The sequence below is a fragment of the Myodes glareolus genome, chromosome 13 (genome assembly GCF_982192425.1).
Source record: "Myodes glareolus chromosome 13, mMyoGla1.1, whole genome shotgun sequence".
In the NCBI taxonomy this organism is placed as follows: Eukaryota; Metazoa; Chordata; class Mammalia; order Rodentia; family Cricetidae; genus Myodes; species Myodes glareolus.
Window position 1 is genome coordinate 50,193,400 of NC_142038.1, and position 71,266 is coordinate 50,264,665.

Sequence of the window (71,266 nt, forward strand, 5' to 3'; positions counted from 1 at the left end):
ACTATGTCCAATAACAATTTGTTAACCCTTCTTAAATGATGAGAGACATCCATAACCAATCTTTTGGGAATGTGGATGTTGTTCTCTACACTATTTCCTGTTGTTTGTCGGTGCTGTTATCTTTGGGGCATGTTGGAGCCTGCTTCAACAAAGTCAGCTGGGGTACCTGGAGGGGGCTGTGAGGTTGCCAAGATGGCAGATTTCAAGAAATTGAGACAGAAAACACAGGATAGAGTCAGAAGGTCTGTTGGTAAATACCAACCAGCCCTGAGTTTACTTCAGAATTGCTTTTATACAGATTACAGGCAGAAGGCAGAACAAAGAAGAGTAGAGTCAGGTAACCACCTCCCTGCACTGTCCTTGGGAGAAAGGCAAGCAGGCTTATTATCTATCATGTGAGTCCTGCTAGTAGCAATCAGTTTCTTTTTCTATCTGGATGTGCTTTTGGCTGGCATTTGCCAGCCTGTGTTTTAGTAGATAATGTGTTCTTCCTATGGGCAAAAATGTTCTTTTCTGTGGGCTTAATCAGAACATTCTCACAGCCCACAAGAATATTGGAGAAGGAAGAGCAGGCAGCATAAGTAAATATAACTATTGCTATACCAGCTGTGCATATAATTGTCATAGTCTGTGGGATCTTAGATGATTCTTAAAGAGAATGAAACTAATGTAGCTGCTTGCTCTTCCAGAAGCATCCCCAGATTCCTGACTGCATGACTTCCCTCCATGAAGGTACAAACCATTAGGCCCTAAGACTGGGTAACAGAGAGACAATCACAGGAAGGAAGAAACCAGAACCATGAAAAGGAATCCCTGTGGTTGGAAGTAACTCCCATGAAGGCATGGGCTTCTGGCTTTAAGACCCAGTAGCAAAAGCAGTTTACTATGAGTTACATAAGGGAATAAATAGCCAAGATAATAGTGAGAAGAACAGAACAGAAATGTGAAAAGCTAGTTAACCAGGCTTACTCTACCATCAAATGAAATTGATACTTCAGAAAAAGAGAGGTCAAATTCCTCTATTATTTGACAAACAAATTGACAAAATGCAAAGACTAATAAGAGGAATTAATAAAATGAATGGAGCTGTGCAGGGGTGGTGTACACCTCTAATCCCAGCATTTGGGAAGCAGAGACAGAAGGATCTCTGTAAATTCCAGGACAGCCTGGTCTAAAAAGTGAGTTCCAGGACAGCCAGGACTGTTACACATAGGAAACTATGTCTCGAAAAACAAAAAGCACCAAAAAAAAAAATAGAAAGTAAAAGAAAGTAAGGGATGAGAACAATACTGGAGGAAGATGGGACAGAATGTGTTGCTTGGTACAACAAAAGCTATTTAGGCTCAAGAAGAAACCTAAAGTTCATTTTCCATTGGCCACAGCAGTGGTCACTGAATCCTCACTAGAGCGGGCAGACACCCTCAGAGGTACTTGGGCTCTTACACAAAAGAATTAAAGACATTGGCTCAGACAGTATGAAAGGTAAACAGCCAACTAACAACTTGGCAAAAAGATGGAGAAACAACCCATCCAGCAAGGGCTTGGAGGTAGCTAATAAAGGTCCAGTCCAGTGCTTTAAGAATACCAAGATCTCTCTCACAGTAACTGCCAGTTAAGCCTATACTACACAACCTGCAACATTCATGTGAGCACTGAAATAGAATCCAGACCATTTACAAGCACACAGTTGCAGTAAATAGACAAGATTTTGTACAAAGAGGACATAAGGATGCATCTTATATAACCTGCTTATGGGAAAAGAGAGCTAATACAGTAATATTAACTGCAGAAGAAATGAAGATTGTTAAAGAGATTCTGGAAAATCACCACATATTTGAACATCTGAAACTTTAGACATAGCCAGAGAGGAAACCTACCTTTTATTAAATTCGTTAACAGCTGCATCGAGGCAGGCTTTCCCTATACTTGATCTAACTCAATTCAAGGCAGAAGGACAATGGAAAACTACAAGTGGAACAATTGAACTGGCTATAAAGCTTGCTAGACTTAATTTACCATAACATTCAAACACCACATTCATCACCACTGCTCCCTGGCATGAGGAAAATCATAATTAAAGGGTGCCCCTCCATACTTGAAAATGGAACTGATATCAACTCTGGCTAATTGTCAAACCATTAGAGAAAGTATCTGATGTGGTATTTCCTCAATATGCTGTGATTACCACTGATAAATAAAGGAACTGCTTAGGGCCTATAGCAGAGATATAGAGGAACAGAGCTAGGTGGAGAAAACTAAGCTGAATGCTGGGAGAAAACAGGCAGAGGCAGAGAGAAGAAATGGAGCCGCCAGAGAAAGACTCTGGGAACTTTACCTGGTAAGCCACAGCCATGTGGCGATATACAGATTAATAGAAATGGGTTAAATTAATATAAAAGTTAGCCAATAAGAAGCTAGAGCTAATGGGCCAAGCAGTGATTTTAATTAATACAGTTTCTGTGTGGTTTTTTTTGGTTCTGGGCAGCCCCCTCCTCCAACAGGTATCAACTCCTTCAAGGAGACTAGGAAACTAGAGAAAGATGTGGTAGTCTCCCTCTAGACGAATGTGCAGAATCGAGACAAACCAGTACCATCAAGAAGCTCATCTAAAAGATGGCAATTTTTAGACAAAGGCAAGGTGAGATAGTCTCCAAAATATACAAAGAACTCAAGAAATTGGACACCAAAAGATCACATAATCCAATTAAAAAAATGGGTTACAGACTTAAACAGAGAACTCTCAACAGAGGAATCTAAAATGGCTGAATGACACTTAAGGAAATGTTCAACATCCTTAGTCATCAGAGAAATGCAAATCAAAACAACTCTGAGATTCCATCTTACACCTCTAAGAACGACCAAGATCAAAAACACTGATGACAACTTATGCTGGAGAGGATGAGGGGAAAACGGAACATGCTGTGGGAGTTCCTTCAGCTCCTTCAGCCAATCGCCGCTGAGTTACCAGCCCATTGGGGCGTGGTCTCTCCCTTTAAAAAAAGCAGCGGCTGTCCTCCACTCTCTCTTTGTCTTCCGGCTCCGTTTCCGGCCCCTGGACTCCTTTCCTGTTCGCGCGGAGGGGCTGTTGTCTGGGACGGTAATCTGTAAGTTTTTTCCCCTTTGAATAAATAACCATTCTATTAATCATAATTCCAAACTGGTGTGGGATTGTCTGTGACTTACGCCTTCATCTGGCGCCCCACGTTTGGTTGTAGAACCCCCCCTTCCCCCCCACTCAACTGCTTGCTACCAGCTCGGCTAGTCACGAGACCTCCCTCAGCTGCGGCCTGTGCCCTGTGTGTGGAGCCAGCAGTTCAGTTAAACCCCACGCCTCCCAAGCTCCACAGGCTCGGGACAGTCTCTGCCTGCCTGGTTTGCTCTTTTCTGAGTTGTTTTTAAATTTCCCTTGTAAGTGCGGTGCTTTAGTGGCGTGAATCAGAACGACTCGGTCACGTGGAGGCATACGCGGCTTCCGGGTTGCTCTTTTCTACCCCTGGATTCTGGGTTTCTGGTTCCGTGTATGGAATTGATTTAATTAAACTTTCTTTCTTGAGCAACTTATATTTCCTAGTTTTTAACAAATACTAAGGCAGACACTGAAACAGGACCTGTTTAAGTCACCTTTGCAGTGGTTCTAGTCGCAACTTGGCAACAGCGCCGCCAACTAGACAAGAGGTAATATGGCAGTTTTTGTTTCCAACGCCAATTTTACTGTTTTCTTTATTAATACAATGGATTATGTCATGCAAGGTTTATATGACTATGGGAATATATTAATTTACTTGTTGCTAGGTTTCAGTTTTCTTTTCAATATTTTATCATTAAGAAAGATACGATTTTTACGGACTAATATTGAACAACTAGTTGAAAGGATTAAAATTATTGAAAATCAGGGGTTATCTGAACAAGTGGATACTATGATAGACAAAATTGACTCCATGTCCAAGGGTACTAGGAAGTTACCTGAAAGGGTACAGGCTGTTGAATTTGACGTTCAGATGTTACCACAAAGTTTTGATAAGGTAACAGATAGAATGAACCTCCAGAATGGGAACCAAAAAACTGATACCTTAGTGAAATTACTAGAAACACGGGTAGGTCAGGAGATTCAGGACTTAAGGGATACAATGATAAAAAGATTAGAAATGATTGAAGAAACTATTGGAGCTGGTGAACAGAGTAAGAAGGCACAAGGACAGGATACAATGCCACCACCAGCTGTTAGAACTGGCTTACCCAGGGTCCTAACAACATACCCTGTAATTTATTCTGACAAAGGGTTAACTTCCAAAGGCTCAAAGGGAGTTAAAGAAGCTAGATGGACACCAATAGCAATGAATGATTTAAAAGAAATTAAGCAAGCTGTCGTTAACTTTGGCTTGCACTCTGCATTTGTTAAGGAAATGATAAGGACTTGGGCTTCTAATGTCAGAGCTACCCCCCATGATTTCTCTCAGCTAGTGTCTGCAGTTTTTGATGAAGGGCCTTCCTTGATGTTTGGAATTTATTTCAGAGAAGAATCCAAACATATGGAACAGCAAGGAAGAGCAAAAGGTGTGGAGGTTTCCCAAGATCAAATTCTTGGTGTAGGAGCATATGCTGATCCACAGGTCCAAGCTCTTTATGATGAAGAAGTGCTGTCCTTATGTCACAAAGCAGCCTTGAATGCTTTGAATAGAATACAAGATCCAGCAAAAAGGGTCGAATCATATACCAGGGTTAGGCAGGGACAGAGAGAACCCTTTACTGACTTTGTGCAAAGATTAATTAAGGCTCTGGACATAGGGGTAACAGACCCAGAAGCTAGACGAATACTTCTTGAATCTCTAGCTTTTGAAAATGCAAATACTGAATGTAAAAAGATAATTGGGCCTTTAAGATCTAGATCAGCACCAATGGAAGAATGGATACAGCATACAATGAATGTTGAGATGTTTAGCTATAACGATGAATCCTGGGTAGGAGAAGCGATTTCCAAAGCTATGAGGAGACATCAAACTACCAGGTGTTTTAATTGTGGTAAATTAGGACATCTGAAAAGGGATTGCAGGCAAAGAAATCCTAGGAATAATATCTCCTCTGGGAATGACAAAAGTAGGAGATCTCAGCCTTCAGGTATATGCAGAAGATGCGGTAAAGGCCGACATTGGTCCAACGAATGCAGGTCAACAACAGACAGACAAGGCAACCCGATACCATCGGGAAACTCCTTGAGGGGCCTCTCGCAGGCCCCCAAGCCAAAAGTGGCCCAGTCATTCCCAGTTACAGTCGAAAATGTGTCTCACCAAGAAAATTAAAAACTCCAATGTCTGCCGTAAAAAGTAATACTGGTCTAAATGATGAATTACATGTGGAGAATGAGTCAAAAAATTCAGGAGGACAGAGTAAACGTATATTTTGGCAAACGTATATTAACGATCAAAGACCAAAGCTAAGAGTCTGTATAAATGGCATTTTTATTGAAGGCTTATTAGACACAGGTGCGGATGTAAGTATAATTACTCCAGAATCCTGGCATCCGAATTGGCCTCTTCATGAGGTAGATGTTCAGTTCCTGGGAATTGGAACCCTATCTCGTGTAAAACAAAGCACAAGATGGGTGGAATGCATAGGGCCTGAAGGGCAAATAGGAAGATTAAGGCCATATATAGCAAATATTGCAATAAATTTATGGGGCCGTGACCTGCTACAGCAATGGAATACCCAGATTAACATTCCTGTAGTTCCAGGAACTCACAATTCTGGGAAGGATATAATGAGGTATTATGGAAAAAGGTCACCAGCCATTCAGGCTGTACAAGAACACACAGCCAATAGCAAACCTTTAGAGGTACCAACAGCCCTACCTTTAAAATGGCTAACTGAGAAGCCAATATGGATCAAGCAGTGGCCTCTAGCTGAAGATAAGTTACAGGCTTTGGAACAGCTGGTACAAGAGCAACTAGATGCTAACCATATTGAAGAATCAACCAGCCCTTGGAATTCTCCTGTGTTTGTTGTAAAAAAGAAATCTGGTAAATGGAGAATGGTGACAGATCTAAGAGCTGTCAACAAGGTAATTCAGCCTATGGGTCCGCTACAATCTGGAATTCCTTTGCCTTCTCTATTACCAAGAGGATGGCCTCTTATAGTTATTGATTTGAAAGATTGTTTTTTCACTATACCTTTGCAAAAAAAGGATAGAGAAAAATTTGCCTTCACAGTGCCTACTTATAATAATTCTCAGCCTACTAGGAGATATCAATGGACTGTCCTCCCACAGGGGATGCTCAATAGTCCCACATTGTGTCAATATTTTGTTAATAAGCCACTGGAAATAATTCGTAAGCAATTTCCCAAGTCCATAATTTATCATTACATGGATGACATTTTATTATCTGATTCAAATAAAGATATTTTGGAAAGTATGTTTGAAGAAGTAAAGAAAGTTTTGCCTAGGTGGGGATTACAAATTGCCCCTGAAAAGATTCAAAGAGGAGATTCTATTAATTACCTAGGCTACAGAATAGGGTTAGAGAAAATTCGAACACAAAAGGCACAAATTAGGAGAGACCGGTTACGGACTCTTAATGACTTCCAAAGATTGTTAGGAGATATTTCCAGTCTACGACCAGCTGTTGGGATAACACCTGATCTAATAGTTCATTTAAACAAAACCTTAGATGGTGATAAGGATTTGAATAGTCCCAGAAAATTGACAGTTGAAGCAGAAAAGGAACTGACAATGATTGAGGAAAAATTACAGGAGGCACATGTGGATAGGGTCAACCCGAATCTTAGTTCCATCCTAGTCATACTGCCTTCCAGAATTTCTCCTACAGGGATTTTAATGCAGAGGGAAGATATTATTTTAGAGTGGATATTTATACCTCATAAACCAAGTAAAAAATTAAAAACTTATGTAGAAAAGGTTTCAGAATTAATTATAAAAGGTAAACTGAGACTTCGTCAACTAGCAGGTATAGACCCAGCAGAAATTATAGTGCCTTTTACTACTGAGGAAATAAGAAAGTTATGGGAAGATAATGAACCATGGCAAAGAGCTTGTGCTAATTTTTTGGGAGAAATTAGCAGCAACTATCCCAAAAGTGATAGACTTAACCTCATAAAGAGAACTTCTTGGATTCTTCCTAGAATTGTACGTGATGCTCCAATAACTGGAGCTCAGACATTTTATACCAATGCAAATAAATCAGGGAAAGCAGGTTATAAATCAGAAGAATTGAGTAAGGTGGAACAAAGCCCTTATAATTCTGTCCAGAAGGCAGAATTATATGCCATTCTTATGGTGCTAAGGGATTTTAAAGAACCTCTTAATATAGTTACAGATTCACAATATGCAGAAAGAGTTATCTTGCATATTGAAACCGCTGAATTCATACCAGATGACACAGAGTTGACTTCATTGTTTATCGAGGTACAGGACATAATTAGGAATAGGCTTTGTCCAATGTACATAACACACATCCGGTCCCATACCGGTCTGCCTGGGCCTCTAGCACAAGGTAACGCTGAAATTGACCAATTATTGATTGGAAGCGTTCTGCAGGCCTCAGAATTTCATAAAAAACATCATGTCAATAGTAAAGGCTTAAAGAAAGAGTTTTCCATTACATGGCAACAAGCTAAGGACATTATAAAGAGATGTCCTACTTGTTCTTTCTATAATCAAACACCATTGCCTGCAGGGAGTAACCCAAAGGGTACTCAAAGGAATGAAATCTGGCAGATGGATGTGTTCCACTTTATGGAATTTGGTAAATTAAAATATGTACACCACACCATAGACACGTATTCAGGTTTTCAATGGGCAACTGCCCTGAGCTCAGAAAAGGCTGATTCGGTAATCACACATTTATTGGAAGTTATGGCCATCACGGGTATACCTGCACAAATAAAGACAGACAATGGTCCAGCATATGTATCTAAGAAAATGAAACGCTTCTTTGCTTATTATAATATAAAACACGTTACAGGTATACCAAATAATCCTACAGGTCAGGCAGTTATAGAAAGATCAAATCGTACTATAAAGGATATGCTAAACAAACAGAAAGGGATGAAAGATACCCCCAGAAATAGATTGCATAATGCTTTATTAACCTTGAATTTTCTTAATGCTAATGAGAAAGGAACAACAGCAGCAGAGAGGCATTGGATAATGGAAAAAACTTCTGAACTAAACCAACCTGTTTATTTCAAAGACGTGCTGACCTCTCAATGGAAGCCAGGAGATGTGCTACGTTGGGGAAGGGGTTTTGCTCTTGTTTCCACAGGAGAAGAAAAATTGTGGATACCATCAAAATTAATAAAGGTTCGATTTGAAGAGGAGAAACCTCTTGGAAAGGAGAAATGACAGCATCTACAATGATGATAACCATACAGGTGGTAAGAAAAGCATATAGAATGGGGGCAGGGTTCTGTTCTTATCTCCACAGGAAAACACTGATCTTTGAAAAGTTCAAGGGACCCTGGATATTTGAATACTGACAGATGGAAAATAACGGCCCAATAGGGACTATCAAGAAAACTGAATAGGTTCTGTAAGTACCATATACTAAATCATATTTCTAAATTTATAGAGCTGGTTTTAGAGTTGAACTCTGGCTCAGTCCCTCTCTAATTCCAAGCCTGTTGTTTAAAGAAAAACCCAGAGTTTCTGGAGTTTCTGTCTCATGTCAAGAGCCATGATATGGGACAGAAAGAAATATGAGTTTAGAAAACATCTTTACTTTTCTTCATATCTATCATACCTTCATTAAATATATCTATCATGTCTCTCATTGAATATAGGTATTCATGTATATGTCTATATAATTAATGTTTAAGTTTTCCACAATGAACAATGAGTTTTTCCTACAGTGACATTTGAAGTTTCCAGGAAGAAGATGGGGCCCCATAACAACAACTCCACCTGGTTGATATGACGTCATGATACTGATAGCGCTACTACAAGACCTGTTTTGGGTACCAGCTGCACAAGACGGTTCCAACGTGCTGAAATGGTGCACATTTTGTACAACATTCTGGCCAGACCTCCACAAAATACTCAGAGACTATTTGCAATTTTAAAAGACATTGATCTTGAAATTTAACCATCATTTTACTTTCACAGGATCCCCCAGAAAGAACGTCGCCCCCATGACAGCTGGAAGTAATTCTAGAGAACGACGTCCCCTCTCCCAATAAAGTTTGTCCTTGGGTTTAGGGACATCATTTAGGGGTTGGTTATAATTAGTATACGGTTGAGGGTTGGGGGAGGAATTTTATAAGCACAGGAATCCTAAAAAAAAAAAAAAAAAAAAAAAAAAAAAGGAGGGATAATTGGATTATGGGATAAATAGATTTGTACTTGTGCGTTATTGCTTTTAGACAAACATATTGGTATCGATTCTTATATATTGATACAAAGTTAAATTATGTTGACTATTTTATGCATGCATGCTTCATGCTTCTACCTCTGTTTAAAACATTTTTATGTATTTGTATATATATATTGTATTGATATATGTATATTTACCATATTGCATTGTACACTTCTACCTCTGATTAAGATACTTATATATTGTTTATGTATTGATATATATTTACCATATTGCAATGTATACTTGCACATTGTTTATATTTGGAGGTCTCATTGTCCTCATTTATTGCACACTTGTTTATTATCTCAGTCTTTAAGTTAGATAGATATTGAGAATTATATAGATCAACAGTCATCTAAGTTTGTCATTTATAATTAGACTAATCAGGTTCTTTAGATATATAGAGATTATATTCAGTATAGATAGATAATCTTCAACCTCTTCAAAGAGCTGTAGAAAATGGCCTTTAATCTAATTCAGAGTTCTATGGTAGGGAGACACAATCACTCCTGGCAACACTGATCTATGCCCGAGAGAATGTTGAGCACCAAAGACACTCCACCTGGAGCCTTTCTTCTTGGCAGAACTGGCCTTTGGGTAAAAAAATGCTCATACCTCAACTACTGACAGAGTTACAGAATATCCGTAAATGGATAAAACAAGACTGTCATATCCTGCCAAGACAGGGTAAGATAGTTTTGAAGTTTCTTGCCTTTGAAAATGGTATGTCAGTTACATCAGGCCTTAGCCAAAGTTGGTTGCTTCAACGCTGCAAATGTGACTTTGGGTGTTTGTCCAGGTAGCCAGTTGTCTCTGCGATTTGGTACATGTTCTGGAAGTTGTTTGATTGCACTTCCTAATTACTCAGATAACATTATTTCCCTTCTCAGATCTTCGATGGGATTGAAGATTATATAAATGTAGTTACTTTCCTTTCATGACTTGGCCAAGTTATTTGTTATACAAGACTTAAGCTAGTTAGAATAGGATATTTGTATTTATTGTATATAATTTCGTAGGTTTGTACTTATTGTATATAATTGCGTAGTAGGCTTAGAACTCTCTTACTTAAACAAAAGGGGGAGATGCTGTGGGAGTTCCTTCAGCTCCTTCAGCCAATCGCCGCTGAGTTACCAGCCCATTGGGGCGTGGTCTCTCCCTTTAAAAAAAAGCAGCGGCTGTCCTCCACTCTCTCTTTGTCTTCCGGCTCCGTTTCCGGCCCCTGGACTCCTTTCCTGTTCGCGCGGAGGGGCTGTTGTCTGGGACGGTAATCTGTAAGTTTTTTCCCCTTTGAATAAATAACCATTCTATTAATCATAATTCCAAACTGGTGTGGGATTGTCTGTGACTTACGCCTTCAGGAACACTTCTGCATTGCTGGTGGGAATGCAAGCTGGTACAAGCCCTTTGGATGTCAGTGTGGCAATTTCTCAGAAAATTAGGAAACAACCTTCCTCAAGACCCAATAACACCACTTTTGGGTATATATCCAAAGGATGCTCAATCGTGTCACAAGGACATGTGCTCAACTATGTTCATAGCAGCTTTGTTTGCCATAGCCAGAACCTGGAAATAACCTAAATGTCCCTTGATCGAAGAATGGATAAGAAAAATATGGTAAATTTACACAATGGAGTACTACACAGCAGAAAAAAATAACGACAGCTTGAATTTTGCAGGAAAATGGATGGAACCAGAAAACATTATTTTGAGTGAGGTAACCCAGGCACAGAAAGACAATTACCACATATACTCACTCATAGGTGTTTTTAAACATAAAGCAAAGAAAATCAGCCTACAAATCACAATCCCAGATAACCTAGACATCAATGAGGATCCCAAGAGAGACTTACATAGATATAATCTATACGGGAAGTAGAAAGTATAAAAAGATAATATCTACTGAGTAAATTGGGAGCATGGGTTCATTGGGGGAGGGTTGAAAGGGGAGGGGAGAGGCAGGGAGGGAAGCAGAGAAAAATGTAGAGCTCAATAAATATCATGAAAAAAATACTAAATAAAAGAACTAGGCCAGCCTGGTCTACAGTGAGTTCCAGGACTGGTAGGGTATTGCACAGAGAAACCTTATCTCAAAGAAAAAAAATCAATAAAAACAAAAAGAAAATCTTTTCTTTTAAAAGGGAATCTCAGACTCATATGTTCCCCAGGTTACTCTCGAACCCTTGAGTTCATGTCTCAGCCTTCACAGTAGCTGGACTTACGAGCAGATGCCACCGAGCCTGCCTAGAAGAATTTATGAGCGATTATAAGATATCAAGATCTTTACCAAGGTGACCCTAGGGACTGACTTGTTGGAGCTTTAAAAGCAAGAGGTCACAGCTTGATGAGTTACCTGGGTGCCTGGCCTGTTGCACGTCCCAGCCTGAGTCAGGGAGCAGCTTTCTATTGTAATACTGCAGACTCAAACCATGTCTCCTAAAACCTATCTCCAACGTGCCTAGCCTCACTCACATGTGTGGTTACACCCTACACACACACACACACACACAAACAGACACATACACGGTCGAGTCCTCCATACACTCACACATACAATCATACCGTCCACACACTTGTGTGATCACACCCTCAACACACACATACGGTCATGCCCTCCACATACTCCAGTTTTTCTGGCTCTAGTCAGTTTCCCCTCCAGATATTTTGGTCTTTCTCTGTCATATGGATTCCTGTCTTCTGAGAAAGATAACAGGTAGCACTTCTGCAGATGGATTCACAAGTCTAACAGGGACAACTGGTCCATCAGAAATAGGCTGTCTCAGAAGAGGGGCCTCCAACTCTTACCTGTATGGGATAAATGAATGTTGTCACCAGCTTTTATCACATGAGAATTGTATTCAGTGCTCCAATGGCCTGGGCACAAATAATTTACCTGGAGCCCATCGGCTGCACAGGGGTGAAGAAGGGTTTCGGTGCTACTATGGGTTTACTGTGGATCTGGGACTTTTGGGAGTTGAAGGGTTGTCTGAGGTTCGAGACCCAAGGTATCTGAGAGAATGCTTGTTTTCTTAACTGTGAGCATGGAGGTGGGGAGAATGTTGGAAACGTTAGAACTGTCAACGAGTTAAGCTTTCCAGTTGTCTGTCTCCCAATGTCACGAATTGTGTGCATTCAAAGATTTGAACTCTGAGCAAGTGCTAGATCTCATTTTTCTGGAAATAGACGTTAACTGAGTAAGTAATGTAACTCTATTGGGACTCACAATCTAATTGAATTTATAACTGTTGTAAATATTTTTCGGAGGGGGCCATAAAATCACCCAGCTCAACCGGCTTGCAGGCTGGGACTGGGCTGGAAGTGCAACCCAGCAGGAGGGAGTTCCAGTGTTTAAGTAGCCTGCCAGTGAAAAGTTAGGCCCTGTGTCAGCTCAGCAAGATTCCTGGCCAGTAAGGGGCGCTGATCCTCTAGCCGAAGATTCATCAGAGGGGGGAACCTGACCCGGTACCAGAAGATCCATTAGAGAACATTTGAAGGAAGAGATGGGCAGACACCAAGGCAGGAATTCCTCCAACAATCTGAAAAACAACATGAAAACACCAGATTCCTGCGACCCTACAACAGAGGGACTTGAACACCCTAATCCAGAAGAGGTGGAAAAAAGTGCCATTATGAAAGCAATAGAGTCCCTTAAACAGGGTATGTATAACTCCCTTAAAAATGGATGAGAAGTATAACAAAAAGTTTGAAGAGATGAGTAAAGAAATGGAAGAGAAGTATAACAATAAGTTGGAAGAAATGAGTAAATCCGTAAATGATACCCTGGGAAACCAAGAGAAAACCAAACAGGTAATGGAAACAGTTCAAAAAATGAAAACTGAAATGGAGGCAATGAAGAAAACACAAACCGAGGGCCGGCTAGATGTGCAAAATCTAGGTAAACGAACAGAGACTACAGAATCAAGCATAACCAATAGAATACAAGAGATAGAAGAAAGAATCTCAGATTCTGAAGACACCATAGAGAAAATAAATGCTCTGATCAAAGAAAACAGCAAATCCAAAAAATTTTCATCACAAAACATTCAAGAAATCTGGGACATAATAAAAAGACCAAACCTAAGAACAATAGGAGTAGAAGGAGAAGAATTGTGGATCAAAGGCCCAGAAAATATATTCAACAAAATAATAGAAGAAAACTCTGGCTAATTGTCAAACCATTAGAGAAAGTATCTGATGTGGTATTTTCCTCAATATGCTGTGATTACCACTGATAAATAAAGGAACTGCTTAGGGCCTATAGCAGAGATATAGAGGAACAGAGCTAGGTGGAGAAAACTAAGCTGAATGCTGGGAGAAAGGAGGCAGAGGCAGAGAGAAGAAATGGAGCCGCCAGAGAAAGACTCTGGGAACTTTACCTGGTAAGCCACAGCCATGTGGCGATATACAGATTAATAGAAATGGGTTAAATTAATATAAAAGTTAGCCAATAAGAAGCTAGAGCTAGTGGGCCAAGCAGTGATTTTAATTAATACAGTTTCTGTGTGTTTTTTTTGGTTCTGGGCAGCCCCGTCCTACAACAGGTATCAACTCCTTCAAGGAGACTAGTAAACTGGAGAAAGATGTGGTAGTCTCCCTCTAGAGGAATGTACTGTTCTGAAGCGTGGAGCAGAGTCACTAACATTTTTCCTTACTCAGACAGCTCTTGTCAACCCCTGTTAGTCTCATTTTCTTTCCTTCTGACTTTTTCATCAAGAGCAGCAGCCTCCTTGTTCCCATAACCTTTCTTCTCTACAAAGCCATTCTGGATCCAAGGAGTCCTGTAACCAAGAGACTTGCTAGACAAGTTTGGATCCCCAATGTTCCATCTGCTCTGCTGCTAAAACTCCAAACACCCTCAACATGCTCTCCATAGAGAGACTTTCAGATCATGCAAGGACCAGCCTGGACACCAAAGCACCTTCTCTCTGGCTTCCAGGACAATCTGTCATTGTTAGGCCTTGGGTTATGGAAGTTCTCTTGCTGAGTTCCCCCAGTTTACCCCTACTTCTGGGTTTAGGGCTTTTTGTTTGTTTCTAGGAGACAGAGTTTATTTCCAGACAGGGCTTCTTTATTAACCAATGGCACTGGCGGGGGTGGGAGGAATCCCATATCAGTAGACCTAAAGCCTTGAACTCACAGGGATCCAACTGCTTCTGCATCCCCAGTGCTGGGATTAAAGGTGTGTGCCACCGTGGCTGGCCTGGTAGAGGCTCTTTCAATAAAGCAAGTCATGTGGAACAAAGCACAGGCCCTGGTCCAGACAGAAGAGCAGCTTATTCATTTCTCCTCCTCTATGCTGACATTATGGGAAGACAGGAGAGAACTTCCCATGGCACTACATCCTGAGCCAGGAAAGGCACCATCCAAATCCACAGCATTTATTATGAGCTGCCATCTTCCATATGTTCAGCTATTTGGTGTATACTTAAATCTACTAGCCAAAAGTCAGTTTCTTTCATCCTTCCTATCTGTCTGTCTTCTTTGTTTCTGGGACAGAGTTTCTCTGTGCAGTCATGGCTGTCCTAGAACTTACTCTGTACATCAGGCTGGATTTGAACTCACAGAGATCTGCCTGCCTCTGCTTCCCGAGTGCTGGGATTAAAGGTGTGTGCCTTTAATTTTAATTTAAATTGTGCTAGCAATTCTTGGTTTGTTTGTTTTTTTCCAAAGACAGTTTCTTAAGCAGTTTATTGATTTTAATAAGAGAACTTCTGGTGCCTTTAATTCTGGGAAGAGCAACTTTGGCAGATAGAAACTCAACTTTGCTGTCCATACCTTTCCCTTTGGTATGCAGCCGTTCCTCCAAGGTTAAAACTTTTCATCTTGGAGGACAAGTTCTTAAGATATAAGATGCAAAATAGAAAAGTGCTTAGAAGAGACATAGACCAGTTTGAAAGAATCAGAGAGAAACTGACCTGCCTGTAAGAAGCTCAGACCAGCTGAGGCACCTAGAAAGGAAACTCTTCAATCTGTGGAGCTGCCTGCAGGCTGTGCACTGTGTCCCAGGTTTTCTGCTTTTGTGAGCTGTCACCCATGCTGAGGTGGACTTTGGTGACATAGATGTCTTTGAGTTGTTTTTGCTTCTGTAAGTAATCCCTCACCATATTTCTGTAAGGAACCCCAATGAAACTCTTTAATTCTGTCTCGATAGATGGCTCAGAGGTTAACAGCACTTGGTGCTTTTGCAGGGGACCTGGGTTTGATTTCCAGCACCCATATGGTGGCTCACAGGCATCCACAATTTCAGGAGATCTAACAGGCTTGCATGTGATACAATATCATCAACGCAGGAAAAGCATTCATATGAACAAAGCAAAATGAATGTAAAAGCAATATTAAAACAAAACACAAACCTCAGTGCTAACCAAGTTGGATTTTGGTGATTTAGTACTTTGGATTGTCATTAGTTCCCTATCTGGTGTGGTAAATACTTGTCCTCCTGCCCCAGGAATAGTGTCATCCAATGCCCTTTCCTACTGAAAGTCACTAGATTTATACCTGAGTGCACCCTAGTTTTCCCAGGGTTGAGGGGATCAGGTCAACTCCTCTGCTGCCCAGGTCTCAGTTCTGTCATTTCTACACTTTCCCTTCTCTTATGGCTGCAGTCACTTCAGCCAAACAAGCACAGGTCCTTACAATTGCTTCTGTAGTAATTCCAGAGAGGCCCATGAAGATGCCTCCCCAGGATCATATGCTAGCAAAGTCTGCAAACAGGACAACAGCTATGGCAATCTGATGCAGTCATTTTGTATTCATTGCCTTGTCTTCTATGGTCTGAGCTGGACCTTACATCACCAACCATACCAGCCCAGGGGAGCCCAAAGGCACATGAAGAGCTGCTACTCCAGCTGCTGGCTTGATGTTTCCATGTAAAAGTCTTAATTCCTTGTAAGGCAGTCTCTGGCTCTGACCTAGAGATCAAACTAAGTTTATGATGATAAAGATATCCAGTCATTTCATCAAAGGAGTTGACATCTACTCCTTCCACCTCAAACCTGTAGACACACCCAAGTACACCTACATCTCAGTCATTCTGGAAAATAATGAGCTACTCAGGCAAGGATTGCTCTGTGACTATAATACAGACTTGCCTAAATCCCATAGACAGTAACTTCAACCATGATCAGGATAGGAACTGTTAAGAGTGACATTTAGCTGGGAAGTGGTAGCACAAGCCACCACTTTCATCTGAGCACTTGGGAGGCAGAGAAGGATGGATCTCTGGGTTCAAGGGCAGCCTGGTCTACAGAGCAAGTTCCAGGACAGGCTCCAAAGCTACAGAGAAACCCTGTCTCTAAGGAAAAAAAAGTAGTGGATAAAGATATCCAGTCATTTCATTTGGCGGTGGTGGCACATGCCTTTAATCCCAGCACTCAGGAGGCAGAGGCAGATGGATCTCTGTGAAATCGAGGCCAACCTGGTCTACAAGAGCTAGTTCCAGGATAGGCTTCAAAGCTACAGAGAAATCCCTGTCTTGAAAAAAAAATGACATTTAGTATACGACTGACAAAATGACCTTTTTCTTCTCATCAAGTCTTTCATCTCTTCCTGTTACTTTTACAATGAGGCCTTCTCTGCTGCTCAATCACTGCCTAGTGTCTGTGGCCCATCCAGAGTCATCTCAGTTCTCACAACTTGCTGTTTATCTGCTCTGACTTAGGGAAGGAGAGATAGGGGTGCATTTCTCAGATATAGACAATTATAATTCTTCGACAGAAAGGAGGAGCACGATGTTATTGCCTGTCTTTACTCAGAAAGTACGTGCTTCCTGTTGTTCCCGCTACAGTAACTACTCTGTGGTTACTTTGTTTCAGTAAAACAAAGGACCCTGTAGTCACCTTGTTTCAGTATCACTTGTTTCAGCAGAGCCCAATTCATAGCATGATGTCTGCCAAAGTGAAGCATCAGCAAAAATACATGCATACTGTTATGTATGAACTGAAGTTGGACTTCTGGTCCGCATATTTGCATGAAGACAGACTTACAACCTATGAAGCTGCCCAAAAGCGTATAACCACTTAGTCATATTTATTAACCAGTGATCACTGGAAGGATGATTACCTAGAACTGGTAGCAGGGAGGTGAATTTGTTCAAGACCTGGGTTTTAATAGAGACGCTTTCTGGTGAGGGCTGAATAGGGCAGCATGGAGGGAAGTCAAAGGATAGCAAAGGCCGAGGGAATCATTCAGAGTAGCCCCGACTGCTTACCCTGATAAATGGAGCTTGAGTGTCATTACTAGGGCATGGTTTTTCCTTGTTGATGCAAACCAATGAAATACCATTATTAAAGCAGCAATGAAAAATGGCCCCGTTCTCTCTTCATTCCTAATTTTCACTCACTGCAGGCTGGCCTTCAACTCACAGAGGTCTACCTGCCTCTGCCTCTCAAGACCTATGATTAAAGGCGTGTGCCACCATGCCAGACTTTAAATAAATCTTAACTACAACAACAAAGCAAAACAGGGCTAGAGGGATGCATGATTCAGTGGGTAAGAGCACATACTACTCTTCAAGAGGATCCAGTTCAACTCCTAGCACCTGAAATGGAAAAATTAAAAATGCAGCAGGATCCCCGGCGGCAGCAGGCAGCAGAAATGCTACAGGTCCCCAAGCGGTGGCAGCGGTCCCTGAGAGCAGCCAGTCCCAGGCAGGGAAGGCTGCAGGTCCCCAAGCTGTGTCTGGTCCAGGACAGGGGGACACGTGGCGGTGGTGGTGGGCAAGAGACAGAGACAGGGATAGGCCTGCCATGCAGAGGGAGGTTGGATATCTATTTAGTGATTATGGAAGGGAGGGGAGAAGAGGAAAGAAGGAGACAGAGACAGAGACAGAGAGTGAGAGAGAGAGAGAGAGAGAGAGAGAGAGAGAGAGAGAGAGAGGAAGAGATGGAACCTGCCTCTGCAAGAGGGAGACAGAAAGGAGAGACAGTAAGGCTGTAAGCAGGAAGGAGCCCTGCCTGCCTCAGTGGATGGGAGGAGTGGGCGTGGCTTGCCTCCTAAAGAGGCACAACAACCATTACATCAGGCTGTACACAACTGCCTGGAACTCTACTTCCCAGAGTTTGTGATGCCTCTGGCCTCTCCAAACACCTGCAGATGTTACACAGCAAAACACAGACTTAAAAATAATTTTAAAATGCAAAAATAAACCCATACTAGTCAGAATTCAAGCATATGATTAGTTTATCTTTAAGAAATAGCAGCTGGGCTTGGCACACACCTTTAATCCCAGCAGAGGAGGCAGAGGCAGCCAGATCACTGTGAGTTTGAGGCCAGCCTGGTCTACAAAGTGAGCTCCAGGACAGACAGAGATGTTACACAGGGAAACCCTACCTCAAAAAAAAAAAAACACGAAAAAACCCATAAATAAATTAAATGTGGTATTTTCTACACACATGGATTTATAGACTGAACCAGATTTACTATAATTATGAGAGTTCAAGTGTGAAAAAATGAGAGCTTGAATGGATGCAACGAGAGAGTAAGGACATAAAAACTCTAGTGATATTATGCAGATATAAAGATCAGGACTCTATCTGAAAGACTGGTGGCACCTCAGCATTACTGCCCTCCCCTCCTTGGGAACCAGGAACCTGATGATCACCCACACGTGCGCTGGAACCATGGGCACTTTCCATTGCTCTGCGGGTTTTTCACGGACAAGACCTAGTTCTTGGAACTGGGGCAAAACGACCTGCAGATGTTCCTCCTTGCTCAACCAACCCAGCAACTGCCTGTCCTGCCATGGCATCGACCAATTATACTTAGTTGATCATTAATGAGTCAGGCACAATAGTTGACAAATGACTCCTGGACTCCCCCTTTTGCTTCTGCGGTTTTTTCCTTTAAAATTAGCTTGTAACAGCCACTCGGGGTCCTTCTCCTCCCAGGACTGAGGGACCCTGACGCTGTTGGACTCAAAGTCCAAACATCAGGGAGGAGTTGGTCCAGACACCACTCACACAACCACAACTGATGCAAAAGCAAGAGGATTTTTATTCTGTCATGACAGGGCCCTTCAGGTTTGGGATATGAAGGACATCTGATAGCTGTTACAGCTCATCTTTTAAAGAGAAAAGCTACGGACACAAGGGGGGACCTGAAGGTTGTTTACCAACTTATTGGGTTGGCTTATTCAAAGGCTTATTAGCAGTGATTGGTCTATTCCAGGGCAGGAGAATAGCTGTGCGGTCAGGTGAGATAAGGCGAACGTCTGTGGGCCATCCTGCCCTTGTTCCAGTGGCTAAATCAATACATCAGGAACTGAGTCAACATCTGTGGGTTGTCTTTGCCTCAGTTCCCAGAATGGAGTTATGCTTGAAGATTATTCACAAGGACACAGGAGGATGAACAGTCCAGCATGTGGGGGGGGGCGACTATCAGGCTTCCGAGAGAGAGAGAGAGAGAGAGAGTGTGTAAGGTTTTAGAAAAATGTCTTAGGGTTGAGGGGGCTTACAAATGCATTTAGAATCTTTCAACATGCCAGTCAATCAATAAACTTCCTCTTGCTTTGGCATCAATTGCAGTGTGAGGGTGGTCTCTTGGTGTGACCTCTCCTCAGTAAGTGGGCTTTAGGGTCCAACATATCTTATTCAGAATAGCCAGAAAGATGCCAGGACACTCAACTCAATGCCCATCAAAATCCCAGCAAAATTCTTCCAGCATCATATTCTTAATCTGCTTGTCTCCCCCTCCAAATCCTGAGATTACAGGTATGAACAACCACACCTCATGTCCTACACGGGTCTCAAGAGCAAACCTCTGCTTGTGTCATCCCTGCCATTCCCACAGTTAGTCTTCTTTTGAGTCCTCCATCTGCCTTATATGTAACTGGGTTCCCTGTCGGGGCCAGCCCCCACAGAAATGCCTTTCTCCAGAGTAGAGGCATGGGAATTTAGAAGTATAGTAAAGAATATGAAGATGCGAATGAAAACAATAATATGGAGAAACATATTGGATATTATCAGAAGGAAATTCCAGTGAGTACAGAAAATTTGCTGGCGTTTAATTTCCAGCTGCTTCAAATACCCCTGACCCCAAAAGGTAGAAGAAAGGCAAGTGATTTCATTAACATACCAGTTGAAAGTCATGGGCTACAATCCTAGTTAAACATTCTGTTGCTAGAACAAAGCAAGTGGCCAAGTCACCCTCAAGCCCTAGACTTGTGCCTTAGACTCCAGCTCCAGACCAAACACTCTGTAGATAAACCACTCCCTGGGTGGAATCCCAAGTTATTTCCATAAAGGGAACTGGAACTTAGTTTGGGTGGGAACAAACTACTTCCCTATTCCAGGAACAGGAGGTCCAGCAATTTGCCACACCTGTTGTCAACAACCTTGAGGAAGCAGAACTCCAGTTCACAACTACCTGGGAGCTTTGTCTGTGGTAAAAGCACAATAACCTTGAAGGAATGAGAAACAAATTCCAAGTTTCTGACCTTTGGCCTTTTTGGGCCTCCACAGTTCCCAACCTGAAGGAAAATGCAGAGCAAGACTGACTCACACCTGTGCAGTGTGGCCGCATTTACCCTGCAACCTGAAACCTAGCTATCAAAGCTAATCAAAGCAGCCTCTTTTTTTTTTGATGTATTATACTTCTTTTTTGTCTCATCAGAAGGCATCCAAGGGTTAGGAAGCATCTCAGCGAACAAAACCTACGAATTTAATACTCTCTGTATTTCACGAGGGAAGTTCAGGAAAGGGCATGAGAGGAACCACCTCCAAATGCTCTCAGGTGCTGTGTGGCTAAGACGCCTGGGAACTGCCTCCTGAAATCTGTTATGGAACATGAAAAACTAAGAACCACCAAAGTGACAAATTCCTAAAGTACACCACATTTTGTATTTCCTGAAGATGGGAGGTGCCACTACATGACATTTATCGTTGAGGACATTGAATAAAATGTCATCTCTGTCACCAGTTTACAGAGACATTGCTGTAAAAACATAAAAGTAACCATGGATGGAGGTGAATGTCTGTAATCCAAGCACCTTGGAGGCTGGGGCAAGATGATTCATGTTTGGGGCCAGTTTGGGCTATATAACATAGCCCTGCTTAAAAAATATTTGTAGTTCTTACAATCCACAAGTTATAGTTATAAATCCTGTGTTTTATATCACATATTATTTTTACTTTCAACCTTTTAAAAATGTTCTGCCAGGCTGGGGTATAAGCTCAGAGGCCTCTAAATTACCTATATAGTAAGCCTTGAATTACATTGTGGTTACCCTACAAATTTGAGACATTTTTTTCGACTTTTGAAGTTCTGCAACCTAATGTTACTGCTATTAAGAGTGGAGAAGGCCAGTGTTACACTGCTCATCTCTTTATAGGGGAATACAAAAGGAAAGATCAGATTTGCTTAGGGTGTATAATGCAGGTTCTGGATATGACAGATTGACTTGCCGAGCATTGGTGTAGCATGCCTTTAATCCCAGCACTCGGGAGGCAGAGGCATGGTGATCTCTGTGAATTCAAAGCCAGCCTGGTCTATAAGAACTAGTTCCAGGATAGGCTCCATAGCCACAGAGAAATCCTGTCTTGAAAAATAAAAAGAAATAAAAATAAAAAAAAGACTGACTTAAAATTCTGGCTTTATCATTCAATTGCTCTGAGACCAAAATTCACATATATAACCACTCTAAGCCTCATCTGCCAAATGGGAATATTAACAGTATTTACTTGAAACCGTGTAATAAGCACACTACTACTGGGGTACTTAATATTTAATAGCTATTATTATTCTCCTAATGACAATTCCTAGTAGTGGATGGCAACTACGTACTTAAATTGAAACTACTTATCCATGCCAAACCATCAATCATGGGGCCTGTGCCATGGTTATTTGCCATCAAGCCTGGGATCCACATGGTAGAAGGAACCAAATCCTGTAAGTTGGCCTCTGACCTCCACGTGCATTCGATAAAGCTCCTCCCCCACACAAATGAGGAAATGGTATCCAACATTACAAAACCATGCCTACGAGAATATTATTTATTTTATAGGATATTGGGAGTGAGTTCAGGGCTTTGTGCATATTAAGCACATACTTCACCATTAAGATACACTCCCCAGACGCAAAGCACCAAACATACACAAGGATCCCTCCCACCCCTAGGAGTTCTTTCTCACTTTTCCTTAGACTGCAGATTGGCAAATCTAGGGTCACTCTGCAAAATGCCTGCATGTGCTAAACACACCAGAGTGAAGTTAAGGGCAGATGGCACAACTTGAACCCTGACTGAAAAGATAAAATGTAGTGGTGCACACCTTTAATACCAACACTAGCCAGGCAGATCTGTCCCTTTGAGGCTAGCCTGATCTACGCAGCAAGTTAGAGGTCAGCCAGGGCTACATGGTGAGACTCTATTAAACATGATATTGGACACATAAATACCATGTGTATTACACACAGGTACGGCGGTATCACTTGTTCCGTTCGGCAAACATTTATCCTCATGCAAGTTATGCACCAGTTCTTTCCATTTCATTCGATAGTGAAATGGGGACAGAGAAATACTCAGTATAATAAGAGTGCTGTGTAATGAGCAGCGCCTCCGGGCTATGGACCTCTCTGTCCACCTGTAGTCACTTGAACCCTTTCTGCTAAGATTCAGTTTATTTCTTCCAGCCTTCGGGCTGTAAATGCTCATTTGCAAAGCAGTGTGGAAGGCTGTGTCTTTCATACTGGTAAATATTAAAAGCTCCTACTGTTAGGTTCATGCTTTGAACATTTAACAAATTGAAGGGTACCCCATCCAGGTGTGCATACTTCAAGCTGTGCACATGTGCTGACAGAAAAGGAACAGGGGTACACTCAACAGTGCCTCAGGGCATGATGGTGTCTGCCCCAAGAGGCCTGAGGAGAAACTTCGAGTCCATCACAGGAGGGTCGTCCTTCAAGACACCTGGTTCAAGGAGACTGTAATCAAGGCTGATGCAATAGATCTGTAATTCAGCACACGTGTCCTTGAGTCTTTTCAGCCCTTACAAGGGCCAGGGCTGTCTGAAGCACCGCCTGTGTGTTCCTCTTTCCAGTTTCCCTTTTGTCTGCTCCCACAGCCGGGGCGGCCGTGTTCAGAGGACAGGACTTTTCAACAACCTTGCTGCCAGTTGTGCTCAGAGCAGGCTGTGGTTCTGAGAGCAGCAGCCTTGCAATCTCTGCTCAGGCAAAGCTCGATTCCTCAGTGGAAGAGCGGGCCTTCGTTCTGAGGCCATCAGTCCCCGCCCCACCCCACGTGGTTGGAGGTTTTTAGAAGCGTGGCCATTGCCGCTTCACGCAGCTCTGGACTTGTGTGGTGTTTGTCCGCGCCTGTGTGGTGTTCGTCCTTTGGTCTTGCTTCCCCTCTGTCCAGCCACCATGATAAGAGCCAGCAGAGCCTTGGCCTCGCGTCTCGTGGGCGCTGCAGTCTCCCGGAGTCTGGCGGCCGCCCGTCACCAGGTGAGGAAATGCCATGCCTTCTGGAAGGGGCTCCAGGCTCTGACTGGAGTGAGGTAGGTCTTGCCCTTCAGGGTCAGACTCTAGAAGAAATCCGGAGCGAAGAAAGGTAACAGACCTTCGGTGGTCAGGTCAGTTGGCCTTGGCCAGGGCTTTAGCCTCGAGCTCTGCTGAATCACACTCCCTGGCGTTCTGGAGTCGGACCCACTAATTCACGAGGTAGCAGTTCTCCCCACCCGACACGGGGCGCATTGGATGTGCTTGGTCCCAGGCAGGATGTAGTCTATCGGAAGGCAGAACTATGAGCTTGGCTCTCTTTCCTTAAGAGCCGAAGGACAGTTCCAGATCTTTTTTTGTCTTTTTTTTCTTTCTGGAAGCAGGTTGTTTTTTTATGGCTTAAGACAATTTGCTTCTTTTTGACAGTCTGGAAAACCTGTAGATGTGTGGTAGATAATGTAGATATTTCTCCTTGATGTATCTTACATACGAAGGACTTTTCATTGTGCTTTAGTCCAAAATCCTACTACTTAATCCTAAAGGTTGCATGTGTTTCTCAGAGTAATAATTGGAAAAAGTCCAAGTGTACTTGTGTAGTTGACGGATGATGCATTCTCTCCGCCCCCCCCCCGCCGCCCAGGATGGCTGGAATGGACTTTGTCATGAGGCTTTTACTGTTTCAAGAAGGGATTATACGTAAGTATAACATTTTCTCCCAAAGTGTTTCTTTAATTAATTTAATTAAATTGAACATTAATTGAACACCTGGGCTGTGATCTATACATTTAAAAATAATTTTCCCTCTGTAACTAACTTTATATTTGTAGTGTATGAAATGTGCCACTGTTAACACTGACATAAAGCACAGTTATTATGTTGGAGACTACTGTTAAGATCGCCACGGTGTTTGACATATCTTACAGATCAGAGGCAACTAAAGGTCCAGTTCTGGGTATTGATCTGGGTACTACCAACTCCTGTGTGGCGATCATGGAGGGCAGACAAGCGAAGGTGAGCACAGTGGGAAGCCTGGGGTCACTTAGGTTTCCTGCCTGACCTTAGGTGTCTAGGAATGCTGAACCGAGCCGCGCATGCACCTTCAGGCAGGGGAATCTCTGAGTTTGAGGCCAGCCTGGGCTATAAATAGAACCCCTTTCTCAAAATGAACAACGAAGTTGAACCGAGTTTGGTGCTATTTTTCTTTTGAGACACTATATCCTGGGCTATCAAATGTGGATTATCTATTTAGTGCTAACATTACACACATTAGCTATTACTTCAGACTTTTTCTTTTGGTTTTTGGAGATGGGATTTCTCTAGCTTCAGAGCCTGTCCTGAAACTTGCTCTGTAGAGCAGGGTTGCCTCGAACTCAGAGATCGACCTGCCTCTGTTTTCTGGAGTGCTAGGATTAATGGCATGTGCCCTACCTTCTGGCCTAATTTGCATTTTAAAACTGCTTTTATTTTATTTATTTATTTGCACTTGGTAATTAACTTTTGGATATTGATAATTGAATGAATACAACTCTCTAGGATAGGATCTAAATGTGTTCTCTAGTGGTATGGGCAGTAATGCCCTTAGAGGACTTGGAATGGCTTTCTCAGCTGGGAGTTCAGCAGGGTTCAAGGTGTCTGCTATGTAGAGGTTGTTAGAGCCTCCTCAGAATGTGCAGATCTTTTCCTTTGAGTTGTCAAGACTTGAGAGCACCTGTGATTGTAGAGTTGTCTGTTCATTCTTGACCCTTCATGTTTTCTTTTCCCATGCCCTCACCTGAAACAACTCGGGTATTTACAGGAGTCTGGCTTACTGGACACTAAGAGAAGTGAAGCCCTTCCTTAGTTCTCGTTTATGCTGCTTGTCCTAACCCCCCATTTTCTGAAGCTTGTAGCTTCCACAAGAATTTTGCATAATAGCTATATTCAAGGTGGTATGGCCATAGACTTCTCCATACATTTGAAATGATAACTGTGTAGCATTCCCAGCAGTAAACATGCCAACTTAGTGTTATCCTTTTACATTTGTTTATGAATTGAGCTGTGGTTGTATCTTCAGTCATGGCTGCAAAGATGTCAGTGGTGACTAGTATCTTAATCATTACCTTTGGTAATTTTAGGTCCTGGAGAATGCTGAAGGTGCCAGAACTACGCCTTCTTTTGTTGCCTTTACAGCAGATGGAGAACGACTTGTTGGCATGCCAGCAAAGCGACAGGCTGTCATAAACCCCCAAAACACCTTCTATGCTACTAAACGTCTGATTGGACGTCGCTATGATGACCCCGAAGTACAGAAAGACGCGTGAGTAGGAAAAGCAACCTAGAGGGCCTTGTTCGAGGTCCTACGATCGAGTCACATAAACATTATTGTTCCTAGGAGATAATCCCATCTCCACCAAGAGTAAACCGTTTTTAAAAGCCCATTTGTGCTTTCACAGACTAGGTGTTTGTTTTGATGCACGTGATGGGTAATAGGTTAAGATACTTTAAGGTTTTTGAGATATTCCTAAACGATGTGTTCCTCATCAGTCATGTAAGGCTATTCTATGTCCTTAAGTTACATACATGTGTGTGTGCAGTCCTTTCCCATTATATTTATTCTTTGTTCGAGACAGGGTTACCTCTTGTAGCCCTTGTTATCCTGGAAATCACCTGTAGACCAGGCTGGCCTTGAATTCAGATTTGCCTGCCCCGCCTCCTGAGTGCTGGGATTAAAGGTGTGTGCCACCTCTGCTTGGCTAAGCTTTTGTTTATTAACATTTTTTTGTTTGTGGGTGTATTCATCCTCTCACAAGACAGGTCAGAGTACAATTTTGCTGGATTTTGTTCTCCTGTGTAAGTCCTGGGCATTAGCCTTGACAGTATGAGCCCTTATTTGGTTTTGGTTTTTCGAGACAGGGTTTCCCTGTGTAACAGTCATAGCTGTCCTGGACCTAGCTCTGTGGACCAGGCTGGCCTTGAACTCCCAGGGGTACACCTGGCCTCTGCCTCCCGAGTGCTGGGATTAAAGGCCTGCACCACGACCACCCAGCCTAAGCCCTTATTTGTTAAGCCACCTCCTTGTCCAGCTCTTTGGTTTGTTTTTTGGATTTTCAAGTCTGTGTAGCTTGACTGTCCTACAACTCACTCTGTAGACAAGGTTGCCTTCAGACATGTCTGCCTGCCTCTAGCACTTGTGTGCTAGGATTAAAGGCATGTGCCATCCCTGCCCAACCAGATCTTTGGGTTCTTTTGGTTTTGGCCACAGGTTTTCTCTGTGTAACAGGCCTACCTGTTCTGGAACTAGTTCTGTAGACCAGGCTGGCCTTGAACTCAGAGTTGAACTGGAGTTAGCTTTGTGCTGCCCTGTGGGTGCTGGGAATGAACCTGGGTCCTCTGGAAGAGCAGCCAGTGCTCTTAACCACTGGTCTCGGTCAGTCTCTCTCTCTCTTCCTCTCTCTCTCATTTTTCGAGATCAGGTTTCTCTGTAGCTTTGGACCCATCCTGGAACTAGCTCTTGTAGGTTGGTGTTGAACAGAGAGATCCACCTGCCTCTGCCTCCCTAGTGCTGGGATTAAAGGTGTGCGCCACACCACCCGGCTCACTTATAATGATATAATTCTTCTTTATTTTTTCAGCAAAAATGTTCCCTTTAAGATTGTCCGTGCCTCTAATGGTGATGCCTGGCTTGAAGCTCATGGAAAACTCTATTCCCCCAGTCAGATAGGAGCATTTGTGTTGATGAAGATGAAAGAGACTGCGGGTGAGAAGATTTAGTTCATTCTGGGGAAATTGGAAGTATTGGTGGTTCCTCTGCGTTTATAGATTGATGCCCTGTAGATTATGCTCTTTGCACAGGAAATGTAGGAACGGCAAAACTGTGGGACTCTTCACACTTCATCTGCAGGTTGAGTTTAATTTCCCTAATGATACCTGCTGTTGCTTTTTCAGGATGGGCAGTGTAGTATTTGTTAAAATCCAGAAAGCTACACTTATCAACAATTGATGATAAGTCTTAACTGAAATGCTACATACAGGTGACTTTGGATTTCTAGCCAATACCACCTTGTCTGCTGAGCTACACAGAAGTACTTCCTACATCTCCAAATAACTTGGTAACTGGGGGGAGGAGGGCTGCCTTGAGCTTCTGCTACTGTTACAGCCTCCGAAGAACTAACAGTGGTCAAGGTGGTTCGTTTCTGAGAATAAATTTCATACTGGAGTTTACGTTATCTTCAGGCTAATTTTGTAGCCAAGGCTGGTGTTAAACTTAGGGTGATCTTCCTGCCTCAGCTTTGGGTGCCAAGATAACAAAAGGCATGAGCTGTGTAAGTCAGGACAGCCTTAAACTCATCTTCCTGCTGCTTCCCTGGTGCTAGATTGCTGGCGTACAAAACAGTGTTCAGTGTTTTTCTATGTGGCCTGTCTGCAGGTTAAGCTACAAAGGAGGAGGTGAGTGTTCTCTATTGCTCCACAAGAGGAATTGAGGAGGGATATTAGGCTTTGTTAGTAATTTTGATGCTTTTTTTTCTGACATAATGCCACAATTGAAGTTTTTATTCTTTTTTCCAGAAACTAACTTGAGTCACACAGTAAAGAAGGCTGTGATCACAGTCCCTGCTTATTTCAATGACTCCCAGCGACAGGTAAGGTCAATTATATCTCCTATTTGCCTGGGGGAGGTGCCAGAGTTAAAGGATGGAAAGATAACACCTGTTTCTTCTTTTCCTAGGCCACTAAGGATGCTGGCCAAATAGCTGGGTTGAATGTACTTCGAGTGATTAGTGAACCCACAGCTGCTGCCCTGGCGTATGGTGTGGACAAATCCGAAGATAAAGTGTAAGTGGATAAAGCGTAGATACTCCTACCTGAATTATAGGCTTTTAACGTGATTTTTTTAATTACATTTTTTAATTGTGTTGGTACTTGTGTTGAAGGTACCATTTGTGCCATGGCGTGTGTGTGGAGGTCAGAAGATAAAGTGTGTGAGCTGGCTTTTGTCTTTCTCCAACACGGGTCTTGGATCAGGATGTCAGGCTTGACAGCAAGTGCCCTCACCTCAAAGGCCCTTTCATTTGTTTAATTAAAACTTACTCATTTTCAATTGTAAATGTGTTTGTGTATGGGTATATACACAATATTGCAGACACCTTCAGAGATCTCAGATTCCCCTAGAGATTAAATTACTGGTGGCTGTGAGCTACCTGATGTAAGTACTGGAAATCAAACTGGTCCTCTCTGCTTTAAAAGCTGCTGAACTCGCTCTAACCCATACTGATGTAGGAGTGTCTTCTTCTATCTATCTGTTGCTTTCATTGGTTAATTAGTAAAGAAAACGGCTTGGCCTGATAGGTCAGAACGTAGGTAGGCGGGGAAGACAGAACAGAATAGTGGGAGAAAGAAGCAGAGTCCTGGAGATTCAGCCATGAAGCTCTGTCCCAAGATGGATGTAGGTTAGAATCTTCCCGGTAAGCCACCACCTCGTGGTGCTACACAGATGAATAGAAATGGGTTAATCAGATGTGAGAGTTAGCCAGTAAGAGGCTAGAACTAATGGACCAGGCAGTGCTTAAATGAATACAGTTTTCGGTGTAATTATTTCGGGCATAAAGTAGCCTGCGGAAGGACAGGGGCCGCTGCACCATATCACTATACCCATACCTTCCTTATCATTGACTATGTGTGTGGCGGGGCATGTTCATAACAGTGTGCATGTGGAAGGGCAACGTAGAGTTCATTCTCTCTCCACATAGGTTCCTGAGGTTGCATCAGGCTTGGAGCCAAGGATCTTTATCGGATAAAAAGCTATCTTGCCAGTCCTCATGTAGTAAATTTTTTTGTTTTTCAAGACAGAATTTTTGCTGTGTAGCCCTGTCTTTCCAGGGACATACAACTAGCTCCTAACTCAGATCCACATCGATAAATAAATCATTCTTAAAGATTTATTCTATATTTCCATCGCATAGGGTTTAAAAGATTTTGCTTAGAATATGCCTCTTTTATTCTCTTCAAATTTGTACATATTGTCTGTGCTTTTAGCTTCAAGACAATTTTTTTTTACTGTTTTCCTTGGTACCTTGGACAATTTTTATTTGTATTACTATGCATGTTAAATACTTTGGGAACCATGGTTTGAGTGATACAAATTTTACTGGCCTCTCTGTATGTTACCAATGCCATATGTTAAGAGGCATGTCAATTACTAGATTTCAAAATTACTGAATATCAGGAAAATAACTAAGTCAATCTTTGGTTGCTGAATTCATTCCTTTGTAATAGGTTTTGTGTCTCTAGGCTCTAAATGTTCTTTTGTTTTCCTTTCTAGCATTGCTGTGTACGATTTAGGTGGTGGAACCTTTGATGTCTCTATCCTGTGTATTACGGATGGAGTGTTCGAGGTGATATCCACCAATGGGGATGCTTCCTTAGGTGGTGAAGACTTTGACCGGGCTTTGTTACAGCACATTGTCAAGGAGTTCATGAGGGAGGTGAGTTACCATTGTGGTTAATGTGTAGGCTTTTGTGTAGGAGGTTCAGAATTTTTGTTCAGATTGCTCTTCTGCTTTCTGAATAATTTCTTTTACACTAAGGTAACTAATTACATTCAGGGTCATGGGTAAACTCAACCATTTAGTTACACATAGCACCTTAGATTGGGAACCAAAGACTTAAATATATTGGTTACAGTATGGGAGAAGGAATTGTAGAATCTCTGCAGACCTGGAGCTTGGAAGAGTTGGTAGGAGTTCAGTTTACTGATCCTTGATGAGATAACTTTGATAGTAGGTCATTTTTCAGGTGATAAGTTTTTAGTTTTTGTTTTGAAGGGGGCGGTGCTTTAAGTCTTGGCTGTTCTGGAACTCGGTCTATACACCAGGCTTGCCTAGAATTCACAGAGGTCCCCTCATCTCTGCTTCATGAGTGCTGGGTTTAAAAACAATACGGGTACCACTTCCACCCGGTTTTGTCCCCTAGCCCATAAATCTCACAATTTATATTTTTTTTATAAAGGGATGACTTTTATAAGCAGACAATCTACATTGCCACTGCAGTTTCTCTATTAATTGTCTTATGAATCCTATTTTGTAGACAGGGATTGATTTGACCAAAGACAACGTGGCCCTTCAGAGGGTTCGGGAAGCTGCTGAGAATGCTAAGCGTGAACTCTCCATCTCTCTACGGGTGAGACATGAAGAAATCCGAGTTGTTTTAAAGATGGATATTTTTAACCTAACCTTATTTGAATCATATATTCTAATTTACCTAATTTACCTGCACCACTACTAATTTACCTAATTTACCTAATTACCTAATTTACCTAATTTACCTGCACCACTACTGCCCAGCTCACAGTATGTTTCTTAAAGATCACATGATAATTGCTTCAGCTTGTCTGCTCCAGTCTTCATTGATAAGATGTGTATACCCCATTAAAAGAGATTTTAGTGTATTTCCACTGCCTCTTAGGAATTTAGTAAGGCTGATTTTTTTCTGTGCTCCCTAGGTCCTATCCTAGGGTACAGTCTTAACCTTAATTGGAGTCATAAAGATTAACTTGTAGTGAAATATTTTCTGTGTAGACTGTCATCAACTTGCCATTTCTTACAACGGATGCTTCTGGACCTAAGAATTTGAATATGACGGTAACTCGCACTCAGTTCGAACACATAGTCACCGATTTAATCAAGAAAACTATTGCTCCATGCCAGAAGGCAATGCAAGATGCCAAAGTCAGCAAGAGTGACATAAGAGAAGTGGTTCTGGTTGGTGGCATGACGAGAATGCCCAAGGTATGGACTCGTGTTATAGTCTTTATAAGGGGGGAGGGGGAATCAATACATAATGCATTTTAATTAAGAGATGCAAAGAAGGGTATCAGGAAGAATATTAAACCCATTCTCGTAAAGATTATGTTGTCAAGCATTCATGGTAGTCATTTCCCCAGGAGATGTTTTTTGGGAAACATTTTCCCTGCATAGTGCTTGGGGCTTTTTGCATTTCTTTAACAAAGATCTTTGCAGTGATGCATTTTATTAATCAGCACATCATTCTGATATCGGATGTGTAGAAATACTGAGCACAGACTGTTGAAGGTGCACTTGTTCCTTGGAGGCTGGATAGGTTTACCTTGGGTTCAAGTGAATGGTGGAATTACTGCTTTTGGTGGCTTGTGTTGTTTGTGCGTGGTTTTGCTGCTCTGTTTTAACACTGGGATATTGGAAAATCGGTCTAGAGTAAAGCTAGACATAGAACTCGGGTTCCAGAGGACACATTGATATTAACAAATTATCCCAAGATGCTGTGCACTTTCATTATTAGCTCTTAACAAATGGGGTCAAAAACAACCCCACGGAATTGGTATTAGTGCTTCCTTCAAATTGGCCTTTGATTATGTCAATGTAGGCAGTATTTTATAATCCCTTGTCTTGTGCTGTTTCCAGTGATGATTGCCATCTGGAAGACAGATAATTGAAGCAAACGCTTCTAAATTAAGCGGACAAAGTGAGTTGTCCAATGTGAACAGAAAGTCGGCATTCTTGGAGCTGAGTCCATCTGACTTGGGATCTGCTTGGCATCTTCATGCTCTGTCTCAGTTCAGCAGTGGCCCTGGGTGTTGGCTAACAGGTTCTTTGTCCTCCATACATAGGTTCAGCAGACTGTGCAAGAGATTTTTGGCAGACTCCCAAGTAGAGCTGTAAATCCTGATGAGGCTGTAGCCATGGGAGCTGCCATTCAGGGAGGTGTGCTGGCTGGTGATGTCACAGATGTGCTGCTCCTGGACGTCACTCCCCTCTCTCTGGGTATTGAGACTCTGGGAGGTGTCTTTTCCACACTTATTAAGAGGAACACCACAATTCCAGCCAGAAGGAGCCAGGTAAGAGTTATCCTTCCTAACAGGTTTTAAGTCCTATGAGTGTGTAATTGCAGCCACTTGATGAACTTCTTAAAACACTTTGTTTCTAAATCCACACCAGCTGACTGGATGGTGAGATTACCGTGGTTTTTTGATTTGTGTGTGTGTGTGTGTGTGTGTGTGTGTGTGTGTGTGTGTGTGATTTTTGTTTTCTTGCAGTTCCTAGAAAAGTTCTTAGATAATCAGCTAGGAGTGGTGAATAAGGGAAGGATAATGCAGTCTCCTAAAAGGGCTGTTGTCATTCTGTTGTCGGAAACAAAATAAAAAGTGTGGTGGTTAGCAACATGGGACTAGGGTTGATTTCAGCGTGAATGATGGGGACTGGGTCATACACTACCAAGCACTGATATGGGCGTGTCCTGGCATGGTCCTAGATGAAGAATTACTTTTTTTGGGGGGGGGGGGTTTCGAGACAGGGTTTATCTGTAGCTTTGGACCCTCTCCTGGAACTAGTTTTTATAGATCAGACAGTCCTCGAACTCACTAAGATCCACCTGCCTCTGCCTCCCTAGTGCTGGGATTAAAGGCATGTGCTACTACCGCCCGGCTGAAGAATTACTTCTTGTGCCTGGTTGGATCATCCCAACACTTGGGAAGTTGAGGCATGGAAACTGACAGTAGAGAACTGCCTGGATCGTGTAGTGTGACATTTTCTCAAATGGCTGTGTTTCCAAACTCAAATCAGTCTTGCGTTTTTCTAAAGATTTATGATGCAGGCAGTGTTCTGCCTGCATGTATCTTTGCAGGCCAGAAGAGGGCACCAAAGCTCATTACAGATGGTTGTGAGCACATGTGGTTGCTGGGAATTGGACTCGGGACCTTTGGAAGAGCAGGCAAAGCTCTTAACCCCTGAGAGATGTCTCCATCCCCCAGTCTTGCGTTTCTTTAGAATCTCTCTGGTATTTGTGCAGTGATGTATTTGTCAACAAAAGAGTGTGATGACATCTCGGGACTGAGCACATGGTACATCGCCTGCCTCTGGTCTTACGTCCCTGCACTGACAAACTTGTTTCAAATCCTTGCTTTAATGCCTTAAACTTACAAACTTTAGAGATATACCTTTGTTCTGAGAGTAATATATGTTAGGAATCATCCAGTAATAGAATGTGAATATGTCTAGTTAGCCTTTTTCTGTATAATGGGTGTAGTTTAATGAGATTACCAAGTAGGGAAGTTTTCCTTCCTCACTAGGTATTTTCTACCGCTGCTGATGGACAAACTCAAGTAGAGATTAAAGTGTATCAGGGAGAGCGAGAGATGGCTGCAGACAACAAACTTCTAGGACAGTTCACCTTGGTAAGTATTTCAAATCTGAATATCATGCCTTTAAGTCATAGCTTACATAGTTACAGTATCTAACCTCTCCAAACTGCTTGCAAACAGGTGTACGGTTACTTTATTAATACTTTATAGAGATTTTATTATTGTATGGGTGTATCTCTATGTACTAAGGGCACTAAGGCCAGAAGAGGGTATTGGTTTCCCTGGAATTGGATTTACTACAGTTTTCTGCAATGTGGATGCTGGGAATTGAACCTGGGTCCTCGGGAAGAATCGCAAGGGCTCTTAACTGCTGAACCGTCAGCCCAGCCCATACTGTGCTACTTTTGAAAAACAGTTTTCATAGGTGAACTATGAAACTCAAAAATCCAGTACTTTTTATGTTTTCAGATCTTTATTGAAAAGCCAGGGACATGTTCAGTTTCAGAAGCAGTGCTAACTCAGAAACCAGTTGAGTCATGATCGATTGTTTCAAAACCACTTGATGGCCACTGTTTTGGGTCAGCATTGCTACAGCGAAGAAGTCCTGATTTACTGAAAAAACTCTGGGCCCACACAGCTATTATGGTTTTGTATTTGCTCCATAAAGCACTAAAATCTCAAGTTTCTGTATTTTAGTGAAGATACTACTTGATTTCGGGAGCAAGTGGTGGATGGCCTGTTTGGAAATGTGAGCACATCTGAGAGGAGCTGACTCTGAGTATTTACTTTAGGTTGGAATTCCCCCGGCCCCTCGTGGAGTCCCTAAAATTGAAGTTACATTTGACATTGATGCCAATGGTATTGTACACGTTTCTGCCAAAGATGAAGGAACAGGACGTGAACAACAGAGTAAGTATTCAGACTGTATGAATGATATGATGCTGAGAACTTCGTCCAGCAGTAGAGTGCCTTCCAGCATATGTGATGCCGTGGGTTTGCTTACCAGCAAAGGAAAAGTAAGGTGGCCGTTATGAGGAACTACATCCTGTTTCTAGGCCTTTTCTCCCCTGGGGTGGTTGCTACCACACTGCCCCTCTTTCCAGTAATCAGAGAGAGGGGTGTTTCACTTGCATGGATTTGGTTTCTTTCTCTTTTGGTTTTCTGAGCATCCTGGAACTAGCTCTGTAGGCCAGGCTGGCCCCAAACTCAAGGTTCGTCTGCTTCTGCCTCTTGAGTGCTGGGACTAAAGGGGTGCACTACTACCACCCAGCTAGATGCCTGCATTTTCATAAGTTAACATTAGGAGTGAGCAAACAGGCAAGCCTGACCTTGTGGATTGCTGAAGTTTCACTAGGGAGGCAGGTCACTTGGTCTTTTTATACAGTTTACTCGTGAGACAATAACTAATACTCAAAATTGGAATCATTCAGATTAGTTACTATAGAGGCAGCATTTATCTACTTGTTTCTTTATTGTGGAGGCTGGGTCTCATTTTGTAGCCGTGCTGGCCTTAAGCTCAGAGTTGCCTGCTTCTTGAGAGTTGGGATTAAAGGTGCGCACCATGTAGTGTAATGTTATTTGTTCATACAGTGAAGGAAGAGAACTAAAGAATTTTTTTAATTAACTCCAGTGGTGATCCAGTCTTCTGGTGGATTAAGCAAAGATGACATTGAAAATATGATTAAAAATGCAGAGAAGTATGCTGAGCAAGACCGGAGAAAGAAGGTGATTACTTCTGCTGAACGTGTTAAAGCTGACAGGCTGGGCAGTTCACTGCTCTTAAGTTTCTCGTCTTTATTGTTCCCTTTCATTAATTTATACTTTGTTTAATGTGAAATTACACCCTGTAGTCAGGATGATTTCCACAATCCTCCAATTTCTCAGTCTCCCCTGGTACCTGGGACTAAGGGCACATTCTGGGTTTGGAGTGTACTTAGTCTCTCACTATCAAAATTCCCAGGTCACAAAAACCAACTCAACTCTTTCTCAGGGTCACCCCAAGTACGTCTGATCGTAGTTTTACTGTTAATGGTGTGGCAAGTAACTTACTGTCTCACGGGATATAGACCTTAATGAAACTTGTGTTGACTGGAACGTCAGTTATGTTAAACTCATGATTACTTAAAGGAACATGTGGAAGCAGTTGTCATGGCTGAAAGAATTATTCATGACACAGAAACCACGATGGAAGAATTCAAGGACCAGTTACCTGCTGAGGAAGTAAGTTATTAGAAACAATCAAACAGAATATTCGCTGATTCACTGAAGGTCATTTTTATTTGGGTTTTTGAAAACATGAATAAAGGGCAGAGGTGGGAAGGCAAAAATGAGAATTTGAATAGTGCACTACATGTAATGAGACAGAAGATTCTCGAAAATTTTTTGTTGTCTTTTACAGTGCAACAAGCTAAAGGAAGAGATTTCCAAAACGAGAGAACTGCTTGCTCAAAAGGACAGTGAAACGGCAGAAAACATTAGACAGGCAGCATCTTCACTGCAGCAGGCATCACTGAAGCTCTTTGATGTGGCATATAAAAAGGTACAAGGGCTGGGGCGGGTGTTTGGTCGAGATTCCTGGGAACAGAATGTTACAGGGAGAGGCATAGGAAATAGCGATGGGCGGGTAGAAGAAATGTTGAATACAATATGAGTTATGTATGAGGGATGAGGTTAGACCTAATGTGAAATCTCAGTGATCCAAATATTTTCCCAACAGATGGCATCTGAACGGGAAGGTTCTGGAAGTTCTGGTACTGGGGAACAGAGGGAAGACCAGGAGGAGAAACAGTAACAGCGCAAGGCATTGAGAGAGGCCAGAAGGACAACATGAAGCTGTTGTCCTGCAGTTGTCCTGAGCAGACGTTACTGTTTTAGCAGTAACCCATATCACTTCCTTAATAAATAAATGTAGTGATTATAAGCATGTATCCATCCCCACACCTGCCTGATTTTGTTGTCACTGGTGATCGAACCTAGGGGGGAAGCACAGTTGCCAGCAGTAAAGGTGTTTTGTTAGTGTCCCCGTTGCTAAGGATCAAACTCAGAACTCTGCCTTGAGCAAGCTCTATTGACAGCCCAAGTCTACAGCTGTGCAGTGAATGGTGACCTTGAATTTCTGATCTTCCATTCTCGGTCTCACAAGTGTTCACCCCCATACCTGGTGGTCTATGGGGCGCTGGGGATGGAGCCAGCCTCGTGTACACGAACAAGCAGTTGACCACCAGAGCTACACCAGGAAAGGAATAGAAAGAGGAATTAAAACCACAAGCATGGGTGATGTTTCCTGAGCAACACAATTTGAATGGCCAGAATAAGCAGCAATCCTGTCAGTCTGTTTGGTTGGTGCTGCTGTAGTGGTTGTTGGGTGGCTAGGAGAGCCCAAGGGTTGAGGGCTGAGACATCTATCAGATTTCCTTCTGCATCATCCTGAAGAGAGCAGCCGTGGGCAAACGATTGAGCCTGCAGCCTCAAGCAACTTTATATGAGCATCGGACTGCTCCTGAGGATAAAACCCTCATCCCCCTTTAGGACCTCCATGGCTTGACAAGTGGGAGATCTATTCCTGCCACAACACTCAACTACTTCCTGGGCAGATAAGGAATCTGTTGTTTCCTCTCTTCTATTATGCTATTTACAACTTTAAAATCTTCAAGTCTCTTAAGCTGTCATGAAACAGGGCACATAATAGCACAGTGGAACACTTCATACAGATTTGATGAACGTTACCTTGCGCAGTCCACACCTGACGCTTAACCCTAAGTATTTTCAGCGTCCGCTTTACACGATTCCCACAATTATCAAGGTCAGGAATATCAGCACTGAAATAACATTTTAATAATTCATATTAAAACTCTGTCCAGTATCTTGCTCACAGCTGGAATCCCAGCACTTAGGAGGCTGAGGCTGGGGGATTCTCCAAGTTTGGAGACAGCACAGACCACAATGAGACCAGTTTTCTATCTTAAACAATAAAAGCAATTCCTTTGATCAGAGCACAGGATGACATCAGTCCTCAAGTAAACTAAATCTGAAGCTCTTGAAGTTTCTGAATCAGAAGTTGGAGATTAGAAACAATGGTAGTGGTTGTAGGTGGAAAACTCTTTGCAAAGTGGACTTAAAGCCACTGCTTGGACACTGATGTTTGTAGTGTAGTCCTGGTTGGCTGGGAACTCGCTCTGTAGAACAGACAGGCCTCGAATTTATAGAGATCCACCTGTCTCTGCTCCTGAGTGCTGGGATTGAAGGCATGTGTTACCATCGCCTGGCTCACACTGGACATTTGAAATTGTTCAAGACAGGGACTCACACAATCCAGGTTTACTCTGCAGCTTGGGCAGCCCTTGAACTGAAGATCCTCCTGCCTCACTTTTTGAAGCGTAGGAACTTTGAGCATGTATCAGTATCCTACCCTCCTCTTGCTTTTGTTTAAGATGGGAGTCTTATGTTCCCCTCCCTACTCAACTCAACTGACCACCTCGGTACCAGAGCAGCTGACTGGCTATGCTCTAGCCAGAGCCACAGGTGTGCACCACTCGGCCAGTTTTCTTTTTTTCCCAGCAAGTGAGGCAGCTCAAATTGAGAATTTTGCTCATGCTAGACAAGTATTCTTCCACTGAGGAATATCACAGTTCCAAGCAGAATTTAGTATGGGACTCTGGTTGGAGCAGGAGAAAAACCAAAAACTCCAAAAAACATTTATCCCTAGCAAGGGTTGCAGATGCGGGACATAAAGCAGGTGGTGGAGTGTTTCCTAGCATCCTCAAGGCCAAGGCAATAGGCATGCATTTTACTAACATACTTAATGATGAATTGTTCACATTCAACCTCGGTGGCCAGAGGTTTTGTTCTTTTCCGTACTGGGTACCACCAGTATGTCCAATCCTGACACCACCGGGAGTTAGCACTAGATCCCACAAGTTAAACACCTGTAGGTCTACTTTGGATGCCTGGTAAGAGTTCCAGGCTGAACCTGACAAATGGGACCTTCTTGCTGGGTTTGACAACTTGCTAGAGTGGCTCACAGAACACAGGACACACCTTATGCATCCCAGGGGTTAGTACAAACGATACAGAATAACAGCCTAGTGAGGGTCCAGGAGGGTCCTGAGCTCGGGGCTTTTGTCTCTTGCTCTTGCCGCTACTACAAATGAACCTCCCCGCTTTCCAAATGCTATGTTTGGCTTAAGAAGTTACTGGATCACCTCTCCCCCTGTGGCTGCAGCACAATGTCCGTCTTGCAGCTCTTCAATTATGTTAGGCCCCTAATTTACTCAGCCTCCACACTTTATTTCAGAATTAAATTCCTTGTCATACACTCATAATATCTGCCCAGTTGTTTTAATACACAACATATAAAGATCAGCTGCCCATCATTCAGGAGGCTGAGGCAGGAGTGTTGCCCAGATTTTAAGGCCCTACCTCAATGATCCTCTCTCAAACAAATGAAACTATAAAAATGACTTCCTTCGCAGCAGTGGTGCATGCCTTTAATCCTAGTAATAGAGATAGAGGCAAGCGGCTCTCTGAGTTCGAGGCCAACCTGGTCTACAGAGAAACCCCATCTCCGAAAAAATTTTTTATCATTATTATTAGTAATTTATTAATTTCCACTTCCTCGCCTCCTCCCAATACACTCCCACTCCCCCCACTCCCTCTCCTCCTCCCTCTCTAGTCCTAAGAGCAGTCAGGGTTTCCTGCCCTGTGGGAAGTTCAAGTTCCTCCCCCACCTCCCTCCAGGTCTAGGAAGGTGAGCATCCAAACAGACTAGGATCCCAAAAAGCCAGTACCTGCAGACTTGCAGACGAAAGCAGTCCCAGTGCCGTTATCAACGGCTTCTCAGACAGCTCCCATGTCAGCCACATTCAGAGAATCCGGTTTGATCACATGCTCCTTCAGTCCCATTCCAGCTGGCCTTGGTGAGCTCTCATTAGATCAGTCCCCTTGTATCAGTGGGTGATTGCCCCCCTCGCGGTCCTGGCTTCCATGTTCATGTTCTCCCTCCTTCTGCTCCTCATTTGGACCTTGGGGGCTCAGTCCAGTGCTTCAATGTGGGTCTCTGTCTCAATCTCCATCTATCGTCGGATGAAGGTTCCCTCTGATCCTGACTTCCTTGCTCACAGTCTCCCTCCTTCTGCTTCTCATTTGGACCTAGCGAGTTAAGTCCTGTGTTCCAATGTGGGTCTCTGACTCTATCCCCATCCATGACCAGATGAAGGTTCTATGGTGATATGCAAAATATTCATCAGTATGGTTACGGGCCAAGGCCAGTCCAGGCACCCACTCCTCTGCTGCCTAGGGAACAATCTGGGGACCACTCCTTGGACATGGGAACCCCTCTAGAATCAAGTCTCTTGCAAACCCTAAAATGGCTCCCTTAGTTGAGATATATACTTCCCTGCTCCCATATTCATCCTTCCTCCCTCCCCTCCCCATCCCATTCCCCCAAGCTATCCCCCATCCTCCCCTTCTCCCTTCTCTCTAACCATCTCCCCTTACTTCCACACCCCACCCCCCATGCACCAAAGTTTGCCTGGCAATCTTGACTACTTCCAATATCCAGGAGGATAACTATATGATTTTCTTCAGGTTCACCTTCTTATTTAGCTTCTCTAGGATAATAAATTATAGGCTCAAAGACCTTTAACTATGACTAGAATCCACTTATGAGTGAATACATACCATATTCCTCTTTTTGGGTCTGGGTTACCTCACTCAGTAAAGAGTTTTCTGTTTCCATCCATTTGCATGCAAAATTCAAGATGTCTTTTTTTTTTTTACCGCTGAGTAAAACTCTAATGTGTATATGTTCCACACCTTTTTTAACCATTCTTCTATTGAGGGGCACCTAGGTTTTTTCCAGATTCTGGCTATTACAAATAGTGCTGCTATGAACATAGTTGAACAAATGCTTTTGTAGTATGTTAGGGCATCTCTTGGGTATATTCCCAAGAGTGGAATTGCTGGGTCATGAGGGAGGTTGACTCCCAGTTTCCTGAGAAACCGCCACACTGGTTTCCACAGTGTCTGCACAAGTTTGCATTCCCACCAACAATGGATGAGTGTTCCCCTCACTCCACATCCTCTCCAGCACCGGCTATCATTGGTATTTTTGAGTTTAGCTATTCTGACAGGTGTAAGATGGTATCTCAAAGTTGTTTTGATTTGTATTTCCCTGATTTCTAAGGAGGTTGAGCATGACCTTAAGTGTCTTTTGGCCATTCGAAGTTCGTCTGTTGAGAATTCTCTGTTCAGTTCAGTACCCCATTTTTTAGTTGGGTTAATTAGAGTTTTAGTGTCTAGTTTCTTGAGTTCTTTGTATATTTTGGAGATCAGACCTTTGTCTGATGAGGAGTTGGTGAAGATCTTCTCTCAGTCGGAAGGTAGCCTTTTGGTCTTAGTGAAAGTGTCCTTTGCTTTACAGAAGCTTCTCAGTTTCTGGAGATTCCATTTATTCATTGATTCTCTTATTGTCTGTGCTACTGGTGTTCTACCTATGAAGTGGTCTCCTGTGCCCATGTCTTGTAGACTACTTCCCACTTTCTCTTCTATCTGGTTCAAAGTGGTCAAATTAATGTTGAGGTCTTTAATCCATTTGGACTTGAGTTTTGTGCATGGTGATAAATATGGATCTACTTTCATTCTTCTACAGGTTGACATCCAGTTATGCCAGCACCATTTGTTAAAGATACTATCCTTCTTCCATTGTATACCTTTAGCTCCCTTGTCGAAAATCAGGTGTTCATAGGTTTGTGGGTTAATATCCGGGTCTTCTATTCGATTCCATAGGTCGACTTCTCTGTTCTTATGCCAGTACCAAGCTGTTTTCAATACTGTAGCTCTGTAATAGAGTTTGAAGTCAGGGATGGTAATGCCTCCAGGAGTTCCTTTATTGTATAAGATTGTTTTGGCTATCCTGGGTTTTTTGTTTTGCCATATAAAGTTGATTATTGTTCTCTCAAGGTCTGTGAAGAATTTTGTTGGGATTTTGATGGGGATTGCATGGCCTTTGTGGGCCTCCACAGTTCCCAACCTGACGGAAAATGCAGAGCAGACTTACTCACACCTGTGCAGTGTGGTGGCATTTATTTTTATCCTGGAATATTTTGTTTTCTCCATTGATAGTGAATGATAGCTTGGCTGGGTATAGAAGTCTGGGTTTGCATCCATGGTCTCTTAGTTCCTGCAGTACCTCTATCCAGGATCTTCTGGCTTTCATGGTTTCCATAGAGAAGTCCGGTGTAATTCTGATTGGTTTACCTTTATAAGTTACTTGACCTTTTTCCTTTGCAGCTCTTAAGATTCTTTCTTTAATCTGTATGTTTTGTATTTTGATTATTATGTGGCGAGGGGATGTTTTTTTTTTTGATCCAGTCTATTCAGTGTTCTGTATGCTTCTTGAACCTTCATAGGAATATCGTTCTTTAGGTTGGGAGAGTTTTTTGCTATAATTTTGTTGAATATATTTTCTGGGACTTTGATCTGCAGTTCTTCTCCTTCTTCAATCCCTATTATTCTTAGATTTGGTTTTTTTATTGTGTCCCAGATTTCTTGAATGTTTTGTGAAGAGAATTTGTTGGATTTGCTGTTTTCTTTGGTCAGAGCATTTATTTTCTCTATGGTATCTTCAGAATCTGAGATTCTTTTTCTATCTCTTGTATTCTATTGGTTATGCTTGATTCTGTAGTCTCTGTTCGTTTACCTAGGTTTTCCCTATCCAGCCGGTTCTCGGTTTGTGTTTTCTTCATTGCTTCCATTTCATTTTTCAGTTCTTGAACTGTTTCTTTGACCTGTTTAATTGTTTTTTCTTGATTTCTCAGGGTATCATTCACGGATTTACTTATTTCTTCAAACTCTTTGTTGTATTTCTCATCCATTTCTATACTCATTTCTTCAAACTTTTTGTTATACTTCTCGACCAGTTCCTTAGGGGAGTTATTCATATCCTGTTTAAGGGACTCTATTGCTTTCATAATGGCACTTTTTTCCACTTCTTCTGGATTAAGGTTTTCAAGTCCTTTTGTTGTAGGGTCGTTGGGATCTGGTGCTTTCATGTTGTTTTTCAGATTGTTGGACGAGGTCTTGCCTTGGCATCTGCCCATCTCTTCCTTCAAATGCTCTCTATTGGATCTTCTGGTACCGAAGTCCTTGCTGGGCAGGGACTTCACTGATAGAATGCCCACCTTTCCTCAGGCAGGCTATTGAAGCACAGGCACTCCCTCCTTCCGGGATGCGCCTGCAGCCCAGGCCCAGAGCGCAAGGCAGCTGAGCTGGGGAAATTTTATGGCCCCAGGGGGAAGGGAGAAATATAGGAATTTGTACCTGGGTGGAAGCTGGGATGGCAGGCGGGAGAGCTTAGCAGGGTGGAGCCAGCACTGCAGGGTGACCTGGGAGTCTTTGGGGTTGGGGAAAGTCCGAGCTCCTCCTCTCCAGGCCCCTGCCTCCGGCCAGAAGCAAACTCACCTCTCTGATGGCCCTCTGCTAGAAGTGGGATTTTCCAGTATTTTAATGAGAATTTTTGCAATGATCTTTGAGTGAGACTGGTCTATAATTCTCTTTCTTGGTTGAGTCTTGGTGTGGTTTTGGTATCAGGGTAACTGCAGCTTCATAAAAAGTTTGTCAATGACTCTTCTGTTTCTATTATGTGGAACACATCAAGGAGTATAGGTATTAACTCTTCTTGGAAGCTCTGGGAGAATTCTGCATTAAAACCATCTGGCCCTGGGCTTTTTTTGGTTGTGGGGTTTTTGATGGCAGCTTCTATTTCCTCGTGACTTATAGGTTTATTTAAATTGCTCACCTGGTCTTGATTTAATTTTGGTATATGGTATCTATTTTAAAAACTGTCCATTTCTTTTACATTTTTCAATTTTGTGGAGTACAGTCTTTTGTAGTAAGACCTAATCATTCTATGAATTTCCTCAGTGTCTGTTGTTATGACCCCCTTTTCATTTCTGATCTTGTTAATTTGCGTGTTCTATCTCTGACATTTGATTAGTTTGGATGGGGGTTTGTTAATCTTGTTGATTTTCTCCAAGAACCAGCTCTTTGTTTCATTGATTCTTTGGATTGTTTTCTGTGTTTCTATTTTGTTGATTTCAGGCCTCAGTTTGATTATTTCCAGTCTTCTACTCCTCCTGAGTGAGTCTGCTTCTTTTTTCCTAGAGCTTTCAGGTGTGCTGTTAAGTCTCTAATGTGAGCTTTCTTTGTTTTCTTTATGTGGGCACTTAGTGCTATGAACTTTCCTCTTAGGACTGCTTTCATAGATTTGGGTATGTTGTGTCTTTATTTTCGTTGAATTTAAGGAAGACTTTAATTTCTTTCTTTAGTTCTTCCTTGACCCAGGGGTGGTTCAGTAGCTGACTGTTCAGTTTCCATGAGTTTGTAGGTTTTCTGGGGGTGGTATTGTTGTTGAATTCTAACTTTATTCCATGGTGATCTGATAAGACACAGGTGGTTACTGCAATTTTTTGTACCTGTGGATGTTTCCTTTGTTACTGAGGAATGTGATCAATTTTCGAGAAGGTTTCATGAGATGCTGAGAAGAAGGTATATTCTTTCCTATTAGGGTGGAATGTTCTATAGATGTCTGTTAAGTCCATTTGATTCATTACATCTGTTAGTTCTCTTATTTCTCTGTTAAGTTTCTGTCTGGTTGACCTGTCCATTGGTGAAAGAGGTGTGTTGTAATCTACTATTAGTATGTGGGGTTTGACGTGTGCTTTGAGTAATGTTTCTTTTACATATATGGGTGCTTTTATATTAGGGGCATAGATATTCAGGATTGAGACTTCGTCTTGATGAATTGTTCCTTTATGAGTATAAAGTGTCCTTCTCCATCTCTTCTGATTGATTTTAGGTTGAAATAAATTTTGTTAGATATTAGTATAGGCACACCCGCTTGTTTTTTAGGTCCATTTGATTGAAAAACCTTTTCCCAACCCTTTACTCTGAGGTAATGTCTGTCTTTGAGGTTGAGGTGTGTTTCTTGTAAACAGCAGAATGCTGGATCCTGTTTTTGTATCCATTCTCTTAACCTGTGCCTTTTTATAGGTGAATTGAGTCTATTGATATAAGTGACATTAATGACCAGTGGTTGTTAACTCCAGTTATTTATTTATTTTTTGGTGGTAGTGTTTGTGTGTTTCCCTTCTTTGAGTTGTGGTGGTGGAAGGTTGTCAGATGTCTGTGTTATTATGGGTGTTGTTGGCTTCCTTGGGTTGTGGTTTTCCTTCTAGTACTTTCTGTAAGGCTGAGTTTGTAGCTACATATTGTTTGAATCTGTTTTTGTCCTGGAATATCTTGTTTTCTCCATTGAAGGTGAAAGAAATCTTGGCTGGGTATAGTAGTCTGGGCTTGCATCCACGGTCTCTTAGTGTCTGCAGCACATCTATCCAGAACCTTCTGGGTTTTTGGTTTCCATCGAGAAGTCAGGTGTAATTCTGATAGATTTACCTTTATATGTTACTTTACCTTTTTCCTTTGCAGCTCTTAATATTTGTTCTTTATTCTGTATGTTTTGTATTTTGATTATATGGCAAGTGGATTGTTTTGTTCCAGTCTATTTGGTGTTCTGTATACTTCTTGTACCTTCATAGGAATATCCTTTTTTAGGTTGGGGAAGTTTTCTTCTATAATTTTGGTGAATATATTTTCTGAGCCTTTGAGTAGTAATTCTTCTCCTTCTTCTACCCCTATTATTCTTAGGTTTGGTCTTTTCATGGTGTCCCAGATTTCCTGGATGTTTTGTGTTAAGAATTTGTTGAATTTGCTGTTTTCTTTGATCAGTGAGTTTATTTCCCCAATAGTATCTTCAGTATCTGAGATTCTTTCTTCTATCTCTTGTATTCTGTTGGTTATACTTGTCTCTGTAGTTCCTGTTCATTTACCCAGATTTTTCATATCCAGCCATCTCTCACTTTGTGTTTTCTTTATTACCTCTATTTTGTTCTTCTAGTCTTGAATTGTTTCCTTCACCTGTTTGATTGGGTTTTTTTTTTATATTCTTGGGTCTTTGAGGAATTTATTAATGTCTTCTAACTTTTTGTTTATCATCTCTTCCATTTCTTTAAGGGAGTTTTTCACTTCCTGTTTAAGGGTCTCTATTATTTTCATAATGTTACATTTAAAGTCGATTTCTTCTACTTCTTCTGGATTAGGGTGTTCAAATCTTCCTGTTCCATGATTGCTGGATTCTGATGTTATCATGTTGCTTTTCAGGCTGTTGGAGGTATTCTTGCATTGGCGCCTGCCCATTTCTTCCTTCAGATGCAGCCAGGAGAGTCTTGGCATCTTGGTCCAATCTTTGCTGTGGTGACGGTGTTCTTGGGGGGGGGTTCTTGATCTGCCCTCTCTTAGGTCCCCTCAGCACTGGAGTTGTCTCTCAGATCCCCTCTGCCCTGAAGCAGGCTGTGATGGTGAATCTAAGGACCTGTAGATGGAAAGGAGTTCTTGGGGGCAAGATGGAATGGGGTAAATAGAGAACGCCAGTAGCCGGGGAGATGCCCCACTGAATGGTCAGAAATGTTTAGGGATTTGGAGGGGGCCTGTACTACATTCCCAGGGCGTTTGACCAGCTGGGCAGGCACACACTTACCCCTCAGGATGGATCTCCTCAAACAGGAGCAGGGCCTCTTACTGGCTAAGGACCTCGCAGACCCAGGTCCTACTTCTTGATCTAGAAATATCAGAACAGGATTATTTGCAAGGTCAGTCCTTCTAAAGTACCCTTTGGATGACCCTGATATGTGTACTCCTACCTGTGGGGACCCTGTGTGTCTATGTGTGCTCCTACCTGTGGTGACCCTGTGTGTCTATGTTTGCTACTACCTGTGGTGACAGCTGGTGTGTACATGTTGTCTCTTACACAGCTCAGGTTCTGAAGCATGGAGCAGAGGCACTAACATTTTTGCTTACTCAGACAGTTCTCGTCAACCCGTTAGTCTCATTTTCTTTCCTTCTGACTTTTTCATCAAGAGCAGCAGCCTCTTTGTTCCCATAACCTTTCTTCTCTACAAAGCCGTTCTGGATCCAAGGAGGCCTGTAGCCAAGAGACTTGCCAGACAAGTTTGGATCCCCAATGTTCCACCTGCTCTGCTGCTAAAACTCAAGCACCCTCACCATTCTCTCTACAGAGAGACTTTCAGACTGAGCAAGGACCAGCCTGGACACCGGAGCACCTTCTCTCTGGATTCCAGGACAATCTGTAATTGTTAGTCCTTGGGTTATGACTCTCTTTGCTGAGTCCCCCAGTTTAGCCCTCCTTCTGAGTTTAGGGCTTTTTGTTTGTTTCTAGGAGACAGAGTTTATTTCCAGACAGGGTTCCTTTATTAAACAATGGCAATAAAACATATTCACAGCATAAGAGGGGAATCCCACATCAGTAGATCTTGAACTCAGAGATGCAACTGCTTCTGCATCCCGAGTGCTGGTATTAAAGGTGTGCACCACCATGGCTGTCCTGGTTGAGGCTCTTTCAATAAAGCAAGTCATGTGGAACAAATCACATGCCCCGGTCCAGACAGAAGAGCAGCTTATTCATTTCTCCTCCTCTATGCTGATATTATGGGAAGACAGGGGAGAACTTCCCATTGCACTACATCCTGAGGCTGGAAAGGTATCATCCAAATCCTTAGTATTTATTATGAGCTGCCATCTTCCATATGTTCAGCTATTTGGTGTATACTTAAATCTACTAGCCCAAAGTCAGTTCTTTCCTTTCTTCCTTCTTTTCTTCCTTCCTTCCTTCCTTCCTTCCATCCTTCCTTCCTTCCTTTTTCTGGGGCAGGGTTTCTCTGTGTAGCCTTGGCTGTCATATAACTTACTCTGTAGATCAGTCTGAACTTGAACTCACAGAGATCTGCCTGCCTCTGCTTCCCGAGTGCTGGGATTAAAGGTGTGCCACCACTATCTAGGAATGCTTGGTTTGTTTTTTTTCCAAAGACAGTTTCTTAAGCAGTTTATAGATTTTAATAAGGGAACTTCTGTTGCCTGTAATTCTGGGAGGAGCAACTTTGGCAGATGGAAACTCATCTTTGCTGTGTAGCAGTTTCTCCAAGGTTAAAACCTTTCATCTTGGAAGACAATTTCTGAAGATATAGAATGTAAAATAGAAAACTGCTTAGAAGAGGCAAAATCCAAACAGTTCAGAAGAAGCAGAGAGAAGCTGAGCTGCCTGTAAGAAGCTCAGACCAGCTGAGCACCTGGAGAGGAAACTCTCCAATCTGTGGAGTTCTTGCAGGCTGTGCACTGTGCTCCTTCAGGCTGTGCACTGTGCTCCTGCAGGCTGTGCGCTGTGCTCCTGCAGGCTGTGCGCTGCGCTCCTGCAGGCTGTGCGCTGTGCTCCTGCAGGTTGTGCACTGTGCTCCTGCAGGCTGTGCCCTGTGCTCCAGGTTTTCTGTTTTTGTGAGCTGTCACCCATGCTAAGGTGGACTTTGGTGATGTAGATGTCTTTGAGTCATTTCTGCTTCTGTAAGTAATCCCTCATCCATATTTCTGTAAGGAACCCTAATAAAACTCTTTAATTCTGTCTAGATAGATGGCTCAGAGGTTAAGAACAATTGGTGCTTTTGCAGGGGACCTGTGTTTGATTCCCAGCACCCATATGGTGGCTCACAGGTATCCACAATTTCAGGAGATCTAACAGGCTTGCATGTGATACAATATCATCAATTCAGGGAAAGCATTCATATGAACAAAGCAAAATAAACGTAAAAGCAATATGAAAACAAAACACAAACCTCAGTGCTAACCAAGTTGGATTTTGGTGATTCAGTACTTTGGATTGTCATTAGTTCCCTATCTGGTGTGGTAGATACTTGTCCGCCCCCCCCCACCCGCAGGAATAGTGTCATACAATGTCCTTTCCAACTAAAAGTCACTAGATTTATACCTGAGTGCTCCTCAGTTTTTCCAGGGATCAGGGGATCAGGCCAACTCCTCTGCTGCCCAGGTCTCAGTTCTGTCATTTCTACACTTTCCGTTCTCTTATGGCTGCAGTCACTTTAGACAAACAAACACAAGTCCTTACAATTGCTTCTGTAGTAATTCTAGAGAGGCCCATGAAGACAACCTCCCCAGGATCATATGTCAGCGAAGTCTGCAAACAGGACAACAGCCTATGGCAATCTGATGCAGTCATTTTTTATTCATTGCCTTGTCTCCTATGGCCAGAGCTGGACCTTACATCACCAACCATACCAGCCCAGGGGAGCCCAAAGGCACATGAAGAGCTGCTACTCCATCTGCTGGCTTGATAGCTCCATGTGAAAGTCTTAATTCCTTGTAAGGCAGTCTCTGGCTCTGACCTAGAGATCAAACTAAGTTTATGATGATAAAGATATCCAGACATTTCATCAGAGATGCCATCTACTCCTTCCACCTCAAACCTATAGACACACCCAAGTACAACTACATCTCTGACAGTCTAGGGAATAGTGAACCACTCAGGCAAGGATTGCTCTGTGACTATAATATAGACTTGTCTAAATCCCATAGACAGTAACTTCAACCATGATCAGGATAGGAACCGTTAAGAGTGACATTTAGCTGGAAAGTCGTAGCACAAGCCTTTATTCTGAGCACTTGGGAGGCAGAAAAGGATGGATCTTGAGTTCAAGGCCAGTCTGATCTACAGAGTGAGTTCCAGGACTGGCTCCAAAGCTACAGAGAAACCCTGTCTCTAAGAAAAAAATAAGTAGCTTGGTGGTGAGGCACATGTCTTTAATCCCAGCACTCAGGAGGCAGAGGCAGATGGATCTCTGTGAAATCGAGGCCAGCCTGGTCTACAAGAGCTAGTTTCAGGACAGGCTTGAAGCTACAGAGAAACCCCTGTCTCGAAAAAAAAATTAAAGGAAAACAAAGTGACATTTAGTATACAACTGACAAAATTACCTTTTTCTTCTCATCAAGTCTTTCATCTCTTCCGGTCACCTTTACAATGAGGTCTCCTCTGCTGCTCAATCACTGCCTAGCATCTGTGGTCCATCCAGAGTAATCTTAGTTCTCACAACTTGCCGTTTATCTGCTCTGACTGAGGGAAGGGGAGATAGGGGTGTATTTCTCAGATATAGACAATTATAATTCTTCAACAGAAAGGAGGAGCACGATGTTATTGCCTGTCTTTACTCAGAAATTACGTGCTTCCTGCCATTCCTGCTACAGTAATTACTCTGTGGTTACTTTGTTTCAGTAAAACAAAGGACCCTGTAGTCACCTTGTTTCAGTATCACTTGTTTCCGCAGAGCCCAATTCATAGCATGATGTCTGCCAAAGTGAAGCATCAGCAAAAATACATGCATACTGTTATGTATGAACTGAAGTTGGCCTTCTGGTCCGCATATTTGCATGAAGACAGACTTACAACCTATGAATCTGCCCCAAAGTGTATAACCACTCAGTCACATTTATTAACCAGTGATCACTGGAAGGATGATTACCTAGAACTGGTGGCAGGGAGGTGAATTTGTTCAAGAAGGCCTGGGTTTTAATAGAGACACCTTCTGGTGAGGGCTGAATAGGGCAGCATGGAGGGAAGTCAAAGGATAGCAAAGGCCAAGGGAACCATTCAGAGCAGCCCCGACTGCTTACCCTGATAAATGGAGCTTGAGTGTCATTACTAGGACATTGTTTTTCCTTGTTGATGCAAACCAACGAAACACCATTATTAAAGCAGCAATGAAAAATGGCCCCGTTCTCTCTTCATTCCTAATTTTCACTCACTGCAGGCTGGCCTTCAACTCACAGAGGTCTACCTGCCTCTGCCTCTCAAGACCTATGATTAAAGGCGTGTGCCACCATGCCAGACTTTAAATAAATCTTAAACAACTACAACAACAAAGCAAAACAGGGCTAGAGGGATGCATGATTCGGTGGGTAAGAGCACATACTACTCTTCAAGAGGATCCAGTTCAACTCCTAGCACCTGAAATGGAAAAATTAAAAATGCAGCAGGATCCCCGGCGGCAGCAGGCAGCAGAAATGCTACAGGTCCCCAAGCAGTGGCAGCGGGCCCTGAGAACAGCCAGTCCCAGGTAGGGAAGGCTGCAGGTCTCTAAGCTGTGTCTGGTCCAGGACAGGGAGACACGAGGCGGAGGTGGTGGGCAAGAGACAGAGACAGGGATAGGCCTGCCATGCAGAGGGAGGTTGGATATCTATTTAGTGGTTATGGAAGGGAGGGGAGAAGGGGAGAAGAGGAGAGAAGGAGATAGAGAGAGAGAGAGAGGAAGAGATGGAACCTTCCTCTGCAAGAGGGAGACAGAAAGGAGAGAGAGTAAGGCTGCAAGCAGGAAGGAGCCCTGCCTGCCTCAGTGGATGGGAGGAGTGGGTGTGGCTTGCTTCCTAAAGAGGCACAACAACCATTACATCAGGCGGTACACAACTGCCTGGAACTCTACTTCCCAGAGTTTGTGATGCCTCTGGCCTCTCCAAACACCTGCAGATGTTACACAGCAAAACACAGACTTAAAAATAATTTTAAAATGCAAAAATAAACCCATACTAGTCAGAATTCAAGCATATGATTAGTTTATCTTTAAGAAATAGCATCTGGGCTTGGCACACACCTTTAATCCCAGCACTCGGGAGGCAGAGGCAGCCAGATCACTGTGAGTTTGAGGCCAGCCTGGTCTACAAAGTGAGCTCCAGGACAGACAGAGATGTTACACAGAGAAACCCTACCTCAAAAAAAAAACACGAAAAAAACCCATAAATAAATTAAATGTGGTAGTTTCTACACACATGGATTTATAGACTGAGCCAGATTTACTATAATTATGATAGTTCAAGTGTGAAAAAATGAGAGCTTGAATGGATGCAACGAGAGAGTAAGGACATAAAAACTCTAGTGATATTATGCAGATATAAAGATCAGGACTCTGTCTGAAAGACTGGGGGCACCTCAGCATTACTGCCCTCCCCTCCCTGGGAACCAGGAACCCGATGATCACCCACGCGTGCGCTGGAACTATGGGCACTTTCCATCGCTCTGCGGGTTTTTCACGGACAAGACCTAGTTCCTGGAACTGGGGCAAAACGACCTGCAGATGTTCCTCCTTGCTCAACCAACCCAGCAACCGCCTGTCCTGCCATGGCATTGACCAATTATACTTAGTTGATCATTAGTGAGCCAGTCACAATAGTTTACAAATGACTCCTGGACTCCCCACTTTGCTTCTGTGGTTTTTTCCTTTAAAATTAGCTTGTAACAGCCACTCGGGGTCCTTCTCCTCCCAGGGCTGAGGGACCCTGACGCTGTTGGACTCAAAGTCCAAACATCAGGGAGGAGTTGGTCCAGATACCACTCACACAACCACAACTGATGCAAAAGCAAGAGGATTTTTATTCTGTCATGACAGGGCCCTTCATGTTTGGGATATGAAGGACATCTGATAGCTGTTACAGCTCATCTTTTAACCAATGGCACTGGCGGGGGGAGGGGGGGAATCCCATATCAGTAGACCTAAAGCCTTGAACTCACAGGGATCCAACTGCTTCTGCATCCCCAGTGCTGGGATTAAAGGTGTGTGCCACCGTGGCTGGCCTGGTAGAGGCTCTATCAATAAAGCAAGTCATGTGGAACAAAGCACAGGCCCTGGTCCAGACAGAAGAGCAGCTTATTCATTTCTCCTCCTCTATGCTGACATTATGGGAAGACAGGAGAGAACTTCCCATGGCACTACATCCTGAGCCAGGAAAGGCACCATCCAAATCCACAGCATTTATTATGAGCTGCCATCTTCCATATGTTCAGCTATTTGGTGTATACTTAAATCTACTAGCCAAAAGTCAGTTTCTTTCATCCTTCCTATCTGTCTGTCTTCTTTGTTTCTGGGACAGAGTTTCTCTGTGCAGTCATGGCTGTCCTAGAACTTACTCTGTACATCAGGCTGGATTTGAACTCACAGAGATCTGCCTGCCTCTGCTTCCCGAGTGCTGGGATTAAAGGTGTGTGCCTTTAATTTTAATTTAAATTGTGCTAGCAATTCTTGGTTTGTTTGCTTTTTTCCAAAGACAGTTTCTTAAGCAGTTTATAGATTTTAATAGGAGAACTTCTGGTGCCTTTAATTCTGGGAAGAGCAACTTTGGCAGATAGAAACTCAACTTTGCTGTCCATACTTTTCCCTTTGGTATGCAGCCGTTCCTCCAAGGTTAAAACTTTTCATCTTGGAGGACAAGTTCTTAAGATATAAGATGCAAAATAGAAAAGTGCTTAGAAGAGACATAGACCAGTTTGGAAGAATCAGAGAGAAGCTGAGCTGCCTGTAAGAAGCTCAGACCAGCTGAGGCACCTGGAAAGGAAACTCTTCAATCTGTGGAGCTGCCTGCAGGCTGTGCCCTGTGCTCCTGCAGGCTGTGCGCTGTGCTCCTGCAGGCTGTGCACTGTGCTCCAGGTTTTCTGCCTTTGTGAGCTGTCACCCATGCTGAGGTGGACTTTGGTGACGTAGATGTCTTTGAGTTGTTTTTGCTTCTGTAAGTAATCCCTCACCATATTTCTGTAAGGAACCCCAATGAAACTCTTTAATTCTGTCTCGATAGATGGCTCAGAGGTTAAGAACAATTGGTGCTTTTGCAGGGGACCTGGGTTTGATTTCCAGCACCCATATGGTGGCTCACAGGCATCCACAATTTCAGGAGATCTAACAGGCTTGCATGTGATACAATATCATGAACGCAGGAAAAGAATTCATATGAACAAAGCAAAATGAATGTAAAAGCAATATGAAAACAAAACACAAACCTCAGTGCTAACCAAGTTGGATTTTGGTGATTTAGTACTTTGGATTGTCATTAGTTCCCTATCTGGTGTGGTAAATACTTGTCCCCCTGCCCCAGGAATAGTGTCATCCAATGCCCTTTCCTACTGAAAGTCACTAGATTTATACCTGAGTGCTCCCCAGTTTTCCCAGGCTTGAGGGGATCAGGTCAACTCCTCTGCTGCCCAGGTCTCAGTTCTGTCATTTCTACACTTTCCCTTCTCTTATGGCTGCAGTCACTTCAGGCAAACAAACACAGGTCCTTACAATTGCTTCTGTAGTATTTCCAGAGAGGCCCATGAAGACGCCTCCCCAGGATCATATGTTAGCAAAGTCTGCAAACAGGACAGCAGCTATGGCAATCTGATGCAGTCATTTTGTATTCATTGCCTTGTCTTCTATGGTCTGAGCTGGACCTTACATCACCAACCATACCAGCCCAGGGGAGCCCAAAGGCACATGAAGAGCTGCTACTCCAGCTGCTGGCTTGATAGCTCCATGTGAAAGTCTTAATTCCTTGTAAGGCAGTCTCTGGCTCTGACCTAGAGATCAAACTAAGTTTATGATGATAAAGATATCCAGTCATCTCATCAAAGGAGATGACATCTACTCCTTCCACCTCAAACCTATAGACACACCCAAGTACACCTACATCTCAGTCATTCTGGAAAATAATGAGCTACTCAGGCAAGGATTGCTCTGTGACTATAATACAGACTTGCCTAAATCCCATAGACAGTAACTCCAACCATGATCAGGATAGGAACTGTTAAGAGTGACATTTAGATGGGAAGTGGTAGCACAAGCCACCACTTTCATCTGAGCACTTGGGAGGCAGAGAAGGACGGATCTCTGGGTTCAAGGGCAGCCTGGTCTACAGAGCTAGTTCCAGGACAGGCTTCAAAGCTACAGAGAAATCCCTGTCTCGAAAAAAAAAAATTAAAGGAAAAAAAGTGACATTTAGTATACGACTGACAAAATTACCTTTTTCTTCTCATCAAGTCTTTCATCTCTTCCTGTTACCTTTACAATGAGGCCTTCTCTGCTGCTCAATCACTGCCTAGTGTCTGTGGCCCATCCAGAGTCATCTCAATTCTCACAACTTGCTGTTTATCTGCTCTGACTGAGGGAAGGAGAGATAGGGGTGCATTTCTCAGATATAGACAATTATAATTCTTCGACAGAAAGGAGGAGCACGATGTTATTGCCTGTCTTTACTCAGAAAGTACGTGCTTCCTGTCGTTCCCGCTACAGTAACTACTCTGTGGTTACTTTGTTTCAGTAAAACAAAGGACCCTGTAGTCACCTTGTTTCAGTATCACTTGTTTCAGCAGAGCCCAATTCATAGCATGATGTCTGCCAAAGTGAAGCATCAGCAAAAATACATGCATACTGTTATGTATGAACTGAAGTTGGCCTTCTGGTCCGCATATTTGCATGAAGACAGACTTACAACCTATGAAGCTGCCCAAAAGCATATAACCACGTAGTCATATTTATTAACCAGTGATCACTGGAAGGATGATTACCTAGAACTGGTGGCAGGGAGGTAAATTTTTTCAAGAAGGCCTGGGTTTTAATAGAGACGCTTTCTGGTGAGGGCTGAATAGGGCAGCATGGAGGGAAGTCAAAGGATAGCAAAGGCCGAGGGAATCATTCAGAGTAGCCCCGACTGCTTACCCTGATAAATGGAGCTTGAGTGTCATTACTAGGGCATGGTTTTTCCTTGTTGATGCAAACCAATGAAATACCATTATTAAAGCAGCAATGAAAAATGGCCCCGTTCTCTCTTCATTCCTAATTTTCACTCACTGCACGCTGGCCTTCAACTCACAGAGGTCTACCTGCCTCTGCCTCTCAAGACCTATGATTAAAGGCGTGTGCCACCATGCCAGACTTTAAATAAATCTTAAACAACTACAACAACAAAGCAAAACATGGCTAGAGGGATGCATGATTCGGTGGGTAAGAGCACATACTACTCTTCAAGAGGATCCAGTTCAACTCCTAGCACCTGAAATGGAAAAATTAAAAATGCAGCAGGATCCCCGGCGGCAGCAGGCAGCAGAAATGCTACAGGTCCCCAAGCAGTAGCAGCGGTCCCTGAGAGCAGCCAGTCCCAGGCAGGGAAGGCTGCAGGTCCCCAAGCTGTGTCTGGTCCAGGACAGGGGGACACGTGGCGGTGGTGGTGGGCAAGAGACAGAGACAGGGATAGGCCTGCCATGCAGAGGGAGGTTGGATATCTATTTAGTGGTTATGGAAGGGAGGGGAGAAGAGGAAAGAAGGAGACAGAGACAGAGACAGAGAGAGAGTGAGAGAGAGAGAGAGAGAGAGAGAGAAAGAGAGGAAGAGATGGAACCTGCCTCTGCAAGAGGGAGACAGAAAGGAGAGACAGTAAGGCTGCAAGCAGGAAGGAGCCCTGCCTGCCTCTGTGGATGGGAGGAGTGGACGTGGCTTGCCTCCTAAAGAGGCACAACAACCATTACATCAGGCTGTACACAACTGCCTGGAACTCTACTTCCCAGAGTTTGTGATGCCTCTGGCCTCTCCAAACACCTGCAGATGTTACACAGAAAAACACAGACTTAAAAATAATTTTGAAATGCAAAAATAAACCCATACTAGTCAGAATTCAAGCATATGATTAGTTTATCTTTAAGAAATAGCAGCTGGGGGCTGGAGAGATGGCTCAGTGGTTAAGAGCACTGCCTGCTCTTCCAAAGGTCCTGAGTTCAATTCCCAGCAACCACATGGTGGCTCACAACCAACTATAATGAGATCTGGTGCCCTCTTCTGGCCTGGAAGCATACATTCAGACAGAATACTGAGAATACTGTATACCTAGTAAATAAATAAAATCTTAAAAAAAAAAAGAAATAGCAGCTGGGCTTGGCACACACCTTTAATCCCAGCACTCAGGAGGCAGAGGCAGCCAGATCACTGTGAGTTTGAGGCCAGCCTGGTCTACAAAGTGAGCTCCAGGACAGACAGAGATGTTACACAGAGAAACCCTACCTCAAAAAAACCAAGAAAAAAACCCATAAATAAATTAAATGTGGTAGTTTCTACACACATGGAGTTATAGACTGAGCCAGATTTACTATAATTATGATAGTTCCAGTGTGAAAATATGAGAGCTTGAATGGATGCAACGAGAGAGTAAGGACATAAAAACTCTAGTGATATTATGCAGATAAAAAGATCAGGACTCTGTCTGAAAGACTGGGGGCACCTCAGCATTACTGCCCTCCCCTCCCTGGGAACCAGGAACCTGATGATCACCCACGCGTGCACTGGAACCATGGGCACTTTCCATTCCTCTGCGGGTTTTCCCCCGGACAAGACCTAGTTCCTGGAACTGGGGCAAAACGACCTGCAGATGTTCCTCCTTGCTCAACCAACCCAGCAACCGCCTGTCCTGTCATGGCATCGACCAATTATAGTTAGTTGATCATTAATGAACCAGTCACAATAGTTGACAAATGACTCCTGAACTCCCCCCTTTGCTTCTGCGGTTTTTTCCTTTAAAATTAGCTTGTAACAGCCACTCAGGGTCCTTCTCCTCCCGAGGCTGAGGGACCCTGATACTGTTGGACTCAAAGTCCAAACATCAGGGAGGAGTTGGTCTAGACACCACTCACACAACCACAACTGATGCAAAAGCAAGAGGATTTTTATTCTGTCATGACAGGGCCCTTCATGTTTGGAATATGAAGTACGTCCGATAGCTGTTACAGCTCATCTTTTAAAGTGAAAAGCTACGGACACAAACGGGGGCGGGGGGGGGGGACCTGAAGGTTGTTTTCCAACTCATTGGGTTGGCTTATTCAAAGGCTTACTAGCAATGATTGGCTATTCCAGGGCAGGAGAATAGCTGTACGGTCAAGTGAGATATCAGAACATCTGTGGGCCATCCTGCCCTTGTTCCAGTGGCTAAATCAATGCATCAGGAACTGAGTCAACATCTGTGGGTTGTCTTTGCCTCAATTCCCAGTATGGAGTTATGTTTGAAGATTATTCACAAGGACACAGGAGGAAGAGCAGTCCAGCATGTGGGGAGGGGGGGGCGACTATCACGTTTCCAAGAGAGAGAGTGTGTAAGTTTTTAGAAAAATGTCTTAGGGTTGAGGGGGCTTACAAATGCATTTAGAATCTTTCAACACGCCAGTCAATCAATAAACTTCCTCTTGCTTTGGCATCAATTGCAGTGTGAGGGTGGTCTCTTGGTGTGACCCCTCCTCAGTAAGTGGGCTTTAGGATCCAACATATCTTATTCAGAATAGCCAGAAAGATGCCAGGACACTCAACTCAATGCCCATCAAAATCCCAGCAAAATTCTTCCAGCATCATATTCTTAATCTGCTTGTCTCCCGCTCCAAATCCTGAGATTACAGGTATGAACCACCACACCTCCTGCCCTACACGGGTCTCAAGAGCAAACCTCTGCTTGTGTCATCCCTGCCATTCCCACAGTTAGTCTTCTTTTGAGTCCTCCATCTGCCTTATATGTAACTGGGTTCCCTGTCGGGGCCAGCCCCCGCAGAAATGCCTTTCTCCAGAGTAGAGGCGTGGGAATTTAGAAGTATAGTAAAGAATATGAAGATGCGAATGAAAACAATAAGATGGAGAAACATATTGGATAGTATCAGAAGGAAATTCCAGTGAGTACAGAAAATTTGCTGGCGTTTAATTTCCAACTGCTTCAAATACCCCTGACCCCAAAAGGTAGAAGAAAGGCATGTGATTTCATTAACATACCAGTTGAAAGTTATGGGCTACAATCATAGTTGAACATTCTGTTGCTAGAACAAAGCAAGTGGCCAAGTCACCCTCAAGCCCTAGGCTTGTGCCTTAGACTCCTGTTCCAGACCAAACACTCTGTAGATAAACCACTCCCTGGGTGGAATCCCAAGTTATTTCCATAAAGGGAACTGGAACTTAGTTTGGGTGGGAACAAACTACTTCCCTATTCCAGGAGCAGGAGGTCCAGCAAATGGCCACACCTGTTGACAACAACCTTGAGGAAGCAGAACTCCAGTTCACAACTAGGTGGGAGCTTTGTCTGGGGTAAAAGCACAATAACCTTGAAGGAATGAGAAACAAATTCCAAGTCTCTGACCTTTGGCCTTTTTGGGCCTCCGCAGTTCCCAACGTGAAGGAAAATGCAGAGCAAGACTGACTCACACCTGTGCAGTGTGGGGGCATTTACCCTGCAACCTGAAACCTAGCTATCAAAGCTAATCAAAGCAGCTTCTTTTTTTTTTTTTGATGTATTGTACTTCTTTTTTGTCTCATCAGAAGGCATCCAAGGGTTAGGAAGCATCTCAGAGAACAAAACCTACTAATTTAATACTCTCTGTATTTCACGAGGGAAGCTCAGGAAAGGGCATGAGAGGAACCACCTCCGAATGCTCTCAGGTGCTGTGTGGCTAAGACGCCTGGGAACTGCCTCCTGAAATCTGTTATGGAACATGAAAAACTAAGAACCACCAAAGTGACAAATTCCTAAAGTACACCACATTTTGTATTTCCTGAAGATGGGAGGTGCCACCACATGACATTTATCATTGAGGACATTGAATAAAATGTCATCTCTGTCACCAGTTTACAGAGACATTGCTGTAAAAACATAAAAGTAACCATGGATGGAGGTGAATGTCTGTAATCCAAGCACCTTGGAGGCTGGGGCAAGATAATTCATGTTTGGGGCCAGTTTGGGCTATATAACATAGCCCTGCTTAAAAAATATTTGTAGTTCTTACAATCCACAAGTTATAGTTATAAATCCTGTGTTTTATATCACATATTATTTTTACTTTCAACCTTTTAAAAATGTTCTGCAGGGCTGGGGTATAAGCTCAGAGGCCTCTAAATTACCTATATAGTAAGCCTTGAATTACATTGTGGTTACCCTATAAATTTTAGACATTTTTTTTACTACTTTTTAAATTGTGCAACCTAATGTTACTGCTATTAAGAGTGGAGAAGACCAGTGTTACACTGCTCATCTCTTTATAGGGGAATACAAAAGGAAAGATCAGATTTGCTTAGGGTGTATAATGCAGGTTCTGGATATGACAGATTGACTTGCCGAGCGCTGGTGTAGCATGCCTTTAATCCCAGCACTCGGGAGGCAGAGGCATGGTGATCTCTGTGAGTTCAAAGCCAGACTGGTCTATAAGAACTAGTACAGGATAGGCTCCAAAGCCACAGAGAAACCCTGTCTTGAAAAATAAAAATAAAAATAAAAATAAAAAAAAGACTGACTTAAAATTCTGGCTTTATCATTCAATTGCTCTGAGACCAAAATTCACATATATAACCACTCTAAGCCTCATCTGCCAAATGGGAATATTAACAGTATTTACTTGAAACCATGTAATAAGCACACTACTACTGGGGAACTTAATATTTAATAGCTATTATTACTATCCTAATGACAATTCCTAGTAGTGGATGGCAACTACGTACTTAAATTGAAACTACTTATCCATGCCAAACCGTCAATCATGGGGCCTGTGCCATGGTTATTTGCCATCAAGCCTGGGATCCACATGGTAGAAGGAACCAAATCCTGTAAGTTGTCCTCTGACCTTCACGTGCATTCGATAAAGCTCCTCCCCCCACACAAATGAGGAAACGGTATCCAAACATTACAAAACCATGCCTACGAGGATATTATTTATTTTATAGGATATTGGGAGTGAGTTCAGGGCTTTGTGCATATTAAGCACATACTTCACCATTAAGATACACTCCCCAGACGCAAAGCACCAAACATACACAAGGATCCCTCCCACCCCTAGGAGTTCTTTCTCACTTTTCCTTAGACTGCAGATTGGCAAATCTAGGGTCACTCTGCAAAATGCCTGCATGTGCTAAACACACCAGAGTGAAGTTAAGGGCAGATGGCACAACTTGAACCCTGACTGAAAAGATAAAATGTAGTGGTGCACACCTTTAATACCAACACTAGCCAGGCAGATCTGTCCCTTTGAGGCTAGCCTGATCTACACAGCAAATTAGAGGTCAGCCAGGGCTACATGGTGAGACTCTATTAAACATGAAATTGGACACATAAATACCATGTGTATTACACACAGGTCGGCGGTATCACTTGTTCCGTTCGACAAACATTTATCCTCATTCAAGTTATGCACCAGTTCTTTCCATTTCATTCGATAGTGAAATGGGGACAGAGAAATACTCAGTATAATAGCGTGCTGTGTAATGAGCAGCGCCTCCGGGCTATGGACCTCTCTGTCCACCTGTAGTCACTTGAACCCTTTCTGCTAAGATTCAGTTTATTTCTTCCAGCCTTCGGGCTGTAAATGCTCATTTGCAAATCAGTGTGAAAGGCTGTCTTTAATACTGGTAAATATTAAAAGCTCCTAATGTTAGGTTCATGCTTTGAACATTTAACAAATTTAAGGGTGCCCCTATCCAGGTGTGCATACTTCAAGCTGTGCACATGTGCTGACAGAGAACGAACAGGGGTACACTCAACAGTGCCTCAGGGCATGATGGTGTCTGCCCCAAGAGGCCCGAGGAGAAACTTCTAGCCCGTCAGGGGATGGTCGTCCTTCAAGACACCTGGTTCAAGGAGACTGTAATCAAGGCTGATGCAATAGATCTGTAATTCAGCACACGTGTCCTTGACTCTTTCCAGCCCTTACAAGGGCCGGGGCTGTCTGAAGCACCGCCTGTGTGTTCCTCTTTCCAGTTTCCCTTTTGTCTGCTCCCACAGCCGGGGCGGCCGTGTTCAGAGGACAGGACTTTTCAACAACCTTGCTGCCAGTTGTGCTCAGAGCAGGCTGTGGTTCTGAGAGCAGCAGCCTTGCAATTTCTGCTCAGGCAAAGCTCGGTTCCTCAGCGGAAGAGCGGGCCTTCGTTCTGAGGCCATCAGTCCCCGCCCCACCCCACGTGGTTGGAGGTTTTTAGAAGCGTGGCCATTGCCGCTTCACGCAGCTCTGGACTTGTGTGGTGTTTGTCCGCGCCTGTGTGGTGTTCGTCCTTTGGTCTTGCTTCCCCTCCGTCCAGCCACCATGATAAGAGCCAGCAGAGCCTTGGCCTCGCGTCTCGTGGGCGCTGCAGTCTCCCGGAGTCTGGCGGCCGCCCGTCACCAGGTGAGGAAATGCCATGCCTTCTGGAAGGGGCTCCAGGCTCTGACTGGAGTGAGGTAGGTCTTGCCCTTCAGGGTCAGACTCTAGAAGAAATCCGGAGCGAAGAAAGGTAACAGACCTTCGGTGGTCAGGTCAGTTGGCCTTGGCCAGGGCTTTAGCCTCGAGCTCTGCTGAATCACACTCCCTGGCGTTCTGGAGTCGGACCCACTAATTCACGAGGTAGCAGTTCTCCCCACCCGACACGGGGCGCATTGGATGTGCTTGGTCCCAGGCAGGATGTAGTCTATCGGAAGGCAGAACTATGAGCTTGGCTCTCTTTCCTTAAGAGCCGAAGGACAGTTCCAGATCTTTTTTTGTCTTTTTTTTCTTTCTGGAAGCAGGTTGTTTTTTTATGGCTTAAGACAATTTGCTTCTTTTTGACAGTCTGGAAAACCTGTAGATGTGTGGTAGATAATGTAGATATTTCTCCTTGATGTATCTTACATACGAAGGACTTCATTGTGCTTTAGTCCAAAATCCTACTACTTAATCCTAAAGGTTGCATGTGTTTCTCAGAGTAATAATTGGAAAAAGTCCAAGTGTTCTTGTGTAGTTGACGGATGATGCATTCTCTCCGCCCCCCCCCCCCCCTGCCGCCCAGGATGGCTGGAATGGACTTTGTCATGAGGCTTTTACTCTTTCAAGAAGGGATTATACGTAAGTATAACATTTTCTCCCAAAGTGTTTCTTTAATTAATTTAATTAAATTGAACATTAATTGTACACCTGGGCTGTGATCTATACATTTAAAAATAATTTTCCCTCTGTAACTAACTTTATATTTGTAGTGTATGAAATGTGCCACTGTTAACACCGACATAAAGCACAGTTATTATGTTGGAGACTACTGTTAAGATCGCCACGGTGTTTGACATATCTTACAGATCAGAGGCAACTAAAGGTCCAGTTCTGGGTATTGATCTGGGTACTACCAACTCCTGTGTGGCGATCATGGAGGGCAGACAAGCAAAGGTGAGCACGGTGGGAAGCCTGGGGTCACTTAGGTTTCCTGCCTGACCTTAGGTGTCTAGGAATGCTGAACCGAGCCGCGCATGCACCTTCAGACAGGGGAATCTCTGAGTTTGAGGCCAGCCTGGGCTATAAATAGAACCCCTTTCTCAAAATGAACAACGAAGTTGAACCGAGTTTGGTGCTATTTTTCTTTTGAGACACTATATCCTGGGCTATCAAATGTGGATTATCTATTTAGTGCTAACATTACACACATTAGCTATTACTTCAGACTTTTTCTTTTGGTTTTTGGAGATGGGATTTCTCTAGCTTCAGAGCCTGTCCTGAAACTTGCTCTGTAGAGCAGGGTTGCCTCGAACTCAGAGATCGACCTGCCTCTGTTTTCTGGAGTGCTAGGATTAATGGCATGTGCCCTACCTTCTGGCCTAATTTGCATTTTAAAACTGCTTTTATTTTATTTATTTATTTGCACTTGGTAATTAACTTTTGGATATTGATAATTGAATGAATACAACTCTCTAGGATAGGATCTAAATGTGTTCTCTAGTGGTATGGGCGGTAATGCCGTTAGAGGACTTGGAATGGCTTTCTCAGCTGGGAGTTCAGCAGGGTTCAAGGTGTCTGCTATGTAGAGGTTGTTAGAGCCTCCTCAGAATGTGCAGATCTTTTCCTTTGAGTTGTCAAGACTTGAGAGCACCTGTGATTGTAGAGTTGTCTGTTCATTCTTGACCCTTCATGTTTTCTTTTCCCATGCCCTCACCTGAAACAACTCGGGTATTTACAGGAGTCTGGCTTACTGGACACTAAGAGAAGTGAAGCCCTTCCTTAGTTCTCGTTTATGCTGCTTGTCCTAACCCCCCATTTTCTGAAGCTTGTAGCTTCCACAAGAATTTTGCATAATAGCTATATTCAAGGTGGTATGGCCATAGACTTCTCCATACATTTGAAATGATAACTGTGTAGCATTCCCAGCAGTAAACATGCCAACTTAGTGTTATCCTTTTACATTTGTTTATGAATTGAGCTGTGATTGTATCTTCAGTCATGGCTGCAAAGATGTCAGTGGTGACTAGTATCTTAATCATTACCTTTGGTAATTTTAGGTCCTGGAGAATGCTGAAGGTGCCAGAACTACGCCTTCTTTTGTTGCCTTTACAGCAGATGGAGAACGACTTGTTGGCATGCCAGCAAAGCGACAGGCTGTCATAAACCCCCAAAACACCTTCTATGCTACTAAGCGCCTGATTGGACGTCGCTATGATGACCCCGAAGTACAGAAAGACGCGTGAGTAGGAAAAGCAACCTAGAGGGCCTTGTTCGAGGTCCTACGATCGAGTCACATAAACATTATTGTTCCTAGGAGATAATCCCATCTCCACCAAGAGTAAACCGTTTTTAAAAGCCCATTTGTGCTTTCACAGACTAGGTGTTTGTTTTGATGCACATGATGGGTAATAGGTTAAGATACTTTAAGGTTTTTGAGATATTCCTAAACGATGTGTTCCTCATCAGTCATGTAAGGCTATTCTATGTCCTTAAGTTACATACATGTGTGTGTGCAGTCCTTTCCCATTATATTTATTCTTTGTTCGAGACAGGGTTACCTCTTGTAGCCCTTGTTATCCTGGAAATCACCTGTAGACCAGGCTGGCCTTGAATTCAGATTTGCCTGCCCCGCCTCCTGAGTGCTGGGATTAAAGGTGTGTGCCACCTCTGCTTGGCTAAGCTTTTGTTTATTAACATTTTTTTGTTTGTGGGTGTATTCATCCTCTCACAAGACAGGTCAGAGTACAATTTTGCTGGATTTTGTTCTCCTGTGTAAGTCCTGGGCATTAGCCTTGACAGTATGAGCCCTTATTTGGTTTTGGTTTTTCGAGACAGGGTTTCCCTGTGTAACAGTCATAGCTGTCCTGGACCTAGCTCTGTGGACCAGGCTGGCCTTGAACTCCCAGGGGTACACCTGGCCTCTGCCTCCCGAGTGCTGGGATTAAAGGCCTGCACCACGACCACCCAGCCTAAGCCCTGATTTGTTAAGCCACCTCCTTGTCCAGCTCTTTGGTTTGTTTTTTGGATTTTCAAGTCTGTGTAGCTTGACTGTCCTACAACTCACTCTGTAGACAAGGTTGCCTTCAGACATGTCTGCCTGCCTCTAGCACTTGTGTGCTAGGATTAAAGGCATGTGCCATCCCTGCCCAACCAGATCTTTGGGTTCTTTTGGTTTTGGCCACAGGTTTTCTCTGTGTAACAGGCCTACCTGTTCTGGAACTAGTTCTGTAGACCAGGCTGGCCTTGAACTCAGAGTTGAACTGGAGTTAGCTTTGTGCTGCCCTGTGGGTGCTGGGAATGAACCTGGGTCCTCTGGAAGAGCAGCCAGTGCTCTTAACCACTGGTCTCGGTCAGTCTCTCTCTCTCTTCCTCTCTCTCTCATTTTTCGAGATCAGGTTTCTCTGTAGCTTTGGACCCATCCTGGAACTAGCTCTTGTAGGTTGGTGTTGAACAGAGAGATCCACCTGCCTCTGCCTCCCTAGTGCTGGGATTAAAGGTGTGCGCCACACCACCCGGCTCACTTATAATGATATAATTCTTCTTTATTTTTTCAGCAAAAATGTTCCCTTTAAGATTGTCCGTGCCTCTAATGGTGATGCCTGGCTTGAAGCTCATGGAAAACTCTATTCCCCCAGTCAGATAGGAGCATTTGTGTTGATGAAGATGAAAGAGACTGCGGGTGAGAAGATTTAGTTCATTCTGGGGAAATTGGAAGTATTGGTGGTTCCTCTGCGTTTATAGATTGATGCCCCGTAGATTATGCTCTTTGCACAGGAAATGTAGGAACGGCAAAACTGTGGGACTCTTCACACTTCATCTGCAGGTTGAGTTTAATTTCCCTAATGATACCTGCTGTTGCTTTTTCAGGATGGGCAGTGTAGTATTTGTTAAAATCCAGAAAGCTACACTTATCAACAATTGATGATAAGTCTTAACTGAAATGCTACATACAGGTGACTTTGGATTTCTAGCCAATACCACCTTGTCTGCTGAGCTACACAGAAGTACTTCCTACATCTCCAAATAACTTGGTAACTGGGGGGAGGAGGGCTGCCTTGAGCTTCTGCTACTGTTACAGCCTCCGAAGAACTAACAGTGGTCAAGGTGGTTCGTTTCTGAGAATAAATTTCATACTGGAGTTTACGTTATCTTCAGGCTAATTTTGTAGCCAAGGCTGGTGTTAAACTTAGGGTGATCTTCCTGCCTCAGCTTTGGGTGCCAAGATAACAAAAGGCATGAGCTGTGTAAGTCAGGACAGCCTTAAACTCATCTTCCTGCTGCTTCCCTGGTGCTAGATTGCTGGCGTACAAAACAGTGTTCAGTGTTTTTCTATGTGGCCTGTCTGCAGGTTAAGCTACAAAGGAGGAGGTGAGTGTTCTCTATTGCTCCACAAGAGGAATTGAGGAGGGATATTAGGCTTTGTTAGTAATTTTGATGCTTTTTTTTCTGACATAATGCCACAATTGAAGTTTTTATTCTTTTTTCCAGAAACTAACTTGGGTCACACAGTAAAGAAGGCTGTGATCACAGTCCCTGCTTATTTCAATGACTCCCAGCGACAGGTAAGGTCAATTATATCTCCTATTTGCCTGGGGGAGGTGCCAGAGTTAAAGGATGGAAAGATAACACCTGTTTCTTCTTTTCCTAGGCCACTAAGGATGCTGGCCAAATAGCTGGGTTGAATGTACTTCGAGTGATTAGTGAACCCACAGCTGCTGCCCTGGCGTATGGTGTGGACAAATCCGAAGATAAAGTGTAAGTGGATAAAGCGTAGATACTCCTACCTGAATTATAGGCTTTTAACGTGATTTTTTTTAATTACATTTTTTAATTGTGTTAGTACTTGTGTTGAAGGTGTCATTTGTGCCTGGGCGTGTGTGTGGAGGTCAGAAGATAAAGTGTGTGAGCTGGCTTTTGTCTTTCTCCAACACGGGTCTTGGATCAGGATGTCAGGCTTGACAGCAAGTGCCCTCCCCTCAAAGGCCCTTTCATTTGTTTAATTAAAACTTACTCATTTTCAATTGTAAATGTGTTTGTGTATGGGTATATACACAATATTGCAGACACCTTCAGAGATCTCAGATTCCCCTAGAGATTAAATTACTGGTGGCTGTGAGCTACCTGATGTAAGTACTGGAAATCAAACTGGTCCTCTCTGCTTTAAAAGCTGCTGAACTCGCTCTAACCCATACTGATGTAGGAGTGTCTTCTTCTATCTATCTGTTGCTTTCATTGGTTAATTAGTAAAGAAAACGGCTTGGCCTGATAGGTCAGAACGTAGGTAGGCGGGGAAGACAGAACAGAATAGTGGGAGAAAGAAGCAGAGTCCTGGAGACTCAGCCATGAAGCTCTGTCCCAAGATGGATGTAGGTTAGAATCTTCCCGGTAAGCCACCACCTCGTGATGCTACACAGATGAATAGAAATGGGTTAATCAGATGTGAGAGTTAGCCAGTAAGAGGCTAGAACTAATGGACCAGGCAGTGCTTAAATGAATACAGTTTTCGGTGTAATTATTTCGGGCATAAAGTAGCCTGCGGAAGGACAGGGGCCGCTGCACCATATCACTATACCCATACCTTCCTTATCATTGACTATGTGTGTGGCGGGGCATGTTCATAACAGTGTGCATGTGGAAGGGCAACGTAGAGTTCATTCTCTCTCCACATAGGTTCCTGAGGTTGCATCAGGCTTGGAGCCAAGGATCTTTATCGGATAAAAAGCTATCTTGCCAGTCCTCATGTAGTAATTTTTTTTGTTTTTCAAGACAGAATTTTTGCTGTGTAGCCCTGTCTTTCCAGGGACACACAACTAGCTCCTAACTCAGATCCACATCGATAAATAAATCATTCTTAAAGATTTATTCTATATTTCCATTGCATAGGGTTTAAAAGATTTTGCTTAGAATATGCCTCTTTTATTCTCTTCAAATTTGTACATATTGTCTGTGCTTTTAGCTTCAAGACAATTTTTTTTTTTACTGTTTTCCTTGGTACCTTGGACAATTTTTATTTGTATTACTATGCATGTTAAATACTTTGGGAACCATGGTTTGAGTGATACAAATTTTACTGGCCTCTCTGTATGTTACCAATGCCATATGTTAAGAGGCATGTCAATTACTAGATTTCAAAATTACTGAATATCAGGAAAATAACTAAGTCAATCTTTGGTTGCTGAATTCATTCCTTTGTAATAGGTTTTGTGTCTCTAGGCTCTAAATGTTCTTTTGTTTTCCTTTCTAGCATTGCTGTGTACGATTTAGGTGGTGGAACCTTTGATGTCTCTATCCTGTGTATTACGGATGGAGTGTTCGAGGTGATATCCACCAATGGGGATGCTTCCTTAGGTGGTGAAGACTTTGACCGGGCTTTGTTACAGCACATTGTCAAGGAGTTCATGAGGGAGGTGAGTTACCATTGTGGTTAATGTGTAGGCTTTTGTGTAGGAGGTTCAGAATTTTTGTTCAGATTGCTCTTCTGCTTTCTGAATAATTTCTTTTACACTAAGGTAACTAATTACATTCAGGGTCATGGGTAAACTCAACCATTTAGTTACACATAGCACCTTAGATTGGGAACCAAAGACTTAAATATATTGGTTACAGTATGGGAGAAGGAATTGTAGAATCTCTGCAGACCTGGAGCTTGGAAGAGTTGGTAGGAGTTCAGTTTACTGATCCTTGATGAGATAACTTTGATAGTAGGTCATTTTTCAGGTGATAAGTTTTTAGTTTTTGTTTTGAAGGGGGCGGTGCTTTAAGTCTTGGCTGTTCTGGAACTCGGTCTATACACCAGGCTTGCCTAGAATTCACAGAGGTCCCCTCATCTCTGCTTCATGAGTGCTGGGTTTAAAGACAATACGGGTACCACTTCCACCCAGTTTTGTCCCCTAGCCCATAAATCTCACAATTTATATTTTTTTATAAAGGGATGACTTTTATAAGCAGACAATCTACATTGCCACTGCAGTTTCTCTATTAATTGTCTTATGAATCCTATTTTGTAGACAGGGATTGATTTGACCAAAGACAACGTGGCCCTTCAGAGGGTTCGGGAAGCTGCTGAGAATGCTAAGCGTGACCTCTCCATCTCTCTACGGGTGAGACATGAAGAAATCCGAGTTGTTTTAAAGATGGATATTTTTAACCTAACCTTATTTGAATCATATATTCTAATTTACCTAATTTACCTGCACCACTACTAATTTACCTAATTTACCTAATTACCTAATTTACCTAATTTACCTGCACCACTACTGCCCAGCTCACAGTATGTTTCTTAAAGATCACATGATAATTGCTTCAGCTTGTCTGCTCCAGTCTTCATTGATAAGATGTGTATACCCCATTAAAAGAGATTTTAGTGTATTTCCACTGCCTCTTAGGAATTTAGTAAGGCTGATTTTTTTCTGTGCTCCCTAGGTCCTATCCTAGGGTACAGTCTTAACCTTAATTGGAGTCATAAAGATTAACTTGTAGTGAAATATTTTCTGTGTAGACTGTCATCAACTTGCCATTTCTTACAACGGATGCTTCTGGACCTAAGAATTTGAATATGACTGTAACTCGCACTCAGTTCGAACACATAGTCACCGATTTAATCAAGAAAACTATTGCTCCATGCCAGAAGGCAATGCAAGATGCCAAAGTCAGCAAGAGTGACATAAGAGAAGTGGTTCTGGTTGGTGGCATGACGAGAATGCCCAAGGTATGGACTCGTGTTATAGTCTTTATAAGGGGGGAGGGGGAATCAATACATAATGCATTTTAATTAAGAGATGCAAAGAAGGGTATCAGGAAGAATATTAAACCCATTCTCGTAAAGATTATGTTGTCAAGCATTCATGGTAGTCATTTCCCCAGGAGATGTTTTTTGGGAAACATTTTCCCTGCATAGTGCTTGGGGCTTTTTGCATTTCTTTAACAAAGATCTTTGCAGTGATGCATTTTATTAATCAGCACATCATTCTGATATCGGATGTGTAGAAATACTGAGCACAGACTGTTGAAGGTGCACTTGTTCCTTGGAGGCTGGATAGGTTTACCTTGGGTTCAAGTGAATGGTGGAATTACTGCTTTTGGTGGCTTGTGTTGTTTGTGCGTGGTTTTGCTGCTCTGTTTTAACACTGGGATATTGGAAAATCGGTCTAGAGTAAAGCTAGACATAGAACTCGGGTTCCAGAGGACACATTGATATTAACAAATTATCCCAAGATGCTGTGCACTTTCATTATTAGCTCTTAACAAATGGGGTCAAAAACAACCCCACGGAATTGGTATTAGTGCTTCCTTCAAATTGGCCTTTGATTATGTCAATGTAGGCAGTATTTTATAATCCCTTGTCTTGTGCTGTTTCCAGTGATGATTGCCATCTGGAAGACAGATAATTGAAGCAAACGCTTCTAAATTAAGCGGACAAAGTGAGTTGTCCAATGTGAACAGAAAGCCGGCATTCTTGGAGCTGAGTCCATCTGACTTGGGATCTGCTTGGCATCTTCATGCTGTCTCAGTTCAGCAGTGGCCCTGGGTGTTGGCTAACAGGTTCTTTGTCCTCCATACATAGGTTCAGCAGACTGTGCAAGAGATTTTTGGCAGACTCCCAAGTAGAGCTGTGAATCCTGATGAGGCTGTAGCCATGGGAGCTGCCATTCAGGGAGGTGTGCTGGCTGGTGACGTCACAGATGTGCTGCTCCTGGACGTCACTCCCCTCTCTCTGGGTATTGAGACTCTGGGAGGTGTCTTTACTAAACTTATTAATAGGAACACCACAATTCCAGCCAGTAAGAGCCAGGTAAGAGTTATCCTTCCTAACAGGTTTTAAGTCCTATGAGTGTGTAATTGCAGCCACTTGATGAACTTCTTAAAACACTTTGTTTCTAAATCCACACCAGCTGACTGGATGGTGAGATTACCGTGGTTTTTTGATTTTTGTGTGTGTGTGTGTGTGTGTGTGTGTGTGTGTGTGTGTGATTTTTGTTTTCTTGCAGTTCCTAGAAAAGTTCTTAGATAATCAGCTAGGAGTGGTGAATAAGGGAAGGATAATGCATAATGCAGTCTCCTAAAAGGGCTGTTGTCATTCTGTTGTCGGAAACAAAATAAAAAGTGTGGTGGTTAGCAACATGGGACTAGGGTTGATTTCAGCGTGAATGATGGGGACTGGGTCATACACTACCAAGCACTGATATGGGCGTGTCCTGGCATGGTCCTAGATGAAGAATTACTTTTTTTTGGGGGGGGGGTTCGAGACAGGGTTTATCTGTAGCTTTGGACCCTCTCCTGGAACTAGTTTTTATAGATCAGACAGTCCTCGAACTCACTAAGATCCACCTGCCTCTGCCTCCCTAGTGCTGGGATTAAAGGCATGTGCTACTACCGCCCGGCTGAAGAATTACTTCTTGTGCCTGGTTGGATCATCCCAACACTTGGGAAGTTGAGGCATGGAAACTGACAGTA

General features: G+C 43.0%; 2 protein-coding genes and 2 non-coding genes across 4 annotated transcripts in view; all 4 read left to right on the plus strand.

Annotated features, from left to right (window-relative positions):
* Positions 1-23,643: 23,643 nt before the first annotated feature.
* Positions 23,644-36,812, plus strand: LOC146891788 (stress-70 protein, mitochondrial-like). The gene is made up of 17 exons (XM_087896132.1): positions 23,644-23,801; positions 24,436-24,491; positions 24,719-24,806; positions 25,910-26,091; positions 27,407-27,531; positions 28,341-28,414; positions 28,501-28,607; positions 30,094-30,256; positions 30,858-30,950; positions 31,349-31,558; positions 32,416-32,643; positions 33,874-33,978; positions 34,677-34,794; positions 35,516-35,610; positions 36,013-36,105; positions 36,284-36,424; positions 36,602-36,812. The coding sequence occupies exons 1-17, from the start codon at positions 23,721-23,723 to the stop codon at positions 36,674-36,676; spliced, it is 2,034 nt and encodes a 677-aa protein (XP_087752258.1). The 5' UTR covers positions 23,644-23,720; the 3' UTR covers positions 36,677-36,812.
* LOC148120015 (small nucleolar RNA SNORD63) lies at positions 31,784-31,850 on the plus strand. The gene has a single exon (XR_015734793.1). It is a non-coding gene; the product is annotated as a small nucleolar RNA SNORD63 (small nucleolar RNA).
* Positions 36,813-61,519: 24,707 nt separating the features above from the next.
* LOC148120016 (stress-70 protein, mitochondrial-like) overlaps positions 61,520-71,266 on the plus strand; it is a 13,257-nt gene continuing 3,510 nt past the window's right edge. The window contains exons 1-11 of the mRNA XM_087896133.1: positions 61,520-61,759; positions 62,397-62,452; positions 62,680-62,767; positions 63,871-64,052; positions 65,368-65,492; positions 66,302-66,375; positions 66,462-66,568; positions 68,058-68,220; positions 68,821-68,913; positions 69,312-69,521; positions 70,377-70,604. Coding sequence (XP_087752259.1) covers positions 61,679-61,759; positions 62,397-62,452; positions 62,680-62,767; positions 63,871-64,052; positions 65,368-65,492; positions 66,302-66,375; positions 66,462-66,568; positions 68,058-68,220; positions 68,821-68,913; positions 69,312-69,521; positions 70,377-70,604 — 1,407 coding nt within the window. The 5' untranslated portion in view covers positions 61,520-61,678. The remainder of the gene's footprint in view (positions 61,760-62,396; positions 62,453-62,679; positions 62,768-63,870; positions 64,053-65,367; positions 65,493-66,301; positions 66,376-66,461; positions 66,569-68,057; positions 68,221-68,820; positions 68,914-69,311; positions 69,522-70,376; positions 70,605-71,266) is intronic.
* Positions 69,747-69,813, plus strand: LOC148120017 (small nucleolar RNA SNORD63). The gene has a single exon (XR_015734794.1). It is a non-coding gene; the product is annotated as a small nucleolar RNA SNORD63 (small nucleolar RNA).

What these genes read in the sequence shown, in the direction of transcription:
- LOC146891788 (XM_087896132.1), top strand. Translation starts at nt 23,721, where the DNA reads ATGATAAGAGCCAGCAGAGCCTTGGCCTCGCGTCTCGTGGGCGCTGCA. An exon ending in TTCTAGGACAGTTCACCTTG is followed by an intron (nt 33,979 to 34,676) that starts GTAAGTATTTCA and finishes TATTTACTTTAG; the next exon opens with GTTGGAATTCCCCCGGCCCC. An exon ending in AGCAAGACCGGAGAAAGAAG is followed by an intron (nt 35,611 to 36,012) that starts GTGATTACTTCT and finishes GATTACTTAAAG; the next exon opens with GAACATGTGGAAGCAGTTGT.